At 33.4% G+C, this 72,089-nt stretch overlaps 2 protein-coding genes and 2 non-coding genes across 5 annotated transcripts; 1 reads left to right on the forward strand and 3 right to left on the reverse strand.

Moving 5' to 3' along the window:
- Positions 1-9,691: 9,691 nt before the first annotated feature.
- Positions 9,692-13,142, reverse strand: LOC108459333 (kinesin-like protein KIN-10B). Its single transcript, XM_017758689.2, has 10 exons — positions 12,772-13,142; positions 12,505-12,673; positions 11,441-12,040; positions 11,041-11,348; positions 10,855-10,946; positions 10,512-10,756; positions 10,385-10,431; positions 10,263-10,284; positions 10,114-10,176; positions 9,692-10,032 (listed from the first exon to the last, which is right to left on the reverse strand). The coding sequence occupies exons 1-10, from the start codon at positions 12,975-12,977 to the stop codon at positions 9,949-9,951; spliced, it is 1,836 nt and encodes a 611-aa protein (XP_017614178.1). The 5' UTR covers positions 12,978-13,142; the 3' UTR covers positions 9,692-9,948.
- An 8,031-nt stretch (positions 13,143-21,173) lies between these two features.
- On the reverse strand, positions 21,174-24,591 carry LOC108460787 (transcription factor AS1). Of its 2 annotated transcripts, none has more exons than XM_017760435.2 (2): positions 24,255-24,591; positions 21,174-22,678 (listed from the first exon to the last, which is right to left on the reverse strand). In XM_017760435.2, exon 2 carries the CDS (start codon positions 22,570-22,572, stop codon positions 21,502-21,504), a length of 1,071 nt encoding a protein of 356 aa, XP_017615924.1. In that variant the 5' UTR covers positions 22,573-22,678; positions 24,255-24,591; the 3' UTR covers positions 21,174-21,501. The 2 variants fall into 2 exon arrangements, with proteins under 2 accessions (XP_017615924.1, XP_017615923.1); XM_017760434.2 differs by having other exon boundaries at positions 21,174-22,622; positions 24,255-24,590.
- Positions 24,592-41,660: 17,069 nt separating this feature from the next.
- LOC128292112 (small nucleolar RNA R71) lies at positions 41,661-41,767 on the forward strand. The gene has a single exon (XR_008282097.1). It is a non-coding gene; the product is annotated as a small nucleolar RNA R71 (small nucleolar RNA).
- Positions 41,768-67,017: 25,250 nt separating this feature from the next.
- Positions 67,018-67,124, reverse strand: LOC128291920 (small nucleolar RNA R71). The gene has a single exon (XR_008281904.1). It is a non-coding gene; the product is annotated as a small nucleolar RNA R71 (small nucleolar RNA).
- Positions 67,125-72,089: the final 4,965 nt, after the last annotated feature.

The raw sequence follows: 72,089 nt of genomic DNA on the forward strand, positions 1-72,089 counted from the left end.
AAAGCATAGTTTCTTACTCCTATTTAGAAGGTGTGACCACAGTGGTCATGCAATGCAATGCAATATTACTCTAAAAGCCTGATCCATAACAGTCATACAACAAATGCAATCATGATTTTCAAAAAAAAAATTCAGTTTTTGACAAAAAGACAGCAAACAATCAATTTTATGGCTTGACTCTCTCGATCGGTCCCTAGTGGAGTCGCCAAGCTGTAGAAACCATATTTTTTTAAAAATTTTAAATTAATAATAAAAAGGGGAATCGACCTTTTGAAAATAAAACATGGAGTCGCCATCGATCTTTTTGTTCAGGTGTGACCGGATCACCTAGGAATTTGGTTATTTTAATAAAACATTTTTTAGTTTACTAAAACAACGATTTTGGTCTACGAACATTTGAGAAAATGGGTTCAGGAGTTGGTTACGCATGAGGAATGATTAGCACCCTCACTGCGCCCAAAATTGGTACCAAATCGATTAAATACTGTCCTCATGTCTAAGATTTAAAAAATGTTTTTGAAATGTGGTTCCCTTTTGATAACATTTGAATAACCCGAGTTGGTCATCAAAATTCTCTTGCTTAAGAGGAATATAACACCACATCCAGCACGATAGGACATGATCCTTTATGCCCTCGAAAACATGATAAATTTTGACTTCCAAAAATTTGTATGTCGAAAACCGCAAAGGATGCCCAATTATTTAGTCTAACGAGAAAATCGAAACCCAACACAGTAGGGCACGACTCCTCGAATTTCTAGATATCAAACATCGCCTTCGCTTAAAGAATTTTTAAAGACATGGGTGAAATTCCAAAGGAATATTCGATTATTTTGAACGAACGGGAAATCGCAACCCAGCACGATAGGGCACGATTCCCAAATTGCCAAACATCGAGTATTACCTTCGTTTTAAAGAGTTTTTAGAAAACATGAATGAAATTCCAAAGGGACATTCGATTATTTTGAGCAAACGAGAAATTGCAACCCAACACGTTAGGGCACGATTCCGCGAATTGTCAAATATCGAACATCGCCTTCGTTTTAAAGAATTTTTAAATGAACAATTGCGAAAATAGCTTAAAACGCATTAATGCGACTTGAATTAAAACGAAATCAATCTTAGAGATTTGGACCTTATAAAACCAAATTTTATAAACCAAGTGGAAGATAATGATATGGGGTAATAGGCACATATGAGATACAATACTTGATGAATGAGAATATTAATCAACTAGCGAATAAACAATTAAATATAATTAATCTAAAAATTATAACCTAATTTCAATCACGTATGAAGAATAATTAGCATATCAATAAGATGAATACCATGCAATGATAATGTATATGCTATAATATAAAACAATCAACAAAATATATGCAAAATAAAATGGAATTTAGAAGTCAAAGTGGTATAAGGCTAATAAGTTGTGAGTTTGAATAAAAACTAGGGATATATAACTATTGAAATAGATATTATAGAATAAAAGTTTGAATCAAATTGCGTGTAAAATATTTTAGACACAAATTCATTTAAAAGTTGACAAAGTACATGCTAATTTAAATAATATATAATACAAAAGAATAATAAAGATACATGACAAGACATAATACACAAAATAGATTTATAAAACATATGTACATGTAAATTTATTGTAAAAAAATCATGAGATTAATAATAATATATATAAATTTTAAGTTAGTCTAAAATTATATACATGCCCTTATATCAAAATATTTAAATAAGAGGCTATATAAAACACAAAAGTAATATAATATAAAGAAATATTCAAAAATAATAATTTTATAATTACAAAGATGAAGTTTCTAAAATTGTTTCATATATACATAATTATTAAAATATATGTTATGGAATAAATATTTTTAATCGAATAACAACAAAATAATTAAGAATATTAGCTTAAAATTGACAATTTTCATAAAAAATTTAAATTATGTACCAAATATGAAAAGATTAAAAATGTATAATAAAATATAATCTTAGAAATATAATAAATTTACAAATCATATATATATACATAAATAACTTTAGAAGTAATTATTTGTAAAAACATGGAAATGCACACAAGGTTAAATTATTTTTACTACATGTGTATAAATATATATAAAAGTATTTAAAAATTAGAATTATATGATATAAAGAGGAAATTCAAACGATAATTTTATAATCACAAAAATGAATTTTAAAATAAGAGCTTAGTTATTAAAATGGTGCATGTACAAATATACATAAAATATTTAAATGAGATGTTATACTAAATGCATAAATAATATAATAAAAGAACTCTAAAATAACTATCCAATTAAAAACAAAGCAAAATTATTAAAATAAATCAACACGTAAAAATATTAAACGGATTTAAAGTAGTAATTTATATCAATAAAAACTCAATTATAACTGAATAAAATTTAAAGGTATAATTTGTAAATAAAATAGAGTATTAAAATATAAAAAAGGACTAGCACGCCACGAACGCGAATGCTCAGGGACCAAATCTGGAAATATTCCAGATCCCAAAATGCTGCATAGAAGCGTGGGCTAAACTGATATGATTTCTTAATCCAGATGCCATTTAAAAAAACAACTAAAGTACAAATAGGGCCTAATTCAACATCAGGGTGAACAAGAGGGTCGTGCAAATCTCCCAATTTAAGCAAACACACATGAATTTGGCACGCTAAACGGTCAACATGCAGGCCTTTACCCCTTGGAACGGCACAGTTTTCTAAACCTGATATTAAAACCCCTATTTCCATTTATTTACCTTTCAAAAAAGCTATTAATCTTTAAGCTCCCCTTTTTATTTTAAAAAAAGAACCCTTAATCTACTCTGTTAGGGTTGGTTCAGCACACTGCCGCCAAACCACCATCAGTTCGATGGCCGACGACGCTAAACACCAGACTATGCCGACTGGGTCGCAACTACGGAGATCTGGTAAGTTGCTTCTTTCCCTTTTTTTTTAAAAAAAAAATTCAAATCGTAATTCACTCTTTCAAAAAAAAAAGAGCAAAACTTCAAAATGAAACATTCGACCCTCACCTGAATCTCCTTATTTTCGAGATACTTAGGTGTTCATTGGTGTTGTTTCAGATGTTTCTTTCTTTTATGCCAAAAAAAAAAACGCAAGCAAATGAGGAGAGAAACAAAAGAATAAACAGACTTGAAAAATCACCTCTTAATTTGTGATTTCTGCCTTTTCTATTTCTTTGTTGTATGTGCGTTTGTAAAAAAAAAAGCAATACATTGCTTTCGGTTTTATAACCGAAATCCGAAAAAATCAAAATAAAATAAATACAATTTTTTTCTTCTTTTTCTATTTGCTGCTGCTGTGGTTTGTCTATTCTTCACAAGTACGGGGTGCGTTGGCATTGTACGGAGGTCGTTTCAGGCAGCGTGGCTACTCTTTGGAGGGTACGGAGGTCAATGCACTTTGCACAAGCAAAAACTGCTAGGGTTCTGCCTTGATTTTTTTTGTTTTTGGGCTGTAGGGTATTTGGGTCTAGGTTTGGGCTTATAATAAGTTTAAGCTAGGGTATTAGTTATTGGGTCATGTAATTGGGACATTTTAATGGACTGTTAATTTTTTGTGATTTATTTTTTGTATTTTCATTTTGTTTTTGTCTTTGTACGGGCCCGGGCCAAAATTGGGCCTTACAACTATCAAATATTGATCAAGTCATCCATCACAAAGATAGATGACCTGTGGTCACGTTTACTTTTCATCAACCATGTAATGCCAATAAGAGGATATCATTTATTCATGTTTTGGCTTATGAATTCCACTGTTGTGAATGCCGCTACATACTACAGAAGTCTTACACCCAATGCACCAACTTTCGGTTCCTTATCTATTTGAACTCAGGCTTTTACTTACATCAAAGTATACAAATCACACATACATAGTCCACCATCCACTCAGGATTTAGGTATGTCACACTATGAACATCACAAGTGAATAAATCCATAAACAAATTCAAGATCTATTCTGCTTGGGTCATGTCCAATGTATTGTTAGTCCAGTCAGTCACATCTATGTCTCTATCTTTTGGGAGTTATCTGCTCTGATGCCCAAGGCAAGAAATCTCTCAAATTGGACTTGATAAACAACATATTAGTCTTTCAATCGATTCGTTCATTTTCGATTAGACTAAGGACATGTTTAGGTTTTTCTACTAATACAAGTTTTCTTATACTATGATCCGAACATGTAATAACGTTTAGTATTACTTAAACATTTAGACAACCAATGAGTAACATTTGCTTTTATTTTGCTTTGCTTTGTTTGCAAAAACCATGTGAGGACAATTATACAAAGTATACTAATGTAATCAATGAATTTGTTTTATTAACCAATTTGTTCGAAAAAATTACAAGTGTATATTGACAAAAAAATTACACTTAGGGCACCAGATCCAACAGGTACAAGACACCTTATATAGAGTAAAGATAGATCCACCGTTTGAGCAGACTAGGTTTAGAGTAAATTTGAAAGTGATAGGTCAATGTCAAGGGAATTGGGAGAACTAGAGGTTCCTACCTCTATGTTATGCAGAGAAAAATTGTTCGAAGTTCGCCTCCAAGATTAGGCATAAGAGGAAATTTCAATGACAAAATTTTCTTTAAGGGTTAAGGGGTTGTCACACCTAGATTTATTTACGGACTCGAATTTAAAGGAGCTTCGGGATTTAATTGAGCAAAATAGATAGCTAGCGAACTTTACTAGGAATTTTGGAAAGTTTTGTGACTATCGAGCAAATAATTAGATTTCAATTCTGGTTTGGTCAGGATGGAATTGGCTAGTTCGAAAGTGGGAAACATAATACTTACCAGTTATTGGCTAAGAGAAATTGGAAGACTGAGTATATGAGTTATATACATATATATATATATATATATATATGTATGTATGTGTGTGTGTGTGTGTGTGTGTGTGTGTATGTGTGTGTGTGTGTGAAAGTGAACGTTCTACGAAAGGAAAAAAAATTTTTAATTCTACCTACAAATTTCTTCTTACTTGTATTGTCTTCTTTGATCCAAAGAAAAGGAGAACCTATGAGAGCTCTGCATAGAGCAGAAGTAGTGACAATTGAAGTCTAGAAGTAAAGAAATTGGGAAACTGGGTAAGTTTATTAACTTTCTATACTCAAGAATTAAAGAAAGAATGAGGGTAAAAACTCCTAATAAGGTTCTATAAAGTGGGTTATGGGGTTTTAAGGTTTAAATGACTTTACTTTAACTGAGATAAGTGGTTGTAATGCTTAGCTTCCAGGATGGGTGAGGCTCTGGCATTTGGACCAACTAAGTTATCAGGGATGAAAGAAGTAAGGTGAGTTTATGTACTCTACTTTTGGGTGATTGATGATGTGTCATTTGCTTGAACTACATTCATGTCTATTCTAAGTCATGACTAAGACCATAGTTATGTATGAATATGGATAATGAGTAATCGATGTATGCATAATATTGTGAGCGTGTATTCTTGGAAGTTTAGTTGCTGAATGATTTCTAGTTGTAACTTGACAAATAAATGAATCGTGTATTGTATGTGATAATAACTAGTGAAATGAAATGTATGAAAATACGTGTTAATATTGTATGCAAAGTACAGAGGTATTGTACCTTGATGGGGTAGATGAAGTTAGGAAAAAGCAGCAGAATGAAGGAATAGGTGGATTGTTAAGAGAATACAAGGTATTTTGGTTGCAGCATGGAATGTTATCGACTAGCTCATTAGAGCGACACTGTGATGACGATCTATCAACTCTGTGGAGCGACACTACGACGGTCATTAATAGGTCTTACAAGGCGACACCTCGAAAGAGGTTTATTGATTCCTCGAAATCGAAAAACTGCCAGGACATAAACATTAATTCATAATGTGTAAGACCATAGCTCGGCTATTGCAACATATAGAGTCTGCCAGGACATTAAACATGGTTTCTTAATATGTAAGACCATAGCTCGATTATGAAAACATATGGAGTCTGCCAGGACATTAAACATAGCTTTATATTGTGTAAGACCATAGCTCGATTATGGTAGCATGTGAAGTCCATCGAGATGGTGAACCAGTAAGCTGACAGGGCATAAAAAAAAAGGGGACGTCGTTGGATTACTTGCACAATAGGTAGTATAACAAGATGGATGGGATATGTTGAGAACATGGATTAACAAGCAAGTAAGAGCATCCTCCAAACTAAGAAAAGGACAAAAGTTGTTAGAAGTGGCCAAGATGCAATTAAGCCATAAAAAAGGGGAAACCGTTAAGTTGTGACGGAAGGAGGAAATAGGTATATGTGATCTTAGCAAGGAAGAGGCGATAGAAGGGATACCTTCTTCAAGGCTTAGAGTATTTTTCATTATTATTAGTACATCAGTGGTTGACGAGTAATATAACATTAGGTATAATAAGTGAGTCATCAAGGCAAAATCTAAGCTAAATAGTCTAATCGGTAAGTCCGTCAGAGATCTTTAGAGAAAAAGGATGTTCGGTTAAGACTTGTTAGCATGGGATAGTCCGTTGGAAACTATCCATTAATTAGAGTATCTTAAAAGGATTGGGTTCAAGTGAGTAAGCACACTGGGTTACATTATTGGTACGAGTCTTTCTGGGAAAAGGGGAGTGTTAATTTAGCCAACTAAGTATCATGTTCGAGTCCTTGAATGAGGATAATAGAAAGAGACCTTATTCAGGAATGAGCTCTAACATAGGTTAAGACAAAAAGTAGGTTACTGCTGAATTAGTATACCAACTATCTATGGAGTTCAGTATGGTTTAAAAGAATCAAGTAAGGGATCCACAGTTATAGCGGCTACTTAGGTATTTGCCCAAAGTTGTCGCCAGTCCGAAATGAAGAAAATGGGTATCTATGTTGAGGCCTATCACGAAAAGTATAAGAAAGGTCTAAAACAATGGTAAACCAGGTTAAGACCCATAAGATATTAATTCTAGATGGATCTTGGTTATGATCAGCTCGATGGTCATGTCTACAGAAGGTTGGCTCAAGTAAGCAAGGCATGGGTTACACCAGTGAGATCTTTGAAATTTTTCCTACAGAATTCAAAGGGTTTTAATTTTAAACATAGAATCTCACTCCTCTTAAATTTAAAAAATTTTCTACGAATACCATGGTTAAGGATATCACTAAGTTCTCTTAAACTTACAAAATTTTACTGCTTATATGCAGGGTAGAAGTTGACTCGGGAATCGAGTAGAGGGATCAAGGCAGACATTGCCAGAGACTAGTGATGGGCGGGGTAGTTTTCGTGTATATAGAAGGGCATCCCTGGAGACCACGCCTCAAGGTTTTAGTTGATTGTGTCTATATTCGACTCTTAATTTAAAATTTGTAATCAATTGTTGGAATCGAAATTGTAATAACTCATCCCTGGTTCTGAACGAGTTTTAATAATAGTTAGATTTTGAAATTTAAGTTGTTTAAGCATGTAATTAAAGCAAAATAAAAAATACCGTTAAGTTATTTGGTTTATTGTATCATCTGGTACCTAGACCTAGCGACCAGGTCGGGTACATGGTGCTACATTTTTCAAACCTGATTTTCCAACAATTTTGTCTCATCTTAGTAGCTGATGCAATGATGAAAGAGAAGGTGGTTTTAAATGAAAATGGTATTTGAGATTTGGTGAATTTGTTTACAGGAAAAATGGTTATTGAATGTGAGTAGATATTTACAATTAAGGTAAAACTTGATGAATTAGTAGCTTGCCTTAGCGCCCAACTTGTTGGTAAAGGTATGCTCAAATGTATAGAGTTGACTGCTTAGACACCTTCTCTCTAGTAGCTTATGTTCGATTATTCATATCTATTGAATGCACCTACAAATGATTTTTGCATTAACTTGATATTAAAATTTATTTCTTACTTTGTGATATTCAAGAGGAGGTATATATATGGAGCAACTACCTAAGTTCATTGCTAAAAAAGAGTGTGAAAAGATAGGTCAATTTCGAAAATCTTTCTATGGATTGAAACAAAATCCTCATACTTGATTTGATAGATTTTGTGATAGCCTAAGAATTCAAGTTGAAGAAAAGTAATTGTGATCGCACCATGTTTTATAAACACTCTAAGGGAGCTATTATTTTATCAGTGGTTTATGTTGTTGATATTATTATTACTAATGGTGATAGTATATATATTTTGGCTTTGAAGTCATTTATTAACAATCAAATTCAATCAAAAGATTTAAGACAACTTGAATTTTTTTTTTGTGTGTGTTGAAGTTATATTTGTATCAAGTTAAAATTATTTATATCTATGTTTTGAAAGGGAATGTTGTAAATAGGATATTAGTTAGAGACATATTTAGATATTATTCCGTATAAATTTTATTTAGGTTTAAATGAAAAATTGACCTTTAAATTATAGTATTTTCTCATTTAAGTATTTAAATATTTTTTTGTGAGAAGTGATAGTTAAATTTTGATTTTATTATCACTTTTGGTCTAACTATTAAGTAAGCCAATTAAGTTGTGACATGTGACATTTTTAATTAAATTAAAAATAAATTTAATATAAAATATTCCTCTCTCTCCCTCCCCTGTCATCCTTGTTCACCTCTATCTCTCTCGTTCATTACCATATCTTTCATCCAAGTTGTCTTTCATTCCCACGCAACTCACCCTCTTGCCTAAAACTCTCTGTTTCTCTTTCATCTTTTTCTTCTACTAATTTCAGAAAATATTATAAATGATATGCAACAAATTTGGGAAATTACTGTTCAAACTGAATTCAATTTTCTACATTTTATTCTTGAGATTTAAGTATGAAATGTTTTAAAACTTCTAACTTAGGTTTTTTTTTTTGCTCCGTTGAAGCGAACAGCTTCAATATTAAGGTTGTAATTGTTTGATGATGAATTTCGCAAGTCCTTTTATGGATTTAAAGAAATGTTATATTTAAGGTTCGTAGTTATTACTTTCAATAATATTATTTTTAATTGAAAGCGTAAAAATATTTTATTAAATTTTTAAAGAAAGAAAAAATGAAAAGTGTGGGGAGGAAATTGGGAAGAACGTGAAAAATGAAAATAAAAGTAAATAAATTAGAAAATAAATAAATGTGTCATAATATTATTAGTTTTGAGTCTTTTTCAATAGGAGCCAATATTAATAGAATGGAAGTTTAGACAAAAAGAAGTTAAATCTGGGTTGGTTTTAATTTTTTAAATTTGTTTTATTTTTAATTCTGTTTTTTTTTTTCTCCTCGTAGGCCTTTTTTTTAATGAGTTAGCTTGTACTTTAATTTGTTTTATTATAAAGTTTAGTCCAATTCATTTCAAAAGAAAAATCTAAATGAGAGGCTAGTTTTTCGGTTTTTTTTTTTTATTAGAACTGGAATTAATTATATTTATAACAAATTTGACTATTTAGAGATATATAGATTTTATTTCCTTATATTTTTTCTTGTAGATTGTATAATAGGGCATATCTTCTCAATTCCCATTTTTATTATAATTATCAAATGTGTAACCAAAATAAGCATATTTTTAACATAACAAAAAGATTATTTTACTCCATTTAAAGAAATTCAGAAGGATGAAACTGCAATTCAGAGTTCATTTCTGACCGTTATCCTTTGCTCAACATTAGAAAGAAACTTTTTACTGTAAATTTTGGATCTCTGGACAACAGAATTGATCAGGTAACTTTTGTTGAAAATTGAGATGTTCTACTTCACTCTTTCTAAAAATTCAACTATACAATAATTAATGTACTAGCACGATACTAGGACAACAATTCTGAAACGATTTTAAGAAAACTTAACTTAGCAGTACAATAATTAATGTACTGCATGATACTATTAAGGCAATTCTGTAGTGACAGACCACAACATACTGATTACATTAATCTCACAACATTGCAATGAAAAACAGCATGTATCTTGGTTAAATTGCAATTTCTGCTCACTCAATAATTCCTTTTGCTGCTCTGCTGAACAAGTTGTAAACCTGCTTTGATGAAAGACCAATCTTTTCCAAGTCACTTAGCTGCAAAAAACAGACAGCTTAGCTACCTTCACTCATAATTCAAAAAACTTGTTTAAATTAGCATAGAAAAGCTTTCCTTACCGATTTTAAAGGGCTTGTTTCTCTAAGTTCAATTATGTATTCTGTCATCTTCGATCCAATACCCTATAACATATACATACAATAGTTGAAGATATATAGATAAGAAGATTAGAGAAAGAACTACATTGTATTACTCAGATAAACAGTACCTTTAGGCCTAGTAACTCTTCTCTGCAAATACAATATAACCAATGAAGAAAATTAGTTTTTTTTAAAAAAAAAAAAGAGAATATATTAAGAAATGAAGAGATTCTGACATGATATAACTGACCTGCTAGCCGTATTTAAGAACTCGATATATTCTTGAACGAGAGAGCTCTACAGAAAAGATTTGTCAAGTCAGAAGAAATGGCTGAGATTAGGTCAATAAAAACTTAAGTAGCATGAAACGTATATACCTTCACGTTAGAACTCCACGCATTAAATTTATCCCGTGGAGTGCCAACATTTTGGGGAGTTTTTGGCTCATATGATAAGGAAAATTGAGCCTTGATCGCTTCTGGAATTATATTGGAACTGATGGGGGAGAGGACCTTTCTTAAAGGGCTTTGCATTGCAGTTTTCCTCTCATTACTTGGAGATAATCCGATGGTATCGACAGAGTTTTCGACTGTTGTAGTCTCTTCCTTGCCGGATGATTCTTCTACAAATCCGATACATTAAATAAGAACGTCTTTACGTCTCAGTTCTCATACAGTACTAGGCTAAGTTGTCAACAGATTTCGTACTTAAATAACATACCAGCTAAGTTCATAGTTGGTTTCAACATGATCTGCTCAATATCAACAACATCTTCATTGTTGAATAAATTTCTGGAAGTCACGGATAAGCCCCTGCATGTATATATGTTTAACAAATCAAGCAGTGAGTGTATGAAGTCAGGCTGTTCTGATGGGGTATTCAAGTAGTAGTCAAGTTATTCTATACCTGTCTTTGGTATTAGAAGGATCATCTTTGGTAGAATTTTTTACTTTGCAAGAGCTGTTGTAATCAAGCTTCTTCATAGAGCGTATGGAACTGGGTGTTTTGCCTACTAATCGAGAAGCGAATGGTCCCATTCTTTGTGCACTCTTTGTCTTGCCTTTTGATTCAAGCCAAGCTTGCAGTTTTGCTTCCATATCAACTTTTTCCTTCTGTGTCTGTAGCTTTTGAGCTGAAGAAACGACATTTGAAATATGACGAGACCTAGCAGCTAAGCTAACGGTGTGAAGAGATTCTTGATACTCTCCAGGATTCTGTTGATGAAACAAGGAGAAGATTAATCAAATTTTAGAAAAATTGTGAATAAAACAAGCAGTCAAAATGCTAAAAACTGAGAAATCTGTACCAGGCAAGCAACCATCAAGGCACGGCTAGTCCCACCAAGAGAGTCCTGCAATATTCTAGTCAATTTGCTTTCTCGATAGGGCACTCGGGGCAGCTTGTTGTTCAATGCATAAATCACATTTGACAAAGCAAATAAGGACTGGTTGATCTTAGCACTCTCTTGGAGGCGAATGCCTTCATTGCAGGTCCTCCTATTATCCTCATTGCCTGCTAAGTCTATGAGGTTCAGCTTCCCCATCAAAAAAGGCCTAGAACCATCATCACAAGGAGTGGAAACAGCAATCACTAGGACACCATGGCTTCTACTGGAAACATCATTGAGACCAGTATGTGCAACTTTCCTTCTCTGAATTCCACAAGAGAAGACTTGATGGAATTCAGACATGGTATTAATAGGCACCCGAGAAAGGCCCCTTAGATGAATCTGCCCATCTTTGTCATCCAAAATTGAAATTTCTTTGGTTTTGACTTCTAAAAGATCGTAGCACCTATCCATGTAGACCTCATAGTATGAAATCTCTGCTATGCACCCTGTGCTTCGGCATATTGACAAAATTGTAGACATGGCCAAAGGCATTAGACCAGGATGCTTTTCCGTACCCTGCATTTGCAACATCAAATACGTGCTTCATCTCTTCACAGCTAACATAATATCACCTTAAATGCAAGTAATTAAAAGGAACAACAAAACATGTGCTTCATCTCTTCACAGTTAACATATTATCACATTAAATGCAATTTTAATTGCATGGATTAAGGGGTTTCAAAAGATTGGACTTTGTGATGAAATTTAATTTGGAAAAATCATGGCTTGTATTGAAATACCTAAAGCAGTAGTTTCTCGAAACTTCCACTGGTTTCAGAAAATTTCAATTATGCCCTCTCAAATTTTTTGAAAATTTTAAATCTCACTTCAAATTTTTGAAAATCTTATTAATTTCACAAAAAAATTTAAATAATTTTTAAATGATTCTCGTTCAACTTTTAAAATTGTACCGTGCCTCTAAATCTTAGTCTCAGAATCCGCCACAGCAGTAGTTAATGATAGACATAAGAGGTCCGTACCTGCATGGTGTAAGTTTTTCCACTACCAGTAGCCCCATAAGCAAATACAGTAGCGTTGAAGCCATGAAAGATTCCTGGAATTAAAGAATTAACTTCTCTGTAGAATATCCTTCTGACATTATCATCTTCTTGGTCAAAGAAAGAATCCAACTTGTAGCTTTCATTTCGGCTACGAACCAACAAGAAAAACCATAATTAAAAAAAACCAAACGTATTTTGTTTGCTCAAACATCAACCCTCCCCCCACCCAAAGATTCAATATCTTACCTGGTGTTAGGATCTTTAAGATGAACAGAAACTTCATCAGAAGATTCATTATCTTGATGATCAAGAAGAAAAATGCACGACTTCGAGTTGCCATTCCTTGCGGTAATCTCTTGAGGTAGAAACGGACGGACTCTGACCACCACCCTCACCTTTGAAACCGTGGCTTGTTTCGAGGGAGTACCTAATTTAACGCTTTGGGTTTCCATTAAAACAGAAAAGTTTGGGAAAATTCGATGAGAAAATGTTAAAGAGAAAGAAAGTGGATAGAAGCAGTTGATAGAGGGAAAAACCAACGTTGTTTAGATATGGGGATTCTGGATTTTAAACTATGTGACCGTTGGGAAATGCAAGGAAGGGTCAGGCCATTTGAATTTGTCTCGTCCGTTGGGTTTTGCGGGACCCACCAAGTTTAAAAATATAAAATTGCTTGGTATGTAGGGTGAGTGTTTGATTAAATCTAGTGAAAAAATTTTAAGATAATTAAGTTGATGAGTCTTGTTCTATCATATTAACTTAATTTGAAATTTTTTAAATCGATTCAAGTGAAGTGGTCGAGTTAAATTTAAAAAATTAAACATGTCAAATTAAAATCTTATTATAATATAATATAACTAATTTTATGTTTGCATATAAATTTGAAACCATGCATATTTAAAAACTCTTTTAAATAAATAAGAGAAAAATTAAAATATTTCAGTATGACAAATTTGAATCGCTAATTTATTTATTTAGGTTCCAAAATTATTGATGTAGAATTTTTTTATTTTTAAACTTTTTATATATTCTTTATAATTTTTCTATAGTTTTTATTTTTTAATTTATATATATTAAAATATAAATATTTTGAATTTTCTTTTAATTTTGGTTGAGAGTCTAATTTGCTCATTTTCAAAATTTTCAGGGACCAAAAGAGTAATTACACTAATCTATTATTTGAGTTATTCTAATTGTAAATTTTAACTTGGCTCGAACTCAAATTGATTCAAAAATGTTGTAGGAAAACAACCGAATAAATTTATTCGAATTGACTAAAAAATTGAATATTTAGATTCGATTAACTTGAAATTCAAAAAAAATTTTTTTTTTTAGTCGAATAAAGTTTTATTCACCCTACAATCAAATTGGAGGAAAATGAGAGGGCTTGAATGCAAAGATCGAAACCTATATAGTTTGTTTTTCAAATTGCCTATAACTAAAAGGATCGTGAACTTTATTTTTCTCTTGCAGGCTATTCTTTTGAGGTAAAATTCAGGACATTTGGAAATTTTAGTATTTTACAAATAAAAAGAAAATACTAGGGAAGTTAATTTTTCCAAGAAAAGTATACAGCATTAGTTAAGTGGAGTAAAATAACTAGTGTAGTTTACCATGTTTGATATTGGGTTTTTTTTGTTTATATTAAATTATAGAATAAAAGTATAATGATTAAAAATATTTTAAATATTTTATACTTTTAAAATTTAATCTTATTTTTAGTTTTAAGATAACGTTTGGTTGGTCAAATATAACATTACGGTTCGTAATGTCATATTCATAAATGAGATTATAGTGTTTGGATTATCAATATTCCAATCATTCGTAAACTTACAAGATGCAGAATAGTGTGAAGATGTCATAATATAAGGTGTGATTTTATCACAACCCCTTAAATTATCTAAGATTACAGATAAAATCTAACATTTAACACAAAAATAATCTTTTATTTTATAATATTAACCAATATAATTTTAATAGTTAAAATAGCAATGGCTTATGTATTTTATTATTTTCGTTTGTTTATATGATTACATTTTCCTACCCAAAAGAAAATACCATTCATATTTTCAAGAATTACATTAAATGAAAGAAATTTTAGAAGTAAAAGTTAGTGAATAAATTGACTTTTGAATTTTGAAATTAATTTATCATTCCAAGAATATATTTACTGAAATATTTTCCTATTAACATGGTTAGGATTCTTACATCACATAATTTGATGCAATTTTGTGTACTCCATTAAATGTTAGAATTTTACATGAGAATTTTGGGTTCAGTGTTGTGAATTAGGATAGGTGATTGTTGAATTGATTTCATATAATAAAATCAATATGCCATTGTTTAATTTTCACTCAATTATAAAAAAATTTATTTAGGAATTAAATAAAAGTTTACAATTTAAGCATTTACATTATATAATTCGATCATTTCAGTCATTCTGTTAAAATCACATATGGCAAGCTAACGTAACATTTAAAAATTAATATAATAACAAATTTAACCTCGACTTTTATATATTATATCAGTTTGACCATAATTTTAAAAATTAACCTTTAAAATTAAAAATATTCTCAATTTGGTCCTAATTCTAAAATTTTCAAAGAAACATATAAAAATACATGAATATTTTAAAATATAATAATAAATTTAAATTTTATATTAATCTTAAATAAAATAAAGTCTTCCCTCCCTTCCCTATCCTTCCAGATCAAATCAATAATTTATGTATAAGATTTTTCTTCCTCAAACGGATTTTTCTCTTGCTAATTTTACAGCAGCAGAAGGGAAGAGGGACGAGGTGGGGATGAGGATGGGGACGGTGGAATTATTTAATATAATTATAATTATAATTATTTAATATTAATATAATAACAATGATTTAATATTAATATAAAATTTAAATTTATTATTATATTTTTAAAGATACTTATGTATTTTTATATATTTCTTTAAATTTTTTAGAATTAGGATCAAAGTGAGAACATTTGTAAATTTTAAGGGTTACTTTTAAATTTATGACCAAATCAATTTAATATGTAAAATTCGAGGGTTAAAATTTTTATTATACCAAATTTTTTAACTGTCAAGTCAACTTGTCATTTGTGATTTTAACGGGAGTGGATAAAATGACCGAATTACATAACATGGGTGTTTAAATTGCAAACTTTTTATTTTGAGTGCTTACAATGAAATTTTTTTATAATTGGATGATTATATGTATACTTTACCCTTAAGTTATTATAATTTTACCAAAAGTTTGAGACTAAATAATGTAAAGGAAGTGAATTTGTAAAGACAAAATTCTATAATAAGGATAATAACGTAAAATTACTTGGAGGTAATATTACATTATGCCAACCGAACATCTGAATATTACATTTCAACCAAATAAACCAAATAAGGTAATACTACATTCCACCATTAATCTTACATTCTCATAATCCTATTACAAAATATAATCTAAAATTCAACTAACCAAACACATCCTAAGAATTTAACCCTTCAACTTTTGAATTTAAAATTTACTTTCAAATTATATATAATCACGTAACATTTTAATTGAAAATTTAATGATATCAATAATTTGAGCTAATTAATAATACTATAAAAATATAGAAATCAATTTATATTAAAAATTTAAATATAATAATTAAATTTCAAATTTAAGTATAAAAGGCACAAAATTAAAATTAACCATTTTTATAGTGAAAAAGAAAAAAACACCATCGTGGTGCATCCAACTGTGAATGAAGGAACGCCCTTAACCTTCTATTAGCATGATTCATCATGTGATTTGAGTTGGGTTAATTTTTGTTTGTGTCAAATCATTTGGAATTTAAATATTAAAATATACTTTAAGTCTTATATATTTCATATATTTAGATTTTAATCCCTTACTTTTATTTTAAAAATTTAACCTTCTACTTTTGGATCTAAAATTTGTTTTTCAAATTATTTATATATATGTATATATATCCACAAAACATATTAATTGAAAAGTTAACGATATTAACTATTTGGATTAATTAATAACATTATAAAAATATAGAGACCAAATTATGTTAGAAATTAAAGTATAAGGATTAGATTTCAAATGTAAACATAATAGAGGGACCAAAATGAAATCTAATCATTTTTCTATAAGGTAAAGAATAAAGAAAACATGTTAAAATTGACGGGTAAAATATGCTTTAAGTTGCTATACAGTTTGTATATTTGGAATTTAATGTCCCAACTTTTATTCTTAAGAATTTAATCTATCTACCTTTCAGATTTAAAAATTTAGGTTTAGTTTTTATCACCATTAAAATGCTTCTATTAAGTCTCTGTTGTGATATTTTAAAATTAAAAAATATTAAGTCATGTAACAATAAAATAACATTGAAATTATTTATGTGATTTTTTTCCTAAAATACTGCTTCGAACTCGTTGTGATAAAGTAATTTTTTTTTTGTTGGAATCTTGTTCTTAAGAATAATTGGTGTCAATACTTTGATTGAAATAGTTTACAATATTAACTCTTTAGACTAACTACTGACATTATAAAAATAAATAGACCAAATTATACCAAAAATTAAAATATATAGATTAAATCTCAAGTTTCAACCCACTATCGGATCCAATATTAAAATTTGACTGTTGTCTTATAAGATAAAAAAATACAAGACAAACCCAAAAAAAATGGAGCCACATGTCACTCTCCAAAACCCTAAAGGCATTTAAATTATACATGACCATCTAATGTTTTAGTTGAAAATTTAACGATATTAACTATTTAGACTAGTAATTAACATTATAAAATATATAATGTTTAAATATTAAATTTAGGCATAATAAAAAGACCAAAATTGAAATTTAACTATTTTTTGTATGAAGTATAATAAAAAAGCACCAATGGTGTAGCCTTCTTTTTATGCATAGTTATATTGAGCATAGTATAGGGACCAAAATCATAAATTGACCATTTTCATGTAATATAAAAAGAGTAAATAACACTAATAGTCACCTAACTATTAGGATTTGTTTTTTGTCATCCAACTAAGAAAAGTTACAAAATTGTTACCTAACTATTCGACTTTTTCTTTTTTGGTCACCCAACTATTTCAAATTTTTCTTTTTAGTCACCAACCGTTAAATTGTTAACGGAAAGATAACTTAGTAGATTTTAGAATTGGCAAAATAACAACTTTAACTCTCAACATTTATAAATTGTGTCAATTTAGCCTTGATTCTAAAAAAAAATTAACCTTCAACATTTACCCATCGTGTAATTTGATCTCTTTTTACAATTTTACTTTTTTTTGTGACATTGAGGGTTAATTTTAAAATAATGGGAAAAGATGAAAATTATTGTCTTGAATTTTTAGGTTTTTTGTTTTTGGTATATTTCCAATCAAAATTAGTTGATAGATTTTTTAAAAAAAAAATTAGGTGAAATGGTCACAAAGAAAAGAAAAATTGAAAAAAGAGACCAAAGTACACAATGCGTAAATGTTGAGGGTTGAATTTTTTAGAATCAAGACTAAATCGACACAATTTATAATGTTGAGCAGGGGCAAAGCAAAAAAAAAAAAAAAATTGGGGGGCAGAAATAAATTGTATATTTTTATGATAGAAAAAAAATGTAATTTTACCATTTTAATAGCCTATATTTTTATAATTTTAAAGGATTAAATTAAATTTTTATCATTTTTGGGGCCAAAGTATAATTTTACTATTAATATTTTAAAATTTTATAAACTTCAAAAGGGAGTCTAAATAGAAAATTTTCCATTTTAGGGAGGAGCCAAGACCCTACCAGCCCCTCTTGGATTCGCCACTGATGTTAAGGGTTAAAGTTGTTTTTATGCTAATTTTAAAAGTTATCGCTTTCTTTATGTTATCCATTTAATAGTTGGTAACTAAAAAATTAAAAACTTGAATAATTAATGACCATTTTGTAATTTGTTGACCAAAAAAAAAAACTTCCTAATAATGGAGTGACTACAAGTGTAGTTTATCTATAAAAAAAATTTATGCGAAGTTGAGGACACATATAAACTAGAGGATGTGTTTGACATCCCTTTTATATGAGAAATTATTTAATGAACATTTATTATCATATCATCCATGGTCCCCACCAATTGAAAATAAATAAATCAATCTTTTGTTAGCCCAACTATATATATGATGTGAATAAAAAAAGATGATGTATTTATTTTTAATTGGTAGCGATCATGGATGATGTGGTAAGGAGGGTTCATAAAATAATTTCTCCTTTTATATATATGTATATAGATTTAATTTTGAGAATATTCTAAGGATTAAAATTGACATTATACCATTGTTTTAAAATCTCAAAAAGAAAAGGCTTTATTTGTTTATTTAGACAGGTGTGAAAAATGGTTTGGATGAATATTTTTCTTGAATCAGATCGGTGATGAAATCAATTAAGTTACTAGTTCACTGGTCAAATTAAAAAATTACTAAAAATTTAAAAAGTCTCAATTCAATTAATTCAACCGTCAGCTCAATAGGTTTTTCTAGCTGATTCAATCAATTCGTACTGATTCCCGATTTAATCAGCTCAAAGTCACTCTCCAAATCGATATCTCAATCAATTTTCAATTTGTCTAATTAATCCGATTCGAATAACATTGGGTTTGACACTCTTATTATGTATATCATATAAATATAAATAGTACAAACATCATCCCTAATCAAACAGCCTATAAACTCATTCTTAAAAGACATGAAAAATGTACATTAACTTGAGCTTAAATTTGGTGTTGCAATTATTTTATATTTTATAATAATAAATATTTTATTTTTAAAAATAATTTTCGAATAATCATGTTGATAAACATGGTCCAATATGTGATTTTTGAAAAGAAATAACACATCTTTCGCCAAAAGAAAGTGTGAAAAGGACATATACAATAACATGCCATTCTTCATTATCTATATAATGAAATTATTTAGTTGTTTACAATTTTATTATAATCTAAAAGTATAATAAAATGATTTTACACTTCAAAATCTGATTTAATTTTCTAATTTTGTCGTTCTTTACCCTTTTCTTAATATCTTTTCACTTTAAAAATTCACCACTAATTAATTTATTCTTAGTAAATTAAAAGTATGACTATTCCATACATTGTTATAAGGATGGGTTTGGTTAAAAGAAACGTATACTTATTCCTATAATAAAATTATAAAACTTAATATTATCCTATTCTCATTTTTCAAATTTTGATGTTTAATTAATATAATATAATATAATAAAATATTAGCATAAACATATTTTGTTAAATTATCGAATTTAGTTTTTTAAATTTATTTACTTTATTTTAGAGGTGACCCATTGTGTTTCTACGTTAGATTCAAAACCTACAAGAAATTTAAGTACAACAAAGGTATATATCAGTGTTTTAAAAACAAGATAAAAACTCCAACCATTCGAGTCTTTACTTCCAACCGACCGATTCAACTTAAAACGGTAAGTGTTTGACTTTTCAAGAAGCCTACTTGCATTGTTAATGATATAATAAATTCAGACTCATCGCTATATTACAAAATAAAAATTGAATTTGTGCTTCTCCTCTGGTTCTCCATCTTCCTCTTTGGTTATTTTTTTTACAAAAACTTTTCTAAGATTTTAGAAGAGTTAAATAAATAGGTGGTAATACATTGATAATTTTTTAGTTTTATTATTTTTCTGGGTTTGTAAATGCAAGAAGCCAAAACTCTAGTTCAAAATTATCCCACATAATGGAGATTTAGAAATAACCTATACCTTAATCTTAATTTGAATGGGATTGATTGGTGGCACAAGTGGACGATGACGACTGAAAACTGGAGCGGAGAAGGCGATGACAGTGGTGAATGTCGGTGATAGAGGAAGCAGCAACTTCACCGGCTAGTGAGCGGCACTAAGACAGTTAGGGATTTTTGGTGAAAATAGGAATTGATTTGGGAGATTTGGGAATAAGAGTAAAGGCAAAGGGATAGGGTTGTTGTATTGTAAAACACTCATAACGGCTAGGGTAGGGCTTTGGTGAATATAAATTTGTTATTAAAAGTAATTAATTTGTTTGGCTAACGCCGGGTTGGGCTGAAAACTGCTCATCCAAGACTTGATCTATTTAAAAAACAGACTTAATTTTTATCTAAACTCATTTATTAGATGAGCCTTCAAGCCCGATCTGATTCATAATCAGAGTTAACAAGTTTAGTTTAATGTTTTTCTAGTCTCAATTTTCATATAATGATAAATTATGATAATTCTTGCTTTTATTACAATATATTAATAAATAAATATAATGTTGAAACAAATTTATAAATTATAATTATAATAATTTAAAAAATTGATTGCATCGCCAATCAATTAACTCTTAAAGTTAATATAAAATTAAAATAATCGTAATAAATAATATAATAATTAATAATTAATAAGTTGATAAAAAGTATTTCAAAGTTAAAAAAATATTTAAAAATATTTTTAATTAGACGGATAAAATTGATTAAAATAATAAAACAAATACATTGATTAAAATAGAAACATAAGCATAGTTGAGTGACCATTTGTAGAGTTTACCCTTAAATTAATGCTTATGATATATGTTAATATCTATAACAATAAATAAAACAAATGATGAACGTAAAAATTTAGCACTCAAATCAACCTATTGATCAGTTTAGTTTTATGGTTATATAGATTTGGAGAAATCAATTCACCAACAACTTCAAATTCACATACCAAATCAGGCATCTTCTTTCACATGCCAAATCAGACTCCTTAATATCCAGAAATTGGAATCTAAATTTAATATACTTTTTAAGAGGTGAACACAAAAGATAGAGCTAATGCTACCTTTCCCATTCAGAGTGTCCCATCCTAGAAAAACCAACTATAAATAGACTTCTATAGTAGAGAATATCATCAAAAACAATGCAGAGTCTGTTGAAAGGAGATGCTTGATAAATGATCTTTGCTCACTGCCCATTAGGCTCCACAACCCTGGGTCTGCACCCCGTTTGTTCAAGAAACTTGGTCAGATGCAAATGCTTTGCAGCCCATTGCTCCGCTAATTTTTGCTCCTTCGCTTCCGCATCTCTTCTTAGCCCCTCCAGTTGTTCCCTATATTCAGCTTCAATTCTATCAAGTGTACTCTTCTGCTCTTCCCTTAGAGCCTCGATCTTTGACTCTATTTCTTCCATCTTCTTCCTTTTACGGGAAGCCTTTTCTGATTCGAGTTGTAACTCTACCCTTCTTAACCTCCAGGCCGCTTCCTTTCTATGTGCAACCCAAGCACGTCGCCCATCTTCTAGCTGCCTGCAGCAGTCCATCAGTTCAGATATTAGCAGGTTCTCACTACGAGGAAACGATCCATGGGGCACCATGTTTCCCAATACAGGGCTAGTTTCGGACATCCTCTCAGGTTGCAGCCATGGGATTGGGGGAGCAGCTGCCACCGTTGAGGGAGATAAGCTTAAAGTCACAGAAGGGGAAGGTGGTGTGACAACGGATGCATTGCTGGAATTAGAAAGCCAAGGTGGAAGTAAAGTTGGTGGTGCAGGTGAAGGTGGGTCAGTATGAAGAAAACCCCCGTTAGAAGCAGCCATGGGAAAGGCTGAGCTATGGCCCTGTTTTACTAGTTTTTCGGCAAAAGTTTCTAATATCCTATCGTACTTGCCCTCCTCGACTGGCTCAACCGTCTTATGCTTCTCTTTATGTTCCCTTTGTTGCTTCTCCTTGAATACCTCCCACCACTTGCCCAGTCTTTTAGCTGTTCTACCAGGGACTTCAGCTGCAATTTTCTTCCATTTGTTGCCGTGTTTAGCTTGAAGACGGATTACAAGACGTTGCTCTTCTTCCGTAAGGGATCCCTTCTTGATACCAGGTTTGAGATAGTTATTCCACCTTTCTAAGCAAGATTTTGCATCCCTGTTCAGGGGTGTGTTCATGCGGTGTGACACAAGGTTCCACTCCCTTGGACCATATTGTTTTACGTATGCACACAACAAAGCGTCTTCTTCAGCTCTCCACCGCTGTCTCTCCTTCATTTCCAGGGGAAAACACCACTTCCCATTGCTCTGTGATCCTCATAATGTATCTGAAAGATGATCAGTAAGTTTAGCCATCGCTTTGCTTATAGCCAACTGATAACAACTGGATCCAACAGCAACAAACTCACAAATAAGATAGACGGAATGACATGAGTAATCAAAGATGAACTTATAACAATGCCATAGGCTATACAACAATTCCTCCACTGCACTTTCTAGACCTTAAACAAGTATCATGACACCAAGGGTGTAAGAAATGGAAGTTAAGAGAACACCATGCCTTGCACACAACACACACCGAGATCAGAAGTGATTGAAGAATAAAATTCCAGATCTAAAAGCGGGAATCAAGAACTCCAAACACCTTCCAAATTAGCCTCACTCAGATAGTTAACAGTTTACAACATATGAAGTCTGATAGCAAATATGCATGCGGAAACCAATTGAATAACAATGTCAGAATTTGTTCCTTGCATAAAAATAAAATACAAAGGCAAAGCTAAATATAATAACACCTAAAACTCCACTAGTTTCAACTAAGAGTTGACAAACTTTCGGGTTGGCCAAGAAAAGAGATGGCTAGCCAATCATCAAAATGAGGATGCACAACCATGCTGTTAAATAAGATGTGTGGATAAATGCTGACAATTGTTGGTACAACTAGGCATTGATTATAAAGTCAAGTACAAAGTACAAGTAACATAATACTACCAATCACTGCACAGAAAGACAAGGGGAAAGGGGGGCGGGGTGGAGAAACAAGACAAGATGTACTACAATACCAAAAACAAGATCAAGTATCACAAGAGGAGTGATCTTAAACAATGACTGAATGCAAAACTCAATTCTGCCATAGCAAAAGCTATCATACAGCCAGTGACAACAATCTGTAGTGGAGTCAGCAAAACAATGCGGAAAAAGATAATATATATATATACAATAATTGATAAAATGCCCAAGTTTGTGTCATATAAAACTTGCTAGCGGCCCCTGACACCGGATTACAACCTAATTGTACCGCAACAGCTGGCAATACAGAGACTTTCATCTTTACACATCTATAAACCAAATTATTTAAGTCATTAGTTAAAACTAATCTACTAAAACATCCCATAAAAATGTGTTAAAGATATAGACAAGCAAACCAAATAAGAGTATAGTAGAGATGGTATATCGATAATCAATCAAACAGGGATGTTATGACTTGTACAAGCCCACAATATATTTATTCAACTCATCTCCCATATTTATGACACAAAATCTTCAGAAAATTACAGCTGCAGGGCAAAATAATAGGGTTCATCAGCTGATTTGGTAGACTGTAAATATTCCCAGGATAAGGACCGGGACATTACTGAAAAACCCAGTTTCAAGAACTGGGGAAAAAACAGTTTACTATGTTTAAGATTATCATCAAACAAGTATTGCTCGGAATAATTAGAAATTATGTGTGGGAGCTGCCACCAAAATCTTCAACTGAGTAAACGTTTGGCTGCCGCGAAAACTAAGAAAGATAAAAAAAGAAAGATAAAATTTTTAATAAAATTGAAGCAAAACAGAGCCTTAAAAATAGCTTCTTGGAAGCACAAAGAGAAGTCCAGAACAAGGATTAAACAGATAGAGAAAATGTGAAATAAATACTTAAAAACTAATGGAAAAAACAGGATAAAAGAGCTCACCATATTTTCTTTGAGTTCAAGTGCCCAAATTTAAACTTTGTGTTGGTTGCATCTTCAAGCTTACAATCTCCGACAAGAACAGCAAAGGATTAAGGAGAACATAAAATCAAAGCCGACAGTCCAAACAACCAAAACACACAAACTCTCTCAAGCAAAGGGGGATGGATGGGGGGAGAAAGATAATAAAATGAGAAAAAAAAAAAGAAAAGAAAGAAGGGGAGGGGGACTATAGTCCGCGTTTCGCGGCACAAGGAGACGAGTATGATGTAGACTCGACCTTCTGCTCCGCTCAGAAGCACCTCTCAGATGTCAGTGATACGTTACGTCCCTTTTTCTCTTTATTTTTATATTTATTTATTACTTTTAACTCTATTATAATTTCCTCTTTATTTAATTCAATACCTAAAAAATTGCTTTTCTTGTTTGTTTTTTAGAATTTTATGAAAATTTATTTTTTATCTAATTATAGTTAAAAAATAAATTTCAAAATTAAAATAACAAAAATTCAGAATTCTTTTCGAAGAATTTTTGACGTTTTATAATTTTTGAAATTTAAATTAACAGGTTAATTTTTTAAAGATTTTATGATTTTTAACTTTTACATAATTATAAATTTAAAAATATTTTTATGATTTAAAAATAATTAATTAATTTTATGAATTTTAAGAACTTTATGATATTTTTATAATTTTTAAAAATATTATTAAAAATTGTAAAAGGATTAAATAAGATATTTTAACAATAGTCCAAGATTAAATTAGTTAATGTGTCGTATCATTCTTTTGTTAATACTGTAACGACAATTGATGGATGAATGATTTAGTTATAAAAAATAACTAAAATTTAATGATTATTTTTGTAGTTTACTCAACAAATTACTTTGCTTGTTTTTTATTTTTATTTATTTTGATATCTCAAAATTTAATTTATTATCTAATTACACTTTTTAAAAATTATTATTCAAAATAATTTTTATGAGTATATTAATGGGTGTAAGTTTTTTTTAAAGGTGTTGAATACCATGAGCGAAGTCGAAAATTTTTTTAGAGGGTCGGATGAAATTTTAGTTTTTATAGTTTATATTTTTATGATTTGTAAAGGATTAAATTGAATTTTTATAATTTTAAGAAGGTCAAAATATAATTTTACCTTTATTAATTTAAAGTTTTTAAAAAATTTCAAGAATCTAAAATAAAATTTTCTATTTTAAGGAGTGCCGGGGCGATGTTAGCCCCGGCTACGCCCCTGTTGAATGCTACAATTAAAATTTATTGTCTAATTATTTCATAACTATGAAAAAACATTAGTAGGAGCATGGGTGTATTTTTCAATATTTTCCTTAAGAACTTATATTTTGTTGTTACAAATAAGTAATTGATTTGATATGGTTGTCGATGTCGAGACGACTACTTTATTGTATTTTACTGTTATGAATAGTTATTGACTTGATGGATTAAGAACTAGGCACCTTATAAAAAAAAATCATTCCAACTACTTGCAAAATTTCTACAACTTAGTTAATTATTTTAAGTGCCTTTTTCTTTTCATGAATTAGTTATCATTAGTTTTTAACCAATATTATATTATTTAACTGTTTTTGGAGTGAATATTTTGTTCTTACAAATTATTAAATATGTTCACCTTATGATATAAGAAAATTATGTTATAGTATATGGCTGCAATTATAGTGAATTTTGTTGGATTATTTGCTATTAAAATTATAGAAATCATTAGAATTGTTACGTTATTATTGTTGTTATATTTATTGAATATATTTTATAAATGGTATAAAGAAGTTATGCTGTTGTTTTTAGTTTTCATTGAAGTAAGTTAGTGTTAATTTTATTGGATTCTTTGTTATTAGAATTATTTTGAAAGTTAATATTTATTAGTCTTTATTTGCAAAGATGGCATATTGATTTTAGAAATAAATCCATTTAAAGGAAATTTGATTTCATCTAATGATGAAGTCTTATTCCAATCAGAAATGACTTTTAACATGACTATTTAGAGTGATTGATACATATACGGATAGAGTGAAATTTATTAACCAAGCTATAAATTTTTAAACTTAAAAGATTAGTCAACTTGCAATGATTTTTTGGATGAGATCCAAACATTTATGAGTTGAGATGTTTGCATAGTGTTTGTGGAACCATCTCTTAGCTTCAAAACGCATTTTGAATAACTCGATTTTGAGTTTGGGAACTTAAGTTATAACAGTTTTAGTGACGACTGCACGACTAGAATTTTTGGATGAGATTATTACAGGAAATTGTGAGTTTCGGGCTCTAATTCGAGTTTAAATCATATTGAGTTTGAGTTTAAGGCCAAATTTTTATTATATATGAGCCCGCTATTGTATCTATTAGGTTTTATTATTTTATTATTTATTTATTTATTCGAGTTTTAGGATATTTAAGGTATTTAAAGTTGTTTAGGAGTTTTATATTTCTTAGTTAACAAGAATATTTAGTTATACTAACACTACTTTTTAGATTAATTAAAGTTTCATTATAATTGAGAGTTTTATTTGGATGTAATTAGTTAGCCTATATAAAGGCCTTTTTATTGTTCATTAAAGGGGGAAAAAAAATAAGATTGACTCAATTTTATTCAAGGATTTGTGGGAATCAATTATCCATCATTCAATTTGCCAAGGATTATTTCTTGGAGGGTTAATTAGAGTCATTAATTAAATTTGTTGAGGTTTATATCTTAGAATGTTTAGTTGGACAACTATCTTCTATCCATATCCATTAGTTTATTTGATCCATCTTCCACCTTTTAATTTTTGTTTTCTTTATTTATCTATGATTTGAATCTTTATTTTTTATTTCTAAATTTCTTCTTTTAGTTGTTTTTGTTTTCTTTGTTTCTAAATTTGTTTTTTTTTCTTTCAGGTTAGATTTGATTTTTTTTAGTCGAACAACTTGAATATAATTGTGGTCTGCTATCCCGTATCAGTGATGCTTCCTTTGAGAACATGAAAAGAATGTTCCTTAAGGAAAATGCAAGCTAGAAGTACTAAGTGGATATCTAGTATAAAGTATATATTTCTATGGTCTAGCAGAAAAGGGTTTAAATACATTATAGTTGACTTCAACGATAATAAAGATTTTGAGATGATAGTGTTTGGGCAATAAGAAAGCATAGATGTTGTAGTGGATTTGTTAGTGGAGGATGAAGATATTTTTGATGTTAGGTACGAGATTTTGAATTATAAAGCGCATTGGCTATCCTAGTGCCTATATATTGTTCGAAGTTTCCATCAATGCTGGATAGTTCAGATCTCCTTCTCGATTACTATATTTAGGGATTTATGATGAAAAAGAATCTTTCAATGCTGAATAAACTTAGTACCTATCTCAAGTACTATACTTAAGAGCCTATGATGTTGGATATTCATGAGTTGCATTATAGGATACTGGCTATGTCACCGTTCAAACAACTTCCAGTGGTCAAACGTATTATTTGAATATGCCTACAAGTTATAATATGAACAAATATTTGATAAATATAGTCCAAGAAAACCCCAACCTACCCCATTCAATGCATTCTCAAAACATCATGATGATGACGTTGGTGACTTCATTGAAGCCAAAGCCTAAGCTTAGGAAGAAGTAGATGTTGAATTCGTTGGTGATAATTATCTCGATCGATAGATAAACCAATTTATGTCCAAACGAGTTGTAGTAATCATACATACAAGCCATCAAGTTGTTACCAAATGTTCCATTTCAACATTCATGAGCACGAATTTCCCAAATATGGCTATAAAGTGTTCGATTTGAATTACCTTTCATTTTACGATAATGGTGAGCATGCACTCAACCAACTTTTTCATTGAAAGATTTTTTTTTAATAAAGAATCAAGGACTACAACATCAATGGGTCGAGGACTTCAAGGTCTCGAAATCATGTGCCAACATTTACAGATGTAAATATATTAAGTATAGCTAGGATTTCATGTGGGTGATTCGAGTGTCCTATATATAGAGGAAACCTATGTGGAAAATTCATAAATATAACATATAACACCCCTAACCTGTCTTTATCGCCGAATTAGGGTTACAGAGCATTACCATATAAATCCGATCACTTTAATATCAAAACATATTTATAATGTCATTTAACAATAATTACTTGAAACTCATTACAACCCTAACATACATATACATTTAGGCCTTAAATCGGGCTTTCGAAACCCTAAAATCAGTTTAGAAACAATTCGGGACTAATTCAAAACAAATTAGAAAATTTGAGAAAAAGTTAAAAAATTTGAGAACAGGGGTCACAAGGCCGTATGACATAGCCCAATCCATGTAACAATCGAACAAAGAGACACACGGTCGTGTCCTAGCCCGTGTCTCAAACTATGTAACTCATTGTGTAAGGTCAAGTCGTGTCGCAGGCTATGTAACTCTTTGCCTTGTGACATACGGTCGTGTCGCAGGTCGAGTGCTAGGCCGTGTAACATACTGACTTGATAAATTAAACTTAACAAGTGACACACGGCTGTGTGACAGCCTTTGTCCTAGGCCGCATGCTCTATAATTTGTCCTTAAAAACAAGCCATTTCAAGGCCAAAACACACCTAATCAACCATTCCATTTGTGCATGTATTCAAAAGACCTAAACACTTTTCAACCACTTATAAACATACCATTTCAAACATCCTATTTCATCTAACCAATATGCCATTCAAATGCACCGCAATTATACCAAAAACATCATTAACCTAAACAAATTTATATAGCCATAATCCAAGCACAAAACCTAATTCCTTTAACTACCAAATAACATCACATATAGCCATTTACATATCATCCCAACATACGAAAAAGGATCATTCATTACAAGTATCTAAAAGTGGCCAAAATAACCTAACTTGTCAAGGCATTAAAGTCCATCAAACAAAACATAAACTTCAAAAGCATATTCATACCAAATTAACCATTATCACATTCAAGAATTATCATTATAAAATATCCTATACATGCCATTTATAACCTTGGCCAAAATAACATAGAAACTATTGAAAGGTTTGTTGGATAGTGTGATAAATCTTCGACAAGCTTTCAACCAATCGAGCTTCTGGTAATCTACAAAATAAAAGAAATAACTACGTAAGTAACTAATGCTTAGTAAGTTCGTATAAACTCAAACATAACTTACCATTTCTTAAGCACAAGTTATATAATAAGCATAGCATCATTACCAAGACCATATGCTTAGTAAAATACTATATAAGCATCATCAAACACACAAGTTAGTAAGTTCATAAATGATACATATATAATCAACCATACCATAAGTACATTTTCATGTACACATCACTTATCACATTAACCTTTTCATAAGATCATGAATCAATATCTAAATGTATACATAACTTGCGATTAACCTTTGCTTACCCGTTGAACCATCTAGAATTACATTGGATACTTTGGACTACTCATACATAGTGTGCCTTTCTATATAACTGTAACCTTTCCTTTTCAATAATGCTCACAAAAGCTGTGAAATTGGCCCACTCACACGAGCTGTAGGTCAGAATGTTAGCTACACGATGCTACTCAGACAAGCTGTGGAAATTTGTAACAAATGTAGGACCTCAGCCATGGTAGGACATTCAAGACCAGCACCTGAAACATGAAATCCCTAATGACATGTCATTCGTATCCTAAGAATTTTTAGGATTCAAACGAGACTATTTATTCGTCAATTACTCAAAGTATTGATACATGTTATTTAAGTCCATTTGTAACAAATATGATATAGCAAATAATCAATTTAACTATCATAAATACGATTATAATCCATACGAACTTACCTCGATAATTATAGTCGTAGAAGTAGAATGGGAGACTAATCTAAAGCTTTCGCCTTTCCTCTGTTTAAATCCGATTGTGATTTATCTTGATCTAAATAGATAATTACATTCAATTAAGTACATAAATTAACTTCAAGCATTCAATTCAATCCATAATTCACATGATCATAAAATTATGAATATACCCCTCATATTTTAACTTTTCACAATTTAGTCGTTAAGTTCATAACTTAAATTTTAACCATTTTAACCTAAATCCATGTTAACAAATTCTACAAATGACCTTGGAACAACCCATAATTACCAACATTTCACATTAAAACGCATGGATTTATACTTTTAACAATTTAACCCCTAACCTCAAAATTCATCAAAAATCACTTAACAAAACAAGTTTATTTAACAACTAATATTGATAATCTATCAACTAACATAAAAAAACATTCAAACTCAACCATGGAAAGTCCCTCAACCTTTAACAGTTTTACAAATTAACCCCCGGGCTAGCTAGATTAAGTTAATACGAGCTCAAAAATAAAAAAAAATTAATAAAAACGGGACTTGAATACATACCATGCAAGGTAAAATACAATGAACGAAAGCTTCTCCCCCTTTTCTAATGGTTAATTGGTTTTGGATGATCAAATGAAGAAAATGACCACCATTTGCTTAGTTTAATTTAGTTTTAATTATTATTTTACTATTTTACCCTTTTTAAAACACATAATTAAAATAAAACCTATCCATGCACATCCATTAACCTATAACATGGTATAATTGCAAATTAAGTCCATTAATTTACCTTTCCATAGCCATTTAACCATTTTTACTAATAAAAACCTACTTTTTCAACTTTTACAATTTAGTCCTTTTTACCTAATTAACCATTTAAACTTCAAAATTTCTTAACGAAAATTTAATACTACCTTAATTTAACCATATAAACATTGAATTAATAATAAAATATTAACTCACTTATTGGATTTGTGGTCCTGAAACCATTATTTTGACATCGCTAAAAATGGGCTGTTACAATTTTTCACTTAAAGAAATTTTCGTCCTCGAAAATCTTACGAGAAAATAGGTTCGGGTATTGCACTTTCATATCTTCTTCCGGTTCTTAGGTAGCTTCCTCGACTCCATGGCGTTTCCAGAGAACTTTGACAAAAGCTATATGTTTATTCCTTAATTCTTTAACTTCTCAAGCTATAATTCTGATTGGTTCTTCCCTGTATGACATATCTGGCTGGATTTCAACATCAATAGGCAAATTACATGTGAAGGGTTAGATCGATAACTCCGTAACATTGACATATGAAATACATCATGTATTTTCTTCAACTCAGATGATAAAACTAAACGATAAGCTACTAGCCCAATTCTCTCCATGATTTCATACGACTCGATGAATCGTGGATTAAACTTTCCTTTTCGGCCAAAACGGAGAACTTTTATCCAAGGCGATACTTTTAAGAACACTCTGTCGCCAACTTGAAATTCAATGTCTTTTCTTTTTAAATTCGCATATGATTTTTGATGATCAGAAGCAACTTTCAAACAATCACGAATTACTTTGACTTTTTCTTCGGTTTCTCAAATCAAAGTAACACCGAATAGCTTTTTCTCATTCAATTCAGTCCAGTATAATAGAGTTCTACATTTTCTACTATACAGAGCTTCATATGGCACCGTTTTAATACTTACCTGATAACTATTATTATAGAAAAACTTAATCAATGGAAGAAATTTCTCCCAGCTACCCTCAAACTCTAAAATGCAATAACGAAGCATATCCTCAAGTACCTGAATCACTCGTTCAGACTAACCATTGGTCTGTGGATGGAACGCTGTACTTAAATGTAGTCGAGTACCCAAAGCTTCATGTAATTTACTCTAAAATCAAGAAGTAAATCGTGGATCTCTGTCAGAAATAATAGACACTGGCACACTATATAGTCTAACAATCTTAGAAACGTATAACTCTGCCAACTTCTCAAGTGAATAATCTGTACGTACTGGAATTAAATGCGCGGATTTAGTCAAACAATCAACAATAACCCATTTAGCATCTTTCTTCTACGGAGATAAAGGTAACCCTGATACAAAATCCATCATAACTCATTCTCATCACTCTGGAACCATAACAGGATGTAGCAGTCCAGAAGGTACTCGATGGTTGGCTTTATCTTCCTGACAAAATCAAACATTTCAATACAATCTCTGAAATTATTCATTTCATACCTGACCACTAGTACCTTTGTTACTACCAGAGTGTATCAAATAATTATTACTGTGAGCTTTCTGTAAAATATTCAGTATGATATCAGAATTTTTCGAACACAAATTCTATTTCGAAAGTATAAACTACCATCAAAACTAACATGAAATACTGAATCAAGTGTCTTTTCAATCTTCTCCTGTTTAGCAATCAACTCAGAATCTCTTTTTCAGGCTTCACAAATCTGCTGTAGAAATATCGGTCTTGCTTTTAATTCCACTATAATAGAACCATCATCAATCAACATCAATTGAGTATTCAACGTTCACAAAGAAAATAAAGATTTTCTACTTAAAGCATCAGCGACAGCATTAGCTTTTCCTAGATGATAATCGACAATCAAATCATAGTCTTTTAGTAGTTCTAACTATCTACGTTGTCTCAAATTTAATTCTCTTTATGACATCAAATACTTCAAGCTTTGTGATCCGTGAAGATATGACATTTTTCTCTATACAAATAGAGTTGCCAGATTTTTAATGCAAACACAATAGCTGCCAGTTCTAAATCATGATCATGTAATTTTTCTCATGCGGTTTCAATTGACAGGAAGCATAAACTACCACTTTGCCTTATTGCATCAAAATGCAACCTAAACCATTCAGTGAAGCATCACTATAAATAATACTTTCAACTAATCAAAATTTTGCTAACACTTTTTAGACCATTCAAACTTAATATCTTTTTGAAGTAGCTTCATTATTGGTGCAGAAATCATCGAAAACCCTTTTACAAATCTTCGATAATATCTGGCTAACCCAAGAAACTTCTGATCTCTGAAACATTTTTCAAAGGCTTCTAGTCTACAATAGTTGATATTTTACTCTGATTCACTTTAATATCCTCTGCCGATACAATATGTCCCAAAAATCTAACTTCTTGAAGCCAAAACTCACACTTACTAAATTTAGCAAATAACTATTTCTCTCGCAATGTCTGCAATATTACTCTCAAATGCTGTGCATGCTCGATTTCATCTTGAGAATAGATAAAAATATCATCAATGAATACCACTACAACTCTGTCTAAATACGACCGAAATATTCTGTTCATCAAATCTATAAATGCAATAGGTGCATTGGTTAAACCAAATGACATAACTAAAAATTCATAATGTCCATACATGGTTCTAAAAGCAGTTTTCGGCACATCCGGTTAATCCATAACTGATAATATCCAGAACAGAGCTCAATCTTTGAAAACACTGTCGCACATTTCAGTTGATCAAACAAATCATCGATATGTGGCAAAGGATATATTTTTTTATCATGACTTTATTAAGCCGTCGATAGTCGATACATAATCGCATTGATCCGTCCTTTTTCTTAACAAATAGTACAGGAGCACCCTAGAGAGAAAAACTAGGCCGCACAAACACTCTATCTGTTAATTCCTGTAACTGCGCTTTTAATTCTGTAGGTGCTATTCTATACGGAGCTATCAAAATTGGAGAAATTCTCGATACTAACTTACAGCAATTTCAACCTCTTTGACTGGCGGTAACCCTGGTAACTCTTATGGAAATACATCTAAGAATTCACAAACAATCCAAACTAATTCTAATTTCACTTCTGAAGCCCATGAATCAAATATATAAGCTAAATACGCTTCACAACCTTCCCTGACATATTTTTGAACTGACTTAGTTGAAATGATATTAGATGAACTATTATACTATTTGATTCAACTCTAACTATCTCACTATCTTAACATTTCAGTAGAATTTACTTTCGTCTAAAATTCACAACAACATCATGTAAAGTCAACCAATCCATTCCGAGAATCACATCAAACTCATCAAATGGTAATAGGATCAGATCAAATGGAAAGTTGCAATCTTAAATCATCAAGGGACAGTTTCTACAAACTTTATCAACTAACACATACTGACCTACAGGATTCGTTACTTTGATCACAAATTCAGTTGACTCATAAGGTATTTTTTTATCCGACATGAAAGTTGTGCATATATATGAGTGAGTTGACCCAAGGTCAATCAAAGCATTAACATTAGTATCTGATACGTGATATTCGTGACAGGTTTTAAAAATCTATAATTAATCATTCTTGAAACTAACTATTATCACAATGAAGGCAAGTGTACCTATCGAACAGTAGTATAGCTTTAGCAAGACCGGATTGTCGAACCCAAAGGAACCAATTGTACTAGTTATTACTTTCTTTTTATTATCTAGCCTAAAAATTAAGGGATTTTGTTTATCTAAACTAATTAACTAAACTAAGGGTGCACAGAGAGAAAATTGGGAAAAGCTTTTGGGAAAACTCGATTGATTAAGACAATACCCAAGGAAAAATCCACCTAGACTTCACTTGTTATTTGACTCTAAATCAGACGATTTATTCATTTGACCTGATCTGTAGAAATCCTTAAGTTATATTATTATCTCTCTCGAGACTAATAACATCTAACCCTAGGTTGATTAATTGAAATCTCTTTCTAATTAACACCCTAGTGTTGCATTAACTCGATCTATGGATTCTCTTATTAGGTTTCACCCTAATCCAGTAAAATCTTGTCACCCTATCTCTAGGCGTGCAATCAACTCCGCTTAATTACGACAAATTTACTTTTAGACAGAGACTTTTACTCCTCTGAATAAGCGCATTAACTTGAATCAATATCCTGGAATATTAAAATAAGAATTAAGAACACATAATTAAGAACAAGTCAAATATTTATCATACAATTCAGATAATAATAACAAGATCCGTCTTAGGTTTTATTCCTCTTAGGTATTTAGGGGGTTTAGTTCATAATTATGGAAAAAAACATATCAAAAGAATAAAGATAACAAAACATAAAGAAAACCCAAAACTCCTAAAGGAAATTGAAGGGAGATCTTCAGTCTTGACGATGAATCTGGCTTCTGAGATGGATCAATCGGCTTCCTTTGAGTAATTCCTACCTCCTACTCCATGTGTCTCCTCTAAATGCCTCATCAGGTGTTTAAATAGGCTTTAGAATGCCTAAGAGCCCTCAAAAGTGGCCTTTTATGGATAGGACTATACTTGGGCTCGACAGGGACACGCCCGTGGGACACGCCCGTGTGCGATTGCTTCAAACCGTGGTGAAGGCTGTTAAATAGGCACGGGCGTGTGGTCTACCCGTGTGAGTCGTGCTTCGATTCTGCCAAATGGAAACGGCCGTGTGGCCTACCCGTGTGAGGAAGTCCAGGCCGTGTTAATTTCCATGTTTGCCCGTTTTCTCCGTTTTTGGGCCATTTCTCACTCTTTTTACTCTCCTATGCTCACCTAAGTATAAAGCATGAAATTAAAGGATTAGGAGCATCGAATTCACCAAATCTAAGGAGAAATCATCCATAAATATGCTAAGCATGGGATAAAAATATGTATAAATTACGATTTATCAAATACCCCCACACTTAAGCGTTTGCTTGTCCTCAAGCAAAATCCTCAACTCACAATCAAAATAAATTCTTCTCAACTTATAAACCCTATCGATAATATCTCAAAATAAACCATAAGTAATCATACATTGAGAATTCAACTAGAAGAACATCAAAGTTTCAAATATTCTAAGTTGAGTATTTTATCACGGAAACATAGGTGTCTTCCCTTATTTAAGTGATTACCTTTGATTCAAAATATCACAAAGTTTAACATTCTCACTAAAGATTCACTCAAATTACTCGAGGTGTTTAAAGACAATAAATGAAGCACTCATTAGTCAATATGAAAAGTTATTACCATAGGCTTGCATGAAAATCAAATCTCCACCACTATATATTGAGATGATACGTCAATCAAAAGGTCTTTAAAGGGTTGTAACATGGCTTTGGTTAGGGGGTGTGGTCACAAGCTGAAAAAAAGGTTAGAATCAAGATTGAATTAAAAAATTACCTAACTAGAAAAATAACTAATCATTAATTGAATACAAGTGAGCTTCTTCTCAGAATATGGAATTAACACTTAAGCTCAAAAAACAACGAATTACTACTAATATATATGTATATATTGTATTTTTTTAAGAAACAAGTCAAATAACATAGGCTATCTATCAAAAATAAAACATAGCTAAGCAATTTATTCAAATCAAATCTCGACAAAAATAGGGATCAAGTTAATTTAGGGGATTTCAACAATAATGGGTTAAGGGTTAATGTTGAGGGTAAATCAATGAATGGGTTGTTAGGCTCAAGGGGGTTCACTAAGGGTTAATTGTGAAGGTAGGCTTTTATAGAGTGAGTGGGTTAAACCTAAGTGCCTTTATCATCTCGACATATCAAATCAAATGGTGTGGTCTTAACATGTATAATCAAGCAAGTTCTAGAATGACAATTCAATATTGACGCACTCAAAGCATGAAAGAAATAATAGATGCTCTAAAGGCTCAAGATCTCACAAAAATTATGGCTTTTTGATGTTTAAACCTGTGAATTTTAACTCAAGATAATACCTAAACTTGGGGAAACAACCTAAAATTTTTTTAATTCTTAAAAATCAACTTATCATGCTTGATTCTCTAATTCCTTAAAGTTTAAACAATCAATGCATAAATGCCTATGTTTTAATTCAAAACATATTGATAAAAATCATAAATTAATCAAAATTCATTCTAATGATGATATGAGAAAATTATTTGAGAACAAGACAAAATTCTGGGATTTTTCTGATAATGATATAAAAGGCCCCCCACACTTAAGATGTACATTGCCTTCAATGTACAAAGTTAAATGTATTGAATTATATAGATATATAATCATAAGATAGGGAAAAGAGTGAAACTTCCTGAATGTTGAATGGAATCTTTGAATTGGAGGTATGGAGATCAATCGACCAAGGTAGTGATAAGATTGAAGGAGGATACTCCGGTGGTGGTAGAGGTTGGGTTCTATAACCACAGTATCCAGCGAAGAGGTTATCGTAGTGGTCGGGCAGGACATGACAGTCGTGGAGAACCTTTTACAGTGGAGTTTCAAGTTCCTAAGTGATGATGAGCTTTGGAGCTCTTTATAACTGTGATAACATCAATAACTCTTTAGGAAATATAGAGAAACATAATTACTCCTAATGAAATAGCCGAAACTATAAATTATTCAATAAAAATTATAAAACCTAAAAATGAAATAGTATTAAATGAAAATAAAATAAAAAATTACTTAAAGAAGATAAATAAAGATAAAAGTGAAAACAAAAATAAAAAATAAAAAAGTCTTTAAACATGGTCATCACTGGATGGTTCGCGAGGTGGTGGTGGCGATGAGATGTGAAGGTGCTGACAAATCTGATGAAGAGTAGCATCAATATGATCAAAGCACTGAAAACACTGCTGTTCAAATCGAGTAAGGTGCTCAGAGATGTCAAAGTATGAAGCCGCCACATGAATTGGACGATGGATGGGTGGTGGCTGAGACGGTGGGTCTTTGTGCTATGGAGGGACATCATCAGTAATGTCCTATGGGTCTCCCTCCTCGACGGACTGGACGAGGCGGTACTGAGGAAGGTAGGTTCCACGTCGTTTCTTGAGCTTCCTCATATGTAGCATACTGGAGATGCCCTGTGGGGACATCTGGCTGATGAGGGTGAGGGAGGATGATTGTTCTGCTGTGTTGAGGAGCCCGAAGTACAGTGCCAATCTAGTCATATAGGGGCCAATGGAGATTACTCCTTTCCTATGCTGCTCCGTCTGATGGCGAATGGCGAGGGAAATGAAATAGGCAAGGTCGAAGATGTGCCCGTTCACCATGCTCCACAAGAAATAGGCGTTGTGAGTGTTAACGATGCCAGTGCTCTCTCATCGTCCTATCAGGGTGTGAGCAAGGATAGCGTGAAGGTATCTCAGGGATGGGGCGAGAGCCGATGCCTTGGAGTGACTGGAGTCATAGGTGGCCGAGTCAGGGACTAAAGCTCTCCAACACTTCGAAGGAGAATAGTGAATATGGCAATGGAGGGTGTCGAGTTCGTTGTCATCCATGAACTCCTCCGTATACAGCCCTTAACTGGCGAACCAAACCACTGAGGCGGAACTGGACCATTCCTGGATCTTCAAACTCTATCATAACGGTTTAGAAGTGAAAGGTCAAATAGAGTTCCAGTGTGAGCTCGAGGTATGTCGGCTCGATGATCCCAAAGAAGAGCTCTCATGGATCAGTCGACAGAAGGCCTTTGACTGTGTCAGCCAGTTGGACTTGTTCAAGTGCAGTCTAGTCAATACAGCGGCTCGCACCTAGGGTTCAGGCTCGAAGTATCTGAAAGAGTTTTTCCTGGGGTCCTAAGGGAAACTCAATAAAGGGGTGCCTGATCTCCATTGTAGGACCCGAGGATGACGCTGCTCCTTCCCTCTTCTTTAAGGTAGGGACAACGATTTTCTTACCCCGTGGTTTTGAGATGATATCTGCAATGAAAACATGAAGTTATAAGAATAATCCCCATGAATGGAAAGGCATGCAAGAATGTTAAAACTAAATAACACTATTTCATAGGGGTTTTCTGACTAAATGAAAAATCTACTGAAAAACAATCCAAATCTTAATAGATATATCAAATTATTATTATGAATACAAAGACGAGAATGATGCTAAAGGAAATAACTAGTGGATGAATGCATATGGGAATGATATTGAATGAATGTATCATAAAAAATGGCAAAGAACTATCATTAGAACTATGAAAACAGTCAAATAAAACAAGAAAAATCAAATTAGTAAACGAAATGAATAGAAAAGAATGAACAAACGCGAGAGCTTGGTAGAGAGAGGAGCTTGGTAGAGAGAGGAGCTTGGGTCATCGATGGTGATGTTGTGGTTGGCGCATAGGCGTGGCAGGAAGGCGTAGGCAAGAGCTGCGGTGGCTAAGGTTAGGGATTTTGGGGAAGGAGATGATGAATAGTGAGGGGTTTATATACATTTTGGGGTGTGCCCTTATTTCAGCCCGTGTTTATCGTAATTTTCAAATTTGGGCACGTCTGAAATTTGTCCCACGCCCGTGTCCTTTTGGCGTGTTGGTGCACATGGCCATGTCCTATTTCGTTCGCTTCTATAGGCGCACGCCCATGTTGTTTTATCAGTCTTAAGTACGGGTGGTGGGACACGCCTGTGCTAAATTCTTAGTTTCAACCATGGTTTCTAGACACGGGTGTGTCACATGCCTGTGTTGTTTTGACAAACTCGCCCACGACCACATCGCACGGCCGTGGCAACTTATCGCATCTCGTGTTGGGGAAAAAATTTTGCCCTGTTTTCACACGACCGTATCATACGATCGTGTCTCTGCCTGTGGTGGGAGCACGGCCTAAGGCACACCCTTGTAGATTAGAAAAACTATGTTTCAAGGACTTAGGTAGTGATTAGGTGTTAAAAACTAAAATTTTAAAGAAATCAATACTGTTAGTGCTCGAGTTGCCTCCCGATAAGCGCTTACTTAGAGTCTAAGCTTGACTTATCTCCCTTTTCCATGGTCATGGTGGTGCGAGGAGTTTACACTCCTCGTTCCTGCTATCAATTTCATCAAAATAAGGTTTTAGGTGGGTACTATTTACCTTAAAAGTGTAAAATTTGGGATGAATTACCTTGACTGTACCGTATGAAAAAATGCTGAATACCGTAAGAGGGATTGCTCTGTTAGGTTTAGGAGTGGCAATACGAGGGTCTGCAGCATCTGGTAGTACTTTGTCTCCAACCTTAAGTTGATTTGGTGAAATATTGAGCTCGTCATGGTGTGGTTTTGGTTTATCGTGTGTCCTTAGTTTATGTGTTCGCCATTCATCTAGTTCCTCAATTTGCAGCCTTCATCATTCATAGATGGGTTCTTTGTTGTTACTTGAACAAGGCTCATGTATGCTCTTCGAACGTGTTTCCTGTAAAGAAGGTTGCACCACATGGTCAGTATTAATAGGACTACGAGCTTGAAGAGTAACTGAGTCATCACCCACATGAAGTGTGAGTTCACCTGTACCAACATCAATAACGGTTCTAGCAGTTGCTAAAAAGGGCTTTCCTAGAATTAGAGGTGAATCACTACCCTCTTATATGTCTAGAACAACAAAATTGATTGGGAATATAAATTCATCAATTTTTACAAGTACATCTTCAACGATACCTCTAGAAAATCTGATAGTTTTATCGGCTAACTGAATACTCATCCTAGTTTGTTTGGGTTTCCCAAGACCTAGTTGTTTAAACATTTTGTAGGGCATGACATTAATACTAGCCCCTAAATCAGCCAAAGCATTTTTAACATTTAAGCTACCAATTAAATAAGGAATCGTAAAACTCTCTGGATCTTTCAATTTGTTGGCCAGATTATTCTGTAGAATGGCTGAGCAAACTGCATTTAACTCTACATGCGATGCCTCATCCAACTTCCGTTTATTTGTTAAAAACTCCTTTAAGAATTTGAAAAATTGTTCATCTGTGCGGTCTTTCCTTGTCGCATTGGGGTATGACACTCGTGATTTGTACTCTTTACTTATCGATTTTTGCTCACTGTGGTCTACATCGCCTTTACCTTTACTTGCCACAATTCCTTGCCTCGGTTCTGGTTTAGGTTTAACTAACCCTTCCTCGTCTTAGATGGTAATTATATTGAGTTGTTCCCTTGGGTTAGATTCAGTGTTACTCGGCAGGCTACCTTGTGGTCGTTCAGAAATCAATTTGGCGAGTTAGCCTATCTGAGTTTCCAGCCCTTGGATCGATGCCTGTTGATTCTTAAGTGCTGTTCCAATATTTTAGAAGCGAGTTTCGGCCACCGAGATAAACTTTGTTAGCATCTTCTCAAGGTTCGGCTTCTTTTCTTGTTGGTAAGGTGGTTGTTGGAAGCCTGAAGGTGGTGGTGGTCTTGATTCCCTTGGCCTCCCCATGAGAAATTTGGGTGGTTTCTCCATCCTACATTGTAAGTGTTACTATAAAGATTATTTTTAGGTCGAGGATTATTACCCATATAATTTAATTACTCGTTTTCCATGATGTGGCCATAAGGTGGGTATTCTAAATTGCTTGTCCTTCCTCCACTTGCATTGCATTGCATTACTGGGTGAACCTGTGAAGAACCAAGAAAATCGTCAATTTTTCTATTCAAAAATTCTACCTAATTTGAGAGCATGGTGACTGAATCGACGTTAAAAACGCTGGCTGCTTTCGGCTTTGTCCTTATGACTTGCCATTGATAATTATTCAGTGACATCTCTTCTATAAATTCATAAGCATCCTCAGGTGTCTTATTATTGATAGTCCCACCAACGGCTGCTTCAACCATCTGTCTAGTTGAAGGATTCAAGCCATTGTGAAAAGTTTGAACCTGTAGCCAGAGTGGTAACCCATGGTGAGGGCACCTTCTCAACAGATCCTTGTATCTCTCCCATGCATCGTAGAGTGTTTCTAGATTCATCTGCACAAAAGAAGAGATATCATTCCTTAATTTAGCCGTTTTAGTCGGCGGAAAATATTTTAGTAAAAACTTTTCAGTCATTTGTTCCCAAGTAGTGATTGACCCTCGTGGTAACGAGTTCAACCACTGTTTAGCCTTATTCCTTAATGAAAAGGGAAATAACCGAAGGCGTATGGCGTCGTCAGAAATGCCATTAATTTTAAATGTGTCGCAAAACTCCAAAAAATTCGCCAAGTGATTGTTTGGATTCTCATCTTGCAAACCATCAAACTGAACAAATTGCTGTATCATTTGAATCGTGTTAGGTTTCAGTTCAAAATTAATTGCAGCAATAGCAACCCTAACTATACTTGACTCAGTTCCTGTTAAATTTGGTTTAGCATAATCATACATAGTACGTGGAGCATGATTCTAATTTACTAGATCAACAGCAATCGCAGGAGGTAGAGAATTTTTTTGGATTTTCAGCCATCTCCTCGGTTGTGGTTTGAATATCATCCTCTTGCTCTTCCTCTGTGTATCTTAAGCTTCGCCTTATTTTTTTTCGGTTTTTGTGAGCTGTGCGATCGATCTCAATATCAAAAAGTAATGGTCCTGATGGGTTTCTTCTGGTCATGAACTAGAAAAACCTGTCAGAAGCAAATAAAAAAGAAAATTAGAAAATAAAATAAAAAATTAAATTGCAAATAAAGTAAAACGACTAAAGTAATAAAAATCGAGTGTTCCTAATATCTTAGTTTCCCCGGCAACGGCGTCAAAAACTTAATACGTGATATTCATAACAGGTTTTAAAAAATCTATAATTAATCGTTCTTGAAACTAACTATTATCATGATAAAGGCAAGTGTACCTATCGAACAGTAGTATAGCTTTAGCAAGACCGGATTGTCGAACCCAAAAGAACCAAGAGTACTAGTAATTACTTTCTTTTTATTATCTAGCCTAAAAATTAAGGGATTTTGTTTATCTAAACTAATTGACTAAATTAAGGGTGCATAGAGAGAAAATTGGGAAAAGCTTTTGGGAAAACTTGATTGATTAAGACAATACTCAAGGAAAAATCCACCTTGACTTCACTTGTTATTTGACTCTGAATCAGACGATTTATTCATTTGACCTGATCCGTAGAAATCCCTAAGTTATATTATTATCTCTCTCGAGACTAATAACATCTAACTCTAGGTTGATTAATTGAAATCTTTTTCTAATTAACACTCTAATGTTGCATTAACTCGATCTATGGATTCCCTTATTAGGTTTCACCCTAATCCAGCAAAATCTTGTCACCCTATCTCTAGGCGTGCAATCAACTCCGCTTAATTACGATAAATTTACTCTTAGACAGGGACTTTTGCTCCTCTGAATAAGCGCATTAACTTGAATCAATATCCTAGAATATTAAAACAAGAATTAAGAACACATAATTAAGAACAAGTCAAATATTTATCATACAATTCAGATAATAATAACAAGATCCGTCTTAGGTTTCATTCCCCTTAGGTATTTAGGGGGTTTAGTTCATAATTATGAAAGAAAATGTATCAAAAGAATAAAGATAACAAAACATAAAGAAAACCCAAAATTCCTAAAGGAAATTGAAGGGAGATCTTTAGTCTTGACGATGAATTCAGCTTTTGAGATGGATCAATCGACTTCCCTTGAGTAATTCCTGCCTCCTACTCCGCGTGTCCCCTCTAAGTGCCTCATCCAGTGTTTAAATAGGCTTTAGAATGCCTAAGAGCCCTCAAAAGTGGCCTTTTTCGAATAGGACTATACTTGGGCTCGACAAGGACACGCCTGTGTGCGATTGCTTTAGACTGTGGTGAAGGCTGTTAAATAGGCACGGGCGTGTGGTCTACCTATGTGAGTCCTGCTTTGATTCTGCCAAATGGACACGGCCGTGTGGCCTACCCGTGTGAGGAAGTGCAGGCCGTGTTAATTTCCCATGTTGGCCTGTTTTCTCCATTTTTGGTCCGTTTCTCTCTCTTTTTACTCTCCTATGCTCACCTAAGTATAAAGCATGAAATTAAAGGATTAGGAGCATCGAATTCACCAAATCTAAGGAGAAATAATCCATAAATGTGCTAAGCATGGGATAAAAATATGTATAAATTATGGTTTATCAGTATCAAAGATAGAAAATGTACTGATAATCACATTAGGTGATGAAGCTTCTTCACGAGCTCAAATTGCATAAGCCTTAACTGGTGCTCGAGCCTCAGATCTAATTGCTGAATCTTTAGTTCCACTACGACTATTTCTCGCATTACCACTGTTTCTGGGTGGCCTCCCTCTCGCAGTTGTGTTAGTCGACCGAGTGTTCTGAGCTTTCTCTCTATCAGACTTTTTAGGGCAGTCTCGAAGAAAATGATCATAAGAACTGCATTTAAAGCACGATCCATCTCTCAATCTGCACTCACCAAAATGTCGTCTATTGCACTGTTGTCATTCAGGTTTATTAATATGAACATTCTTCACACGCGCTACAAAAGTAGCCTGAGGTCTCCAATTTGAATGTTACTTTCCTTTATCTCTTCCCAAAAGTCCAATCAAAGCTGACATATGACTATGAAATTCTATCGATTTTTTCAATGGAGATGAAAATGATTTTCCCATAAGTCGTTTACCAGTGTCACGAGCCTTAAAATCTTCCTTGCTTTTAGCTTTACTAAGTTCTTATCTTATGCACTCGATCCACCAATATTACAAATTATTTCAATTCCAGACTCCCCACTAACAATTTGATATATTCGTTTAACCCATTTTCAAATTGAGTGCACATAACAACCTCTGTTGGTATACATTCCCAAGCATACTTACTGAGTTGCACAAATTCTTTTTCATTTTCCACTACAGATCTACAACCTTGCTTCAGTTCCAAAAAATCTTTCCTTTTTTTATTATTAAGATACTGTTGACTAACATATTTCTTTTGAATTCTGTCTGAAAGAAATCCCAATTCACATGATCCCTTGGTACCACAAAAATCAAAGTATTCTACCACTAATACACTGAGTCTTTTAACAGAGATACCACACATTTTAAACAATCAGCTGGAGAACAAGACAGTTTATCAAAAACCCATACAGTGTTTTCTAACCAAAACTTAGCTTTTTCAGGGTCGTCTTCAGCTGTTCCACAAAATTCTTCTGCCCTATACTTACGTATTTTATCAATCGAAGGCTTGCTTACACGTACTTATTTCGAACCTTGAGAAATAGAGGGGACAAGTTGGGGTACGAGAGTGGGTGGAGGTCATTTAGCCATAGGGTTGTTCTAACAAACTCAAAAAACCATTCAGACATCATTTAGAAGAAGGCTTCTTTTACCTCACTTCCCCGGTCCTTGGCTACAACCCCAGTACTAACTGTTCCTTGAACGAAGGCTTGCACATTACTTTCAACTTCATCGGAATCGGCTCGGTTGGACAACATCTTCTATCTATATGAAAACATAATTCACTTTGAGTTAAGAGGTATCACACTATCATAGGTTATACAATGACATGTATTTCTAGATTTCATACATGTGACGTTGAGCTCGAGAACCAACTAAACTGTAAATCTGATACCACTAAATGTAACACCCTAATCTGTTTCCATCGCTGGATTAGGGTTAGGAAACACTACCATACAAATTCGATTACTTTAATATAAAAACATATTAATAATGTCATTTAACAATAATTACTTGAAACTCATTACAACCCTAGCATACATATACATTTGGGCCTTAAATCGGGCTTTCGAAGCCCTAAAATCAATTTAAAAACAATTCGGGACTAATTTGAAACAAATAAAAAAATTTAGGAAATATTTAAAAAATTTGAAAACAGGGGTCATGCGGCCGTGTGACATAGCCCAGGCCGTGTAACAATCGAACAAAGGGGCACACGACTGTGTCCTAAACCATGTCTCAAACTATGTAACTCATTAAGTAGGGTCACAAGATTTTGCCAGACTGTGTAACTCTCTGACTTGTGACGCACGGCCATGTGCTAGGCCATGTAACATAATGACTTGATGCACCAAACTTAACAAGTGACACACAACTGTGTAGCCAGATCATGTGTGACACACAGTCGTGTGATAACCCGTGTGCTCCATAATTTGGCCCTAAAAAAAACCATTTAAAGGCCAAAACACATCTAATCAACCATTCCAATTGTGCATGCATTCAAAAGACCTAAACACATTTCAAAAACGTATAAACATACCATTTCAAACATCCTATTTCATCCAACCAATATGCCATTCAAAGGCACCATAATTGTACCAAAAACATCATTAACCAAAACAAATCAATATAGCCATATTCTAAGTACAAAACTTTAATTCCTTTAACTACCAAATAGCATCACATATAAGCCATTTACATATCATCCTAACATACCCAAAATGATCATTCATTACAAGTATCTAAAAGTGGCCAAAATGACCTAACTTGTTTAGGGATTAAAGTCCATCAAACAAAACATAAACTTCAAGAGCATTGTAACACCACTTACTCGTATCCGACACCGGAACAGGGTCTGAGGCATTACGAACTCAAACATACACATTCATACAAAACTGGGCCATAAAATTTCATTCAATTTTAAAACCATTCATAAACATGCCTCTCGTCCCTTTTACGGGCCCACGAGGACCAATGTAACACCCTGATTTTGGGCCTAGTCGGAACAGTGGTTTTGGGACCACAAATCTGATGATGAAAATTTTATTTTTTATTATATTTTTATGGTCTACAATTTCACAGAATAATTTCATGAAAATTTTGTTCGAAAATTTTGATGTTCGGGCACTTAATTTAGTCAAAAGGACTAAATCGTGAAAAAGTGAAAAAGTTGAGTTCTACATACTAGAGGTGTCCAATTGTTATGAAATTTTAAATTGAGGGTCCTTAAATGGTAATTAGACCATTGGTTAATTGTTGGACAAAAATAGATATGAAATGGGTGTAATAAAATATTTTTAAGTTAGGGGTGTTTTAGTAAACTAATAATTAAAAGAATTAAAAAGGGAAATAAGCCAAATTAGCTATCATCTTCTTCATTCAACCGTTTCTACCAGCAGTAGCCATGGTTAAGGTTTGTTCAAACTCCCAAGCTCGATTAGCAAGAAAAAATCAAAATTCGGGCTAAAATCAGAAAATATCAGGTTGTGGACAAAATGGTAAAAATGACCATTTTCGCATACGAGGCAAGTTCATATGATTTTTAATAATGCAATGTGTAATTTAATGTTATTGCCTTGATATTAAATGAGATGTAAGTTCATGTGTAAATGTGGTAACATAATTGTTGTTTTAAGTAATTTAATGATATTTATATGATATGATGATTATTATCATGAAATATTATGCTTTGTGGTTATTATTGAGTAATATGCAAATTATGTGAGATATTTGATAAATATGAAATTCTACCAAGTATCGGTTCCAACATTCCGTGGAAGACGACAAAGATTTGTGATTGAGGAAAATCCCGTTTGAACCTTGGGAATAGATTAGGGTACAAGTGACATGTCACTAGGATATTTGAGTTCCGAACTCGTTGAGTTGAGTCCGAGTTTACTTATGGATGCAAAAACTCGAGCTCGTTGAGTTGAGTCCGAGTTCACTTATGGGTGGGTTACATGGTAGCTTGGCTACACATATATTCCGTAGGCTATTGAGTTTGTCTAGCTGTGGGCATGGCACTTATGTGCATGCATTCCGTGTATCAGATTATATTCTGAGTGTTCAACATGTAATTTGACAAAATATTCATTGATGATCCCAATGAGGTAAGCCATTAGTGAGTATGTCTTTAAGTTATGTTACAAGTAGTATAGGTATGTACACTAAACTTATGTGTGATGCCTTGACATGTGATGATCTATGATGTATATAGTATTTGGTGAATATTATGAAAATGACATGATTTGGAATAAGTCCTTGATACTTGATGACATTGAGATTATGGATTTATGCTTATAAAGCATAATTATGTGTTCTTACCATTATGAATGAAATGATATTGTATGGATTAGGTGAATAATAGTAATGAATGAGTAAATTTAGCCTTGGCAGTTTTGGGTTACTATAGTAGTGTAACTTTGGAAATTCACCATAAATTGTGGAAATTAAATTAGGGCTGAATAAAATATGAGGTTAAATCCCAATGAGTCTAGTTTCACATAGAAGAAACGATATATGAAATCAAAATTTATATTATGAGATATTTAAATTGTTGTGAGACAAATTCTAAATGACTTCGTGATCCCCTATTTCAATTTGAGAAAATCATTAAAAATTGTATAAAAATAATCATTGGTTGTAATTTATATTATTAAAATCCTTAATAAGTATATTCTCTAGAAATATAGATGAGAGCATTATTTGAATTCTTTACTATGAGAAAAATAATTTTTAGTGAAGAGAGGTCAGAACTGTTGGACAGCAAAATAGGGGAAAATTTAATGAATAAACTGTACTAACTGGCTAAACCAAAAATTCTGGAAATTTTATGGGAGAAATTTATATGAGTCTAGTTTCAAGGAAAATTAACAAAACTTAATTTGGAGTCTCGTAGCTCCAGATATAAATGAATTAGTAACTATAACTCGGTAAAACAACTTAACCTGAACAAGAGTAAATTGTACAATTATGATGTTTTACCTTAAAAAAAAACATGTGGGTAATTGCTTATTAACTTCATATGGGCTTACTAAGCGTAAAGCTTACCCCTCCTCTCTACTTCTTCAGTTTTGGCAGGTCAGCTTGGGGTTGGAGATTGTCGGAGGCAAAATCACACTATCAAGCTATCATTTTTGGGAGAATTAATTCAAATATTAGAAATATCAAGTGAGTGGCATATATAGGAAGTTGGTTTGTGACACGTATTATTATTATGACTTTAACCATACGTATCGGTCTGCATTGAGTTATTGTATATGAACATGAGATGTGGTCTTTATCCATTATGGTTTGTAAGTTTAATTAATCATGCCATGTCCTATGTTTTGATGTGATGATATGGTTAGCTTTGTTTGTTATTGCATGATTATGGATGTGTAAGTGCTCATTTATGCCACGTTATACATCTTTAAATATGAGTTTATGCATGTGTTTGAAAAGTTTTGAATTAAATGAAATTTTATGGCCCGATTTTCGTCTATGTGTATGGTTAAGTCTGGTAATGCCTCGTACCCTGTTCTGGCCTTGGATACGGGTAAGGGGTGTTACAACCAAAATGTACATTGGGTGTAGTTCGGGACTAAACCAAAAACTTTTGGAACTTTTGTGACACTTAGAAAATTTTCTTACTTTGGAGGGTCACACGCCCGTGTGGGTAGGCCGTGTGATTACACACACCCGTGTGGCTTGGGACACGCCCATGCCCTTAGCCCGTGTAACTCTCTGTTTATGACGTCATCAACAAAATTAGGGTCACACAGCCAAGTCAAAATTAGGGTCACACGGCCAAGTCACACGCCCGTGTGGCGAATTAAATTCCAAAATCAGGTGCAGACTTCACACGGCTAGGGCACACACCTATGTCCTGAGGCCGTGTCCTTCACACGACTGAGACACACGGTCGTGTCTCTGCCCGTGTGTTTACTACTGGGTATTCTATTTTACCTAATTAGGTTGCAGGGGACACACGACCGGATCACACGTCCATGGGGCAGATTGTGTGTCACACACGGTCTAGACACACGCTCGTGTGCCTACCCGTATTGACAACTTTGAGGCTATTTTCCAATCCTTTTATCACCCTCAATAACACATGCACTCTTACACATCTCAATGACATCCTACATGGCATAAGTGAGCACTTACACATTCATAAACACGGCTTATGCATATCAACTTCTTATCAGTTTATACTTACTTAAGACTTTATATTTTATTTAGACCAAGCTTACCAAATCACATGCAATATGAAACATCAATTTACTCCCATTCCATACATTCATGCCTTAGTTGTTATTATGCCATTTACTCACATTTCCATCATCAAACATCCATGATCATATCCACAATTCATCCATGCTAAATGAATTTAACCACATCATGAGTGGCCTTAGCACATGCATGCATATATGAATAGGATTACATCCCGATAATTAATATAGGCCATATCTCATGGCCATATACAAAATGAACCATCAAATCATTATAAACCAATAATTTTGGCTAAACTAATATGACATATAACAAAAAGACCAAGTCCCTATACATGCCATACTCAAAATACTTGAATTCACTATACCCAAAAGATTAGTTTGATAGTGTGAATCGAGCTCCAACATTCTTTGATCCTCGAGCTAGCTTGGCAATACTATAAGAAAATGGAAAAGAAAGGGGAGTAAGCATAAAGCTTAGTAAGTTTATATGTAAATAATTAACAACATGAACCACACATTATTATACACATAACACAATAATACTTATCACAATGTCATCAAGTATCATAGGTACATTTTAAGTCATGCCATTTACATAATGTACAATAAAACTCATGATCATAACTTATTCATTCAGTTCTTTCGAGGTCTCATCGATTCATAATCTCAATGTTTATGAGCTTTGTGTACGTACTTGTACCCTTTCAACATGATCATACCTTGTCATCTCTTTGGCATAATTGTTGGATTTCCCGTTGAACCACTTGGAATACTAAAAGATACTCAGAAACTCTCATACACATGGTAGGATGTCAATACCATATCCCAGATATGGTCTTACATGGGATCACATATCGATGCCAATGCCATTTCCCAGACATGGTCTTATAGGGGATCGTAGATCGATGCCAACGCCATATCCCAGACATGGTCTTATATGGGATTGTAGATCGATGCTGATGCCATGTCCTAGACATGGTCTTACATGGGATCACATATCGATGCTGATAGCCCATCTATGGTCTTATACGAAATTACATATCGATGCCAAAGCCATGTCCTAGACATGGTCTTACATGTGATCGCACATAACCCTAATGTCATGACATTTGTATCCTAACTATTCCTAAGGTTCAATCGGGTTTCGAGATATTAAACTTTGTCGAATCATCATCGAGTCATCATTAATTAAATCCATGAAGACAATTACACAATTCATGCAATATTAAAGTGTTAAAAACATAATAATGTAATGTTGCATTATTTACACACAAAATTACCTCGGTACCAAAACATGGCTAACTATTCGATTTAGTCCACAACCTTGTTCTTTACTCGGTTTAGGTCTGGACTCCGTTTTTCTTGATCTATAATAGAAAATTTCACTTATTTAATTACCACATTGTTCAAATTAGTCCAAAAATCATTCTTTGGAAAAATTATAATTTTTCCCTTAAACTTTCACATAATTACAAATTAGCCCCTAAGCTCGTAAAATGAAATGTGATCATTTTTTTGTTACCCAAGCCTAGCCAAACTTATAAAATGTTCATAGCAGCCCACATTTCTCATTAAAACATGCATTTTATTACTCATTTTGCATCTTTTACAAATAGATCCTTTTCATGCATTTCCATAAACAATCACTTAGTAACAGATGTTAAACACACATTAAACTTTCATATTCATCCATTAAACATCAAAATACATGCATGATACCATGGGTAAGTTTTTGAACATGAAACGTAGCTCAAAATAATGGTAGAAATAGCTAGATCGATTGATGACAACTTCAAAAATGTAAAGAACATTAAAAACGGGGCTAGGATTGACTTACAATCATGCTTGGAAAGTGAAGAAACCCTTGCTATGGGGAGCTTAAAAGTTTTGGCCCTAGCTTGAAGAAGATGAGCAAAATTTGCTTTATTTTTCCCTTTTTATTCTTTTATTAACCAAATGGAAAAAATGCCCTTAAGGACGTCCTTTCAAATTTTTCCTATTCAAGTCCATTTTTGTCCATAATTATAGAAATTGGGTAAATTTCTATTTAAGAACCTCTAATTAATAATCCATGACAATTTAATGCTTAAAGCTTCTAGAATTCACATTTTTCAACTTTTGCAATTTAGTCCTAAATGTTAAATTGAACATTTTATCAATAGAATTTCTTCATGAAATTTTCACACAAGCATGCAATCATATCATTGACCTCATAAGAATCATAAAATAATTATTTCTACTTCAGATTTGTGGTCTCGAAACCATTGTTCCAATTAAGCCAAAATTCGAGATGTTACAAGCATATACATACCAAATTAACCTTTAACATATTCAAGAATTATCATTATTAAAGATCTTACACATGACATTTATAACCTTAGCCAAAATAACACAAAAACTACTGAAAGGTTTGCTGGATAGTGTGATAAATCTCTGACAATCTTCCAATTGGTCGAGCTTCTGATAATCTACAAAACAAAAGAAATAACTACGTAAGCAACTAATGCTTAGTAAGTTCGTATAAACTCAAACATAACTTACCATTTCTTCAGCACAAGTAATATAACAAACTTAACATCATTACCAAGACCATATGCTTAGTAAAACCTTAAATAAGCACCATCAAACTCACAAGTTAGTAAGTTCATAAACTATACATATAGAATCAACCATACCATAAGTACATTTTCATGTACACATCACTTATCACATTAACCTTTTCATAAGATCATGAATCAATATCTAAATGTATACATAACTTGCCATTAACATTTGCTTACCCTTTGAACCATCTAAAATTACATTGGGTACTCAGGAATACTTACACATAGTGTGCCTTTCCATATAATTGTAACCTTTCCTTTTCAATAGTGCTCACACGAGCTGTGAAATGGGCTTGCTCACATAAGCTATAGGTCGGAATGTTAGCTACATGATGCTGCTTACATGAGCTATGGAGAATCTATAACAAATGCAAGACCTTACCCATCGGTAGGACATTCAAGACAAGCACCTGAAACATGAAATCCCTAATGACATGTCATTCGTATCCTAAGAATTCTTAAGGTTCAAATGGGACTATTTATCCATCAATTGGTTAAAGCATCGATACATGTATATTCAAGTCCATTTGTAACAAATACGATATAGAAAATAATCAATTTACCTATCATAAATATGATTATAATCCATACAGACTTACCTCAATAATTATAGTCGTAGAAGTAGAATGGAAGACTAATCTAAAGCTTTCGTCTTTCCTTGATTAAAATTCGATTGTGGTTTATCTTGATCTAAATAGATAATTACATTCAATTAAGTACTTCAATTAATTTAATGCATTAAATTCAATCCATAATTCACATTATCATAAAATTATAAATTTACCCTCCTATTTTAACCTTTCACAATTTAGTCTTTAAGCTCATAACTTGAATTTTAACCATTTAAACCTAAATACATGTTAACCAATTCTACAAAGGACCATGGAATAGCCCATAATTACCAACATTTCACATTAAAACCCATGGATTTACGCTTTCAACAATTTAATCCCTAATCTCAAAATTCATCAAAAACCACTTAACAAAACAAGTTTGTTTAACAACTAAGATTAATAATATATCAACTAACATCAAAATATATTCAAACTGAACCATGAAAAGCCCCTTAAACTTTAAAAAATTTTCAAATTAATCCTGGGCTAGCTAGATTAGGCTAATACAAACTCAAAAACATAAAAATAAATAAAAACGAGACTTGAATACATACCATGCAAGATAAATACCATGACCGAAAGCCTCTCCCTCTTTTTCTAATGGCTAATCGATTTTGGGTGACCAAATAAAGAAGATGACCACCATTTTCTTAGTTCAATTTAGTTTTAATTATTATTTTACTATTTTACCCCTTTTAAAAACACATAATTACAACAAAACCTATCCATGCACATCCATTAACCTATAACATGGTATAATTTCCAATTATGTCCATTAGTTTACCTTTCCATGCCATTTAACCCTTTAAACCTACTTTTGTAACTTTTACAATTTAGTCCTTTCTACCTAATTAACCATTGAAACTTCAAAATTTTTTAACGCAAATTTAATACTACCTCAATTTAACTATAAAAACATTAAATTAAAAATAAAATATTAACTCACTTGTTAGAGTCGTGGTCTTGAAACCACTATTTTTGACACCACTAAAAATAAATTGTTACATAACAGCCTACATACATGCATTTTGGCAAGGGTATCACAGGATCATCCAAAGTTGGACTTTGGTTTAATCTGTGTTTTTATCATTACATTGGTAAAAACAAATTCGACCATACTTTCAATTTTGATGGGGAGATTCGAAACGAATATCATTATTTGTCATAAAAGAAAGCATTGTAGGTAAAACAAAATGTAATAAAGTGATTATATAAATATTATGAGTAATCGTACAATCAACTACATAGTTAGTGAGTTATGGCTCAAGAACACACTCCCAATATGATTCTCAAAATAGAAACAATTCTCACATATATCGATAATAATTTAATTTAGAGGAGGCACTTGTTCCATCATATATTCTAGACATTTAAGCCACTTATTGAAGGGTTCTTGCACTACAAATCTAGTGCCTAGATAGATAGCACATTCTTGTATATGAAGTATAAGGAGAAACTTTATTCTAGACATTTAAGCCACTTATTGAAGGCTTCCTGCACTACAAATCTAGTGCCTAGATAGATAGCACATTCTTGTATGCGAAGTATAAGGAGAAACTTTTTGTAACTATTTCTTAAGATGCGAAACTAAAATTTGTTCCACTTACTTTCACTGTAGTAGAGGAAAAGGCAAAAGAGGCATAAGCATTTTTTCTATAGCGTTTGCAATATATGTGACTCGAGACATTGATAGATTATGTTTGATATCTAACCATGCCTTGTGAATTGTGGTTGCGGCGCGAAGATTGGACTAAACCATGGGTTTATATGTCTTCTGTATTTAACATATTGCCCAAAATTTCTATAAGGAGACCAAGATTAAAAAATTGTAGCGACAATATGTAAATGCAAGTATGTCCACTCGTTTCATAAATTATAATTTGTTGAGTGATATTTTTCGTTATTATGGGATTGTAAATGCATTATGTTTAGGATGGTATAAGTTACTTTATCCTAGATTCTATGAAAATGTGAACTTTATTAAAGTAATGGATGAAAAAGGATGAGTTTTTTTTAAAAGCCTTCGGTTATAACAATGGCTGCAATCGTACAATAAAGTTTGATGCTACAAGCATATAACAACCAACCTTGTGGAGTGTATAAGTGGGGTTATAAATTCTACATGTCATTTGCCCATTATGGAAGAAGTTGAAGTGATTTACTATCAGTTGAATATACTTTGGTGCATTCTTTGGAAGGAAATTGCAAAAATGATGGCAACTAGATATGTAATTGTTGGATTTGTGCCCTAAGTGTTGTATATTTATTTTGGATACTTGTATTTTTTAAAAGAATTGGTTAATAATCCATGTTAACATTAAACTTCTTTGTATAATGTCTTTAATAATTTTTGCATGCAAAGTAAATAGAAACAAATATTGGCTTACTGATTAACTAACATTTAATTAAAGCTAAGCGATATTACATGGTCGAATCGTAATACCGGAAAAAAAACTTAAATTATTAGATAATCTAAACATGTCCTTAGTTTAATATGAAATGAACAAGTTGATTGAAAGAAAATATGACATATATCAAGTCCAATTGGGGAGATACTTTGTCTTGAATATCAGAGTGGATGACTCCCAGAAGATAGAGACATAGATGTGACTAATTGGATTGACAAGGCATCGAACATAACCTAAGTAAAATAGATTCTGGATTCATTTATGGATTTTTTCATTTGTGACATTTGTAGTGTGACATATGTAAATCCCAAGTGGATGATGGACTATGAATATGTGACTCGTATACTTTGATCTAAGTAAAAGACTGAGTTCAAATAGATAAGGAATCAAAAGTTGGTACATTGTGTATACGACTTTTGTAGTATGTAGCATCATTCAAAATAGTGGAACTCATAGCCTAACTAATGGGTAAATGATATCCTCTCATCGATATTACATGGTAGATGAAAAGTAAACGTGGTCATGTGTTGTTTGTTTTTGTAGTAAAGAACTTGATTACTATTTGATAGTAATTAACTTTTTTATGGAGAAAGATATAATGGTTACCATGAGATAAAATAGGATCATTTTGGGAGGATAAATTTACCCCAAGGATATTGAAGGTATCTATGATGGTAACACATTTATGATAAGGTCATTGGACAAGCATTGATTAAATAGCTTTCGTAATGGTATGAAAAAAGAACCTCATGATTATCTTAAGATGTGAGAAACTCAAGACAGTTCTTAATAATAAATGCCCTCCAGCAAACGAACTTGAGCCTAGAAATCTCTAGAAAGAATTTGATGAGATAACTCATTGTTATATGTTGGAAAACGTAACCAATACTCTTTATAAACAACTAGAGAGTTGTGATTCTGTCAAAGTGATATTGGACAAACTAGAATACATGTTTAGAGGCCAAGCTACCTTGGTTCGACAGTCAACTATAACTAGTTTGATGAAGGCCCAACAAAAACCTAATACTTTGATAAAAGACCATATGATTAATTTTATGGGATACTTTGCCGAGGTTGCAAATAATGAGGCAAATTTGGATTAGAACAAAAAACTTGAAATGGTGTTCAAAAGCTTGTCCAAGGACTTTTCAAGCTTTAGAGCCGCATATAACCATGGAAATAAGAAACTGATACTTGCACAACTCAAGAAAGAGCTACAACCTTATGAGTTGATGTTCAATGGCGGTCAACCAATCCAAAAAGTAGAAGCAAACTTAATGGCTGTTTTTTCCTGTAAAGGGAAGGGAAAACATGCTAATAGGAGTACGACTAAGTCCTTTAGGCCACCTAAAGTGGAAGGGAAGATAACTAAGAAGCCTAAAGACTTATCTAATTCTAAGTGTTTCTTCTGCAATAGGAAAAGGCACATCAAGGACAACTTCAAAGAGTGGAAGGATTATGTACCAATAAGGGCAAAGGTATTGGATATTATTATATAAGTTCATAGGATTCCAACCATGTTAGACACTCAACAATTGAATGGCATGGTAGAGAGAACGATTTAAACTTTTTTAGACATGGTTCAATCGATGTTAAGTTATTCGCAATTGCCAATTTCCTTTTGGGGATACACTTTACAAATGACTTGTTATATTTTGAATGATGTACCAACTAAGGTTGCACCTAAAACTCTATACAAGTTTTGACACGACAAGAAGCCAAGCCTAAAGCATTTTAGAATTTGGGGATACCCAACCCACGTATTGGACAAAGATGTGAGGAAGTTGGATTTACAGACAAAATTATACATGTTTGAGGGATATACTAAAGGAATGAATTGGTTTGTTTCATAACCCGAAAGAGCAAACAATTATAGTGTTGACTCATGCTACCTTCCTTAAGGAGAGTTATATGAATTATTTTAAACCTTAAAGTAATAGGATACACAAAACCCCACGGTAATGATTCTAGAACCAACTCCTAATAGTAGATCTATAAAAAATTAGTTTCCTAAGGAGCTTCGTCATAGTGGGAGGGCCTCTTGTTAGCCTGAGTTCTTCGAGTCTAGAAGAATTGCTTTAAATATTGAGCCTGATGAACAGGAAAATGATGACCCAATCATATTTGACAAAGAAATGTAGAGTTTTGATTCCAAGCATTGGGAAATAGCTTTGAAAGCTAAGATGGATTCCATGAAATCCAACTCAGTATGGGAACTTGTGACATCCCAAATTAGGGCCTAGTCAGAATAGTGGTTTTGAGACCACAAATCTAAGATAGAAATAATTATTTTATGATTTCTATGAGGTCTATAATATGAATGCATGCTTATGTGAAAGTTTCATGAAGAAATTCTATGCATAAAATGTCTAATTGAATTTTAAGGACCAAATTGAATAAAATGGAAAACTTGCATTCTAGAAGCTTTAAGCCTGAAATTTCTTTAGATTATGAATTAGAGGGTCTTAATTAGCAATTTGACCAATTTCTATAATTTTGGAAAAAAAATGGACATGCATAGGAAAACTTTGAAAGAAAAACCCTAAGGGCATTTTGGTCATTTGGTAATTAAATGAAATAAAAAGGGAAAATCAAGTGAAAATGTTGTCTATCTTCCTCCTTAGCTGCCGAAATTTGTGGAGAACCATAGCTAGGGTTTTCAAACTTTTCAAGCTTGGAAGTAAGTCCGTTCTAGCCTCGTTTTTAATGTTCTTTACATTTTTGAAATCCTCGTAACATGATGTACCCGTTTCTAACCATATTTTAACCTAGGTTTCATGTTGGAATTTTGACCCATGCATGAGAAGTTTGTGTTTTGATGTTTCATGGAAGAATATGATAGTTTGATATGTGTTCAACATCTTTTACTAGGTGATTTTGTATGAAAATACCTTAAAGGGACCATTTTGTAAAAGATGTAAAATAAGTGATAAAATTTGATTTTTGATGAAAATATGGGCTGTTATGAGTACAAGGAAAATTCGGCTAGGCTTGGGTAATAAAGAAAATGCAAGCATTTCATTTTACAAGCCTAGGGACTAAATCGTAAATAAGTGAAAAATTAGGGGTAAAAAGGTTGTTTACCAAAGCATGAGTTATGGATTGATTTGAATAATGTGATTGATAAACAAGTCAAATTTCGTATTATAGATAAAAAAAAGTGAACTGGGTCTTGATCGAGGAAGGAATAAAGTATACGATGATTAGGCTTGATTAGCATCATTTTGTACCGAGGTAAGTGCATATGCAAATAATGTGGTGTTGTAGGATGTTCTTAATGTTTTGATATTGGTTGTTATAAAAGCATAAATGATAATTGGCCGTTACATACGACATCAAGAGCAAGTACGACAAAGTATGCCTTGTGCAAGTGAGGCAAATCCTGTTTGAACCTTAGGAATAGTCTAGGATACAAGTGACATGTCACTAGGAATTTAGAAATCCGACTCATTGAGTTGGTCTGGGTTCATGATATGTATGAGGCATCCGAGCTTGTTGAGTTGGTCCAAGTTCATTATGGATGCGAGCATCCAAGCTCGTTGAGTTGGTCCTAGTTCATTATGGATGCGATACATGTAATTGGCTTTCGGACATGGTCTTGTGTGTCTTGCCGGTGGCTAGGTAATCCTTGAGTTGGTCAGATACCTAACAGCTTGTGTGAGCAGCCCATGTAGCTACACCTTGATTGATAGCTTTTATGAGCCAGCCTGTGAGTAGCTCCATTGCGAGCATTGCATGTTATGAGGTAGCTTTGGCTACGTATGTATATGTGGCACTTATGTGCATGTTTTTCACTTATCCAATAGTATTCCAAGTGTTTAACGAGTAATGCAATGGATGTGATGAAAGTCCCGAGGAGGGCATGTTAAAGAGGTACGGTTATATGATATACTACGATGAGTATAAGTATGTATGTTAAACCTATGAATAATGCCTTGGTAAAGAATGATTTGTGATGAGAAAGTATATGTGTACATATGATAAGTATGTCAGAAGGTTTAAGTGATGAATAATCTTTATGTATATGTTACTATGTCTTTGCATGTTGATTACTTACTACCATTGCATATTATTTGCATGTTGACTTACTAAGCTTTAATGCTTACCCCCTTCCCTTTCCATCCTTTGTAGTTCCGCCAAGCTAGCTCGAGGATCGAAAACTGTCAGGGTATTCGATCACCCTATCAAAGCAATATTGGGTATAGTGAAATTGTTATTTTAAGTTTGGCATGTATAGGGGACTTGGTTATTTTATGATACATATCATGCTATTTGGCCAAATTATGAAGGCCTATGATGTTGATGATTCATTTTGTAATGGCCATGTGATTTGGCTTATATTTTATCATTGGGTTGTAATCTAATTACCCATGCATGCATGTGTTAGTGCCTTGATGATGTGATATATTATTGCTTGGTGAATGTATGATAAAGTATGGATTAGATGCTAAAAGATAAAGGATGACTTAATGGCTTAAAATGACTATAGTCATGAATGCATAATTTGAAATTATGGTGACAAGCATAATAATGCATGAAACTGGTATGGAATGCTTTTAAATGGTGTAACAAAATGAATGTGCAATAAGATGACATTATGAAGATGTGAGAGTGCCATGGTGTTGAATATTAGAGTGTCTAAATATGTCATGTTGCATGCTATGAAATATGTTTGAAGGTATGACTGATTGAGGGTGATAATTGGCTTGGAAAATAGCCTTTAAATGATTCACACGGGTAGACACACGGTCTGCCCCACGGGCGTGTTGAATGGCTGTGTGTCCCCTGCACCCTACTTTTGCAAGTCAGTATGCTCAGTAGTAAACACACGGGCTAAGACACAAGCGTGTGTCTTGGCCGTGTGAGAGACACGGCCTACCCATATGTGTTGAGGAATTTAAGGTAAATGCCAATGATGACCCTGAGAAAGCAGAGTTCTGGTTAGAGAACTCGATACGGGTATTTGATGAATTATTCTATACACCCGATGAGTGCCTAAAATGTGCTATATCTTTATTGAGAGATATGGCGTATCACTAGTAGAGAACGCTGATATCTATGGTACCACCGAAGAGGGTTACTTGGGAATTATTTCAAAAGGAATTTCAAAAGAAATACATTAGTGAAAGGTTCATCGATCAGAAGCATAAGGAATTTTTGGTTTGAAACAGGGTCGTATGACAGTTAGTGAGTATGAGAGAGAATTCGTCAGACTTAACAAATATGCTTGGGAGTGTTTATCCTCTGAAGCTAAGATGTGCAGAAGATTTGAAGATGGACTTAATGAGGATATTAAGACATTAGTGGGTATTCTTGAGCTTAAAGAATTTGTGGTACTCGTTGAACGGGCTTGTAAAGCCGAGGAGTTGATCAAAGAAAAGAGGAAAGCTATGTCTGAGGCAAAAGAAACAAGAAAGAGATATATGAGTAAGTCATTGCCATCTCAGTATAAGAAATTTAGAAAGATGTACTCTCGTTCACATATATCAGCTAGACATTCATACGGGAACCATAGAAAGTAGAATTTGGGTTTTAGATCTCAGGCTACATCTGTGGTAAGTGTGGGTAACGCTAAACCTTTTAAGCCCGAGCGCCAACAATGTGGTATATGTCATTTTGGCACCTATAGGGTGAGTGAGGGATCTTGTTTCAAGTGTGGTTCTCAAGACCATTATATTAAGGATTGCCCCGAGATGGTAGAGAAAGAAAGATTTCAGAACTCGAGGCCGAGTGGCACAGCTTCTAGGGGAAGACCCTCGAGAAATGCCAGGAATGGGTCCAGTAGTAAGAATGTAACACAAGATATAGTAGTGAGATCTGAAGCTAAGGCTCCGGCCAAGGCCTATGCCATACGCGCACACGAAGACGCAACTTCTCCTGATGTGATCACTGGTAATTTCTCTCTCTATGATACTAATGTTATTGCTTTGATAGACCCTGGCTTTACTCATTTGTATATGTGTATGAAATTGGCATCTAGTATGAATATACCTGTCGCGTCTATAGAATTTATGATTAAGGTGTCAAACCCGTTAGGAAAGCATGTGATAGTTGATAAAGTATGTAAGAAATGCCCTTTGATGGTTAAAGGTCATTGTTTTTCAGCCAACTTGATGTTGTTGCCTTTTGATAAATTTGATGTCATATTGGGTATAAATTGGTTGACACTTCATGATGCTATGGTGAATTGTAGACAGAAAGTTATGGAATTGAAATGTGAAAACGGTGAGATTCTTCGGGTTGAATCAGATGATGCTAATAAGCCGCCAATGGTAATTTCTTCAATGACTGCTCAGAGATGTGTGAGGAAAGGGTATGAAGCTTATTTGGCATACAAATTGAATACAAAGGAATCTGAGTTGAAAATCGAATCAATCTTGGTTGTATGTGAATATGGGAATGTATTCCTGGAGGAATTGCCAGGTTTGCCTCCAAATAGAGAAGTTGAATTTAGTATTGAGCTAATACCAGGGCCAGCACCTATCTCCATTGCTCCGTATAGGATGGCCCTGACTGAGCTGAAAGAATTGAAGTTATAGTTGCAAGAGTTGATTGACAAAGGTTTTGCGAGACCAAGCTTTTCGCCGTAAGGTGCTCCCGTATTATTCATGAAAAAAAAAGATAGTTCCGTGAGATTATGCATTAACTATCGGCAACTCAATAAGGTGACAATAAAAAATAAGTACCCTCTTCCAATGATTGATGACTTGTTTGACCGGCTGAAAAGAGCGACATGGTTTTCTAAGATAGACTTGAGGTTCGGATATTACCAGTTACAAGTTAAAGAGTCTGATGTGCCTAAGACTGCCTTTAGAACGAGGTATGGCAACTACGAGTTTGTTGTTATGCCATTTGGATTAACAAATGCTCCTACTGGGTTTATGGATTTAATAAACCAAATTTTTCGGCCATTTTTGGATAAGTTTGTTGTGGTGTTTATCGATGATATTCTGATTTATTCTAGAGATGAGGCAGAGCATGCCGAACACTTAAGAACTATTTTACAGATTTTGAGGGGCTAATAGTTGTATGCTAAGTTTAGTAAAAATGAGTTTTGGCTTCGAGAGGTCGGGGTCTTAGGCCATATTGTTTTAGGAGATGGTATACGAGTTGTTCCTAGTAAGATTTCTGCTATTGTCGAATGGAAACCACCAAGGAATGTAACTAAAGTTAGGAGCTTTTTGGGTTTAGTCGGTTATTACAGATGGTTTGTGAAAGGGTTCTCTATGATAGCCACTCCTATAACGAGACTACTTCAAATAGATGTCAAGTTTGAATGGTCAAAAAAATGTCAGTAGAGGTTCGAGAAGTTGAAAGTATTATTGACCAAAGCACCAGTGTTAGTACAACCAGAATCAGGGAAAGAATTTGTGATTTATGGTGATGCGTTCTTGACTGGACTAAGTTGTGTGCTTATGCAAGAAGGCAAGGTAGTAGCTTATGCTTTGAGGCAACTGAAGCCCCATGAGAAAAACTATCCTACGTATGATCTAGAATTAGCCGCCATTGTATTTGCTTTGAAGATTTGGCGACATTACCTATTCGGGGAGAAATGCCATGTTTATACAGACCATAAAAGTATTAAGTATCTGATGACCCAAAAGGACTTGAATTTTAGGTAACGAAGATGGCTTGAATTGTTAAAAGACTATGAGCTAGTGATTGATTATCACCCCGGTAAGGCAAATGTGGTCGCCGACGACCTAAGTAGAAAGTCTTTATTTGCTTTGAGAGCAATGAATGCACGACTAACCCTATCTCATGATGGTGTAATTCTAGTAGAGTTAAGAGCTAGACCGACTTTTCCTCAATAGACTTGTGATGCTCAGAAAGCTGATAAAGAGTTACAAGCTAAGAAAGCTCAGTGTGAGTCGAGCAATGAATCGGATTTTCAGAGAGATTCTGATGGTTGTTTGAGGTTTCGTAGAAGGATTTGTGTCCCAAAGAATGCTAAGTTGATTCGGAATATTTTGCATGAGACTCATAACGAAGGTATGTCAGTTCACCCAGGTAGCACGAAAATATACAATGATTTAAAGAAAATGTATTGGTGAATTGTATAAAAAGAGATATATTCGAGTTTGTCTCGAGGTGCTTGATTTGTCAGCAAGTAAAGGCCAAACACCAGGTACCTTCAAGTTTACTTCAGCCTATTTTAGTTTCTGTATGGAAATGGGACCTAATTACTATGGACTTTGTAACAGGCTTGTCGTTGACACCAAGAAAGAAAGACGCCGTATGGGTTGTGGTTGATAGATTGACTAAATCGACTCATTTTATACCGGTATGCATTGATTATTCACTTGATAAGTTAGCCGCATTGTATATTTCTGAGATTGTAAGACTTCATGGAGTACCTTTATCTATTATTTCGGATAGAGATCCGAGGTTCACTTCGTAGTTTTGGCAGAAGTTACAAGAAGCTTTGGGTACAAAGCTGAATTTTAGTACCGCTTTTCATCCACAGACTGATAGAAAATCCGAGAGAGTAATTCAGATACGAGAAGATATGCTCAGATGTTATGCTATTGAATTCCAAGGTTGTTGGGAAAAGTACTTACCTTTGGTTGAATTTGCTTACAACTATAGTTATCAGTCGAGCTTGAAGATGGCACCCTATGAGGCATTGTATGGGTGTAAATGTCGTACATCTTTGTACCGGACTGAACTTAAGGAAAATAAGATACATGGAGTTGATTTGGTTAAAGAAATTGAAGAAAAGGTGAAAGTAATTCGTGATTGTTTAAAACCAGATCGGGTAGACAAAAGTCGTACACGGATTTGAAAAGAAAGAAAATTGAGTATCAGGTCGGTGATAAATTATTCTTGAAAGTGTCCCCATGGAGGAAGATTTTGAGATTCGGTAGAAAAGGCAAGTTAAGTCCTCGTTTTATAGGACTATATGAGATTACTGAATGGATAGGGCCTGTTGCTTATCGATTGGCCTTGCCGACTGAGTTAGAAAAGATTCACAATGTGTTTCATGTATCCATGTTGCACCGATATAGATCCGATCCTTCTCATGTGATTGTACCGACAGAAGTTGAAATCAGACCAGATATGACTTATAGTGAGGAATCGATTAAGATCTTGGCTCGAAAAGTCAAGCAATTGAGAAAAAAAAAGTGTTGCTTTTGTGAAATTTTTATGGAAAATACATGGGGTTGAAGAGGCTACATGGGAGTCTGAGGAGGCTATGAGGAAACAATACCCAAACCTTTTTACTTTTAAGATTTTCGGGGATGAAAATCCCTAAAGGAGGGAGAGTTGTGACATCCCAAATTAGGGCCTAGTCAGAATAGTGATTTCAAGACCACAAATATGAGATAGAAATAATTATTTTATGATTTCTATGAGGTCTATAATATGAATTCATGCTTATGTGAAAGTTTCATGAAGAAATTCTATGCATAAAATGTCTAATTGAATTTTAAGGACCAAATTGAATAAAATGCAAAACTTGCATTCTAGAAGCTTTAAGCATGAAATTTCTTTAGATTATGAATTAGAGGGTCCTAATTATTAATTTGACCAATTGTTATAATTTTGGACAAAAATGGACATGCATAGGAAAAAATTGAAAAAAAAGCCCTAAGGGCATTTTGGTCATTAGGTAATTAAATGAATAAAAAGGGAAAATCAAGTGAAAATGTTGTCCATCTTCCTCCTTAACTGTCGAAATTTGTGGAGAACCATAGCTAGGGTTTTCAAACTTTTCAAGCTTGGAAGTAAGTCCGTTTTAGCCCCATTTTTAATGTTCTTTACATTTTTGAAATCCTCGTAACATGATGTGCCCGTTCTAACCATATTTTAAGCTAAGGTTCATGTTGGAATTTTGACCAATGCATGAGAAGTTTACGTTTTGATGTTTAATGGTACAAAATGATAGTTTGGTATGTGTTCAACATCTTTTACTAGGTGATTTTGCATGAAAACACCTTAAAGGGACTATTTTGTAAAAGATGTGAAATAAGTGATAAAAATTTAATTTTTGATGAAAATATGGGCTGTTATGAATACAAGGAAAATTCGGCTAGGCTTGGCTAACAAAGAAAATGCATGCATTTCATTTTACGAGCCTAGGGACTAAATTGTAAATAAGTGAAAAGTTAGGGGTAAAAAAGGTATTTTACCAAAGCATTAGTTATGGATTGAACTGAGTAATGTGATTGATAAACAAGATCTCTCCTCAATTTCCCCTTCAGGAGTTTTGGGTTTTCTTTATGTTTTGTATTCTTTATTATTCTGAGATGTTTTCTTACTTAGTTATGAACTAAAACCCCTAAATACCTAAGGGGAATGAAACCTAAGACGAATCTTGTTATTATTTTCTGAATTGTATGATAAATATTTAACTTGTTCTTAATTATGTGTTCTTAATTCTTGTTTTGATATCCCAGGATACTGATTCAAGATAAGCACTTATTCAGAAGAGGAATAGACAATGTCTAAGAGTATATTTGTCATAATTAAGCGGAGTTGATTGCGCGCCTAGACATAGGGTGACAAGATTTTGCCTGATTAGGGTGAAACCTAATAAGGGGATCTATAGATTGAGTTAATGCAACCCTGGGGTGTTAATTAGAGAAAGGTCTCAATTATTCAATCTAAGGATTAGACGTTATTATTATTGAATAGGGATAATAACATAACTTAGGGATCTCTATGGAACAAGTTAAATGAATAAATCGTCCGATTCGGAGCCAGAATAACAAGTACAGTCTAGGTGGATTTTTCCTTAGGTATTGTCTTAATTCAATCGATTTTCCCAAAGGCAATTCCCCAATTCCATTCTCTGTGAATTCTTAGTTTAGATAATTAATTAGTTAAAACAAAAAACTCTTTATTCTTAGGCTAGATAATAAAAAGACAATCATTACTAGTACTATTAGTTCCCTTGGGTTCGACAATCCGGTCTTGCTAAAACTATACTACTATTTGATAGGTACACTTGCCTACATCGCGATAATAGTTAGTTTCAATAACGATTAATTATAAATATTTAAAACCTATCACCAAATCACGCGATCAAATTTTTGGTGCTGTTGCCGGGGAACTAAGATATTAGGAACACTCAATTTTTATTACTTTAGCCATTTATTTTTCTTGCAATTTAATTTAATTTAATTACTTATTTTTTTGCAATTTAATTTAATTTAATTACTTATTTTTTCTTTCTCTTGGCAAGTTTTTATAGTTTATGAGTAAAAGAAACCCGTCAAGACCACTACTTTTTGACGAAGAAATAGATCGCACAGTTTGCAAAAACCAAAGAGAAATAAGGTGAAGCTTAAGATACACAGAGAACGAGTAAGAGAATGGTACTCAAACCCCAGCCACAAAGATGGCTGAAAACCAAGACAATCAGCTACCTCCTGCAATTGCGGTTAATCAAAATCCTACTCCACGTACTATGTATGATTATGCTAAACCTTTTTTAATAGGAAGAGCATAGTTAGACCTGCTGTAGCTGCAAATACTTTTGAACTAAAACCTAACACTATTCAAATGATACAGTAATTTGTTCAGTTTGATGGTTTGTAAGATGAGGATCCCAACACTCATTTAGCCAACTTCTTAGAACTATACGATACATTTAAAATTAATGGTGTTTCTGATGATGCCATTCGTCTTCGGTTATTCCCTTTTTCGTTGAGGAACAAAGCTAAACAGTGGTTGAACTCATTACCACGAGGGTCAATCACTACTTGGGAACAAATGATCGAAATATTTCTATTAAAATATTTCTCGCCGCCTAAAATGACCAAATTACGTAATGATATATCTTCGTTTGTGTAGATGGACTTAGAAACTCTTTACGATGCATGGGAGAGATATAAGGACTTACTGAGAAGGTGCCCTCACCATGGGTTACCGCTTTGGCTTCAGGTTTAAACGTTCCATAATGGCCTGAATCCTTCGACTTGGCAAATGGTTGACGCAGGTGCTGGCGAAACCATCAATAATAAAACACCTGAAAATGCTTATGAGTTTATAGAGGAGATGTCACTAAATAACTATCAGTGGCAAGTCATGAGGACTAAGCCAACTAAAACAGCAGGCGTTTATAACGTTGATTTGGTTACTATGCTGTTAAATCAGGTAGAACTTCTAAATAAAAAGATTGGTGGTTTACTTGGTTTTACTCAGGTACATCCAGTAATAAGGTGCGAGACGAATGGAGGAGGAGCATGCACATAGTATCAACCCTTCAACCCTAGAATCGAGGAGGAACAAGTCTAATATATGGGTAACAATAACTTTCGATCCCAAAATAACCCATATAGTAACACTTACAATGCAGGTTGGAGGAACCATCTCAATTTCTCGTGGGGCGGTCAAGGAAATCAAATACCATAACATCTTGCGAGTTTTCAACAATGACCTTACCAACAGGAAAAGAAGCCGAACCTTGAAGAGATGATCTCAAAGTTTATATCGGTGTCAGAAACTCATTTCCAGAACACCGAGACAACACTTAAAAATCAACAAGCATCGATCTAAGGGCTCAAAACTCAGATAGTCCAGCTTTCCAAACTAATCTCTGAATGACCACAAGGTAGCTTGCCAAGTAATACTGAACCCAAACCAAGGGAACAGCTTAACGCAATTAATATTCAAGATGACGAAGGAGTCGTTGAGCCTGAACCAGAACCGAGGCAAGAAACTGTGGTAAGCAAGGGTCAAGGTAAGGTAGGTCATAATAAAAACAAACCAGTGAATGTCGAATATAAACCTCGTGTGCCATACCCCAATGCGACAAGGAAAGACCGCTCAGATGAACAATTTGGTAAATTACTTAAACTCTCAAAAAAATTACACATTAACTTACCGTTTATTGAAGCTCTATCATAGATGCCAAATGCAATAAAATTTTTAAAGGAGCTTTTAGAAAATAAGCGGAAGTTGGATGAGGCGTCGCGTGTGGAGCTAAACGCAGTGTGCTCAGCTATTCTACAAAATAAGCTACCGAACAAATTAAAAGATCTAGCGAGTTTTACAATTTCTTGCTTAATTGGTAGTTTAGATGTTAATATGCATTAGCTGATTTAGAAGATAGTATCAACATCATGCCTTACAAAATGTTTAAGCAACTAGGTCTCGGGAAACCCAAACAAACTAGGATGAGCATTCAATTAGCAGATAAAACTATAAGATTCCCTAGGAGTATTATTGAAGATGTGCTAGTTAAAATCGATAAATTTATATTTCCCGTTGACTTCATTGTTCTAGACATAGAGGAGGATAGCAACACTCCTTTAATTCTAGGAAGGCCCTTTTTAGCAACTGCTAAAACAATTATTGATGTTGGCATAGGTGAACTCACACTCCGTGTGGGAGACGAAACAATCACCCTTCAAGCTCGCAATTCCAGCAACACATTGGAAATTGAAGGTGATCGTCTAAACCATTCTACTGAAATTGACAATATGGTGCAACCTTCTTTGCAGGAAATGAGTCTGAAAGAAGTACATGAGTCATTCTCAAGCAATAGTAGAGGACCTATTCATGAAGATTGAAGGCTACAAATCAAGAAGATAGATGAATGGCAGACGCATAAACCGAGAACACCCGACAAACTGAATCTACAATAGAACGAGCTCAATACCTTTCCAAATCAAATTATGGTTAGAGATAGAGTCTTATTAGATGCTGCAGATCCCCACATTGTCGTTACCACACCAAATGAAGAAATCCCTTTTACAGTACTCAACATTTTCCCATTCGGTATGGTCGAGGTGAGTCATCCCAAGTTTGGCACTTTTAAGGTAAACAACACCCGTTTAAACCCTTATTTTAATGAGATTGATAGTAGGAATGAGGAGTATAAACTCCTCAAACCACCATGATCATTCAACAGAGAGGTAAGTCGAGCTTAGACTATAAATAAGCGCTTCTCGAGAGGCAACCCGAGTACTAACGATTTTAAAATTATTTAAATTTCAAGTTTTAAACATTTAGGTCACTAACAGAGTATTTGAAGCACAGGTTCCCAACTCTACACGGCCGTACGATACGGTCGTGCAAAAATAGGGTAAAAGTTATCTTTCCCAACACAGGATGTGATAAGTGGCCACAAGCGTGCAACCTGGCCACGGTCAAATCTGCCAAACGAACACAGGCATGCGACACACCCATGTCTAGCACCCGTGGATGGCATTATTAAAATGACATAGGCGTGTGAAGACCTCACGACCGTGGGAGAAGCGAACCACATCACACACGGTCGTGTAACATGATCATGAAGACACACGACCTGTACACACGGGCGTGCCCGAAGGCCGTGTGACGACATCTCCCTTTGAGATAAATACGGGCGGGACGATCCACACGGGCGTGTGAACTGGCCGTGCCACTTGAAAAATTAAATTATCTATGTTACTTTATTTTATTTTTCTTTTTAAACACGGCTTATCTTTATAATTGCTACCAAATTATTCCCCCAATTTTCCTGTTGTTCTTCAAAATCATATTTATCCTTCAGCGTTATTTCCAACAACTCGCTCTCGCTAATCCAGGAATTCCATCCATTTTTAACTCAGGAAGTTTCACTTCTCTCCCTATCTTATTTTTATATATATCTTTGTACATTGAGGGCAATGTACATCTTAAGTGTGGGGGGTATTTATTTCATTATCAGAAAAATCCCTGAATGACTGCCTTGTTCTCTTGAAAAGCTCTCATATCGTATTTAGGATAAATTTTAATTGATTTATGAAGTTGATTGATATATCTTGAATTAAAACATAGGCATTTATGCATTGATTGTTTAAACCTCAAGACATTAGAGAATCAAGCATGATAAGTTGATTTTTAAGAATTTAAAATCTTAGGTTGTTTCCCCAAAGTTTAGGTATTACTTTGAGTTGGAATTTACAAGTTTTAAATATCAAAAAGCCATAATTTTTGTGAGATTTTTGAGCCTTTTGAGCATCTATTAATTATTTCATGCTCACTTTTATTATTGCTTTGAGTGCGTCAGTATTAAACTGTTATTCTAGAACTTTTTTGATTATGCATGTCAAGACCACACCATTTGATTTGATATGTTAAAATGATTAAGGCACTTAGGATTAACCCACTCATACCATGAAAATCCTATCTCCATGATTAACCTCTAGTAAACCCCCTTGAGCCTAACAAGCCATTTCTTGTATTACCCTTAATATTAACCCTTAACCCATTATTGTTGAAATCCCCTAAATTAATCCCTATTTTTGTCGAGATTTGAGTTGAATAAATTGCTTAGGTATGTCTTGTTCTTAATAGTTAGTCTATGTTATTTAACTTGTTCTTAAAAAAAAACATGTATACATATTAGGAGTGATCTTCTTTTTGTAAGCTTCAGTATTTAAATTCCATAGTCTGAGAAAAGCTCTGTTGTACGCAATTAATGACTAGCTATTTTTCTAGTTAAGTAATTTTTTAGCTCAATCTCGATTCTAATCCTTTCTTTCAGCTTGTGACCACACCCCCTAACCAAGCCTCATTACAACCCTCTAAAGACCTTTTGATTGATGTATCATCTTAAATTATAGTGGTGGAGATTTGATTTTCATGCAAGCCTATGGTAATGACTTTTCATTATTGACTATTGAGTGCTTCATTTCTTGTCCTTAAACACCTCGAGTGATTTGAGTGAATCTTTAGTGAGGATGTGAAACTCTGTGATATTCTGAATCAAAGGTAATTACTTAGATGAGGGGAGGCACCTATGCTTGCATGATTAAATACTCAACTTGGAATGTTTGAAACTTTTATGTTCTTTTAGTTGAATTCTCAATGTTTGATTACCTATGGATTATTTTGAGATATTATCGATAGAAATTATAAGTTGAGAAGAATTTATTTTGATTATGATTTGAGAATTTTTCTTGAGGATAAACAAATACTTAAGTGTGGGGGTATTTGATAAACCGTAATTTATACATATTTTTACCCCATGCTTAACGCATTTTATGGATGATTTTCCATTAGAATTGGTGAATTCGATGCTCCTAATGCTTTAATTTCATATTTTATACTTAGGAGAGCGAAAGGAACGAGAAACAGGACAAAAACGGAGAAAATGGGCCAAAGTACGAAATCAACACGGCCTGGACCTCCTTACACGGGCAGACCACACGACCGTGTCAACTTGGCAGGCTCGAGTATGGCCTGAAGTAATCACACACGGGCGTGTCCTTGCTGAGCCCAAGTTGAGTCCAATTCGGAAAAGGCTAATTTTGAGGGCTCTTAGGTATTCCAAAGCTTATAAATACACCTTAGAGGAGGAAGAAAAGGGAGGCACAGAATATGGAGTAAGGAATTACTCCAAGGAAGCCGATTGATCCATCTTAGAAGCTGAATTCACCATCAAGACTGAAGATCTCTCCTCAATTTCTCCTTCAGGAGTTTTGGGTTTTCTTTATGTTTTGTATTCTTTATTATTCTGAGATGTTTTCTTATTTAGTTATGAATTAAAACCCCTAAATACTTAAGAAGAATGAAACCTAAGACGAATCTTGTTATTATTTTCTGAATTGTATGATAAATATTTAATTTGTTCTTAATTATGTGTTCTTAATTCTTGTTTTGATATCCCATAATACTGATTCAAGATAAGCTCTTATTTAGAGGAGGAATAGACCTTGTCTAAGAGTACATTTTTCATAATTAAGCGGAGTTGATTGCACGCCTAGAGATAGGGTGACAAGATTTTGCCAGATTAGGGTGAAACCTAGTAAGGGGATCCATAAATCGAGTTAATACAACCCTAGGGTGTTAATTAGAGAAAGGTCTCAATTATTCAATCTAGGGATTAGACGTTATTAGTATTGAATAGGGATAATAACATA

The sequence above is a fragment of the Gossypium arboreum genome, chromosome 4, assembly GCF_025698485.1.
Source record: "Gossypium arboreum isolate Shixiya-1 chromosome 4, ASM2569848v2, whole genome shotgun sequence".
Classification (NCBI taxonomy): Eukaryota; Viridiplantae; Streptophyta; class Magnoliopsida; order Malvales; family Malvaceae; genus Gossypium; species Gossypium arboreum.

Excerpts from the sequence above, each read along its gene's own strand:
- LOC108459333 (XM_017758689.2), bottom strand. The coding sequence starts at position 12,977 with ATGGAAACCCAAAGCGTTAAATTAGGTACTCCCTCGAAACAAGCCACG. Across the intron at positions 11,349-11,440 it reads CCTTGATGGTTGCTTGCCTG|AATCCTGGAGAGTATCAAGA; the intron begins GTACAGATTTCT and ends TTTCATCAACAG. Across the intron at positions 10,285-10,384 it reads TTCTTAAATACGGCTAGCAG|AGAAGAGTTACTAGGCCTAA; the intron begins GTCAGTTATATC and ends TTGTATTTGCAG.
- LOC108460787 (XM_017760435.2), bottom strand. The coding sequence starts at position 22,572 with ATGAAGGAGAGACAGCGGTGGAGAGCTGAAGAAGACGCTTTGTTGTGT.